Raw genomic sequence first — 72,089 nt, 5'->3', positions numbered from 1 at the left:
ATTGGTTGTTTCTTTGGCTTTATTTTCTTCTTGATTTGTCTTCTTTAGTTTAACTTTTATTGTAGATACTACAGGTACAAGGTTGCTATTACAGTCTGCTCCTGGATGTGTATTTGTTTGCACTACTGAGTTTCTGAATCTCTCATTTATTGTTATGTAATCAATTTGGTTCCTGGTGTTATCTCCTGGATTTTTCCCTGTCCACAGGTGTCTTGGGTGGTGTCTAAACCATGTGTTGACTATTATTTGCTTGTTTCAATCACAGCATTCCACCCATCTGTCTCCTCTTTCATTTCTCTCCGCCAGGCCAAAGGGTCCTACTGTATTCTTATGTCTCCCTTTCCCTACTTCTGCATTTAGATCTCCCATTATTATAGTGATTTCCTGTGATTTGCATTGACATTTTGCTTGATCTATTTGGTTGTAAAAATAGTCTATTTGTTCCGCTTCATAGTCTGTTGTTGGTGCATACACTTGAATAATGTTCATGTTAAAAGGTTGTCCTTTGATTTTTACCATCACCACTCTGTCTGAAATAGCCCAGAATATATCTTGATGTTTTTTCATCTAACATAACTCCTACCCCCATTTCATGTCCTTCCCCATATGAGAAGATAAAAAACGGTCCAATCATCAATGAGCTTGCCAGCTCCCTTCCACCTTACTTCATTTAATCCTAAAATGCTTAGACCTAATATTTTAATTTCCTGTCTTACATTTTCTAATTTGCCCTTTTGGTATAGTTTTCTAACATTCCATGTGGCTATCTTCATCCTGTCCTTGTTGCGCACAGTGACTGTATCATGATCTGGTGCCACCTGCCGCACATGGCTTTCCCTACCAAGCGAGGTAACACTAGGGTTCCCATTTACGTTGTCACTGACTAGACTATTTTGGTGACGTTCCATGATTATTCTTGGATAATACATTGTAAGGGCTCCACTCCTTTTCCACGGTGACAGTCAAATGCCTTCTATGCACCAGGCTTGGCCCAAATGTGTCACACATCTTGCTATCGCAGCTTCTTTGCCATTGGCTCTCTTTAAGTGCTCTTCTGCCAAATCCGCTGCTCGTCTCTTAAATACTGGGACTTGGTGTTTTCATTATCACTATGGGGGAATGTTGTATTCACCAATTGCTACCCTCACTTGGTTTAGCCCATCAGCCGAGATGGTTGCCCGGGGTGTGGCCGCCGCCATATGCTGACAGCTTATTGGAGCCACAAGTGAGAGTTAACAGTCCAGTGACGACCAGGGATACCAAGCATTCATAAGAACATACAGACGTGCTCAAATTTGTTGGTACCCTTACAGCTCATTGAAATAATGCTTCATTCCTCCTGAAAAGTGATGAAATTAAAAGCTATTTTATCATGTATACTTGCATGCCTTTGGTATGTCATAGAATAAAGCAAAGAAGCTGTGAAAAGAGATGAATTATTGCTTATTCTACAAAGATATTCTAAAATGGCCTGGACACATTTGTTGGTACCCCTTAGAAAAGATAATAAATAATTGGATTATAGTGATATTTCAAACTAATTAATTTCTTTAATTAGTATCACACATGTCTCCAATCTTGTAATCAGTCATTCAGCCTATTTAAATGGAGAAAAGTAGTCACTGTGCTGTTTGGTATCATTGTGTGCACCACACTGAACATGGACCAGAGAAAGCAAAGGAGAGAGTTGTCTGAGGAGATCAGAAAGAAAATAATAGACAAGCATGGTAAAGGTAAAGGCTACAAGACCATCTCCAAACAGATTGATGTTCCTGTGACAACAGTTGCAAATATTATTAAGAAGTTTAAGATCCATGGAACTGTAGCCAACCTCCCTGGGCACGGCCGCAAGATGAAAATCGACCCCAGATTGAACAGAAGGATAGTGCGAATGGTAGAAAAAGAACCAAGGATAACTGCCAAAGAGATACAAGCTGAACTCCAAGGTGAAGGTACGTCAGTTTGTGATCGCACCATCCGTCGCTTTTTGAGCGAAAGTGGGCTCTATGGAAGAAGACCCAGGAGGACTCCACTTTTGACAGAAAAACATAAAAAAGCCAGACTGGAATTTGCTAAAATGCATATTGACAAGCCACAATCCTTCTGGGAGAATGTCCTTTGGACAGATGAGTCAAAACTGGAGCTTTTTGGCAAGTCACATCAGCTCTATGTTCACAGACGAAAAAATGAAGCTTTCAAAGAAAAGAACACCATACCTACAGTGAAACATGGAGGAGGCTCGGTTATGTTTTGGGGCTGCTTTGCTGCGCCTGGCACAGGGTGCCTTGAATCTGTGCAGGGCACAATGAAATCTCAAGACTATCAAGGCATTCTGGAGCGAAACGTACTGCCCAGTATCAGAAAGCTCTGTCTCAGTCGCAGGTCATGGGTCCTCCAACAGGATAATGACCCAAAACACACAGCTAAAAGCACCCAAGAATGGATAAGAACAAAACATTGGACTATTCTGAAGTGGCCTTCTATGAGTCCTGATCTGAATCCTATCGAACATTTTTGGAAAGAGCTGAAACTTGCAGTCTGGAGAAGGCACCCATCATACATGAGACAGCTGGAGCAGTTTGCTCAGGAAGAGTGGGCCAAACTACCTGTTAACAGGTGCAGAAGTCTCATTGAGAGCTACAGAAAACGTTTGATTGCAGTGATTGCATTTAAAGGTTGTGCAACAAAATATTAGGTTAGCGGTCCCATCATTTTTGTCCATGCCATTTTCATTTGTTTTCTTATTTACAATAGTATGTTGAATAAAAAATCAAAAGCAAAGTCTGATTTCTATTAAATATGGAATAAACAATGGTGGATGCCAATTACTTTTGTCAGTTTCAAGTTATTTCAGAGAAAATTGTGCATTCTTCGTTTTTTGTGGAGGGGTACCAACAAATTTGAGCACGTCTGTAAGAACATAAGAAAGTTTACAAATGAGAGGAGGCCATTCAGCCCATCTTGCTCGTTTGGTTGTTAGTAGCTTATTGATCCCAGAATCTCATCAAGCAGCTTCTTGAAGGATCCCAGGGTGTCAGCTTCAACAACATTACAGGGGAGTTGGTTCCTGACCCTCACAATTCTCTGTATAAAAAAGTGCCTCCTATTTTCTGTTCTGAATGCCCCTTTATCAAATCTCCATTTGTGACCCCTGGGTCGACATTGTCTATACCTTTTAGGAGTTTGAATGTTTGAATCAGATCGCCGCGTAGTCTTCTTTGTTCAAGACTGAATAGATTCAATTCTTTTAGCCTGTCTGCATAAGGCATGCCTTTTAAACCCAGGATAATTCTGGTTGCTCTTCTTTGCACTCTTTCTAGAGCAACAATATCCTTTTTGTAACGAGGTGACCAGAACTGAACACAATATTCTAGGTGAGGTCTTACTAATGCATTGTAAAGTTTTAACATTACTTCCCTTGATTTAAATTCAACACTTCTCATAATATATCCGAGCATCTTGTTGGCCTTTTTTATAGCTTCCCCACATTGTCTAGATGAAGACATTTCTGAGTCAACATAAACTCCTAGGTCTTTTTCATAGTTCCCTTCTTCAATTTCAGTATCTCCCATATGATATTTATAATGCACATTTGTATTGCCTGCATACAATACTTTACACTTTTCTCTATTAAATTTCATTTGCCATGTGTCTGCCCAGTTTTGAATGCTGTCTAGATCATTTTGAATGACCTTTGCTGCTGCAATAGTGTTTGCCACTCCTCCTATTTTTGTGTCATCTGCAAATTTAACGAGTTTGCTTACTATACCAGAATCTAAATCATTAATGTAGATTAGGAATAGCAGAGGACCTAATACTGATCCCTGTGGTACACCACTGGTTACCTCGCTCCATTTTGAGGTTTCTCCTCTAATCAGTACTTTCTGTTTTCTACATGTTAACCACTCCCTAATCCATGTGCATGCATTTCCTTCAATCCCTACTGCGTTCAGTATGAGAATTAATCTTTTATGCGGGACTTTGTCAAAAGCTTTCTTGAAATCTAAATAAACCATGTTGTATGCTTTGCAATTATCCATTGCCAATGTTGCATCCTCAAAAAAGTCAAGCAGGTTAGTTAGACACGATCTCCCTTTCCTAAAACCATGCTGACTGTCTCCCAGGATATTGTTACCATATAGGTAATTTTCCATTTTGGATCTTATGATAGTTTCCATAAGTTTATATATAATAGAAGTCAGGCTTATTGGTCTGTAGTTACCTGATTCGGTTTTGTCTCCCTTTTTGTGGATAGGTATTACGTCTGCTATTTTCCAGTCTGTCGGTACAACCCCTGTGTCAAGAGACTGTTGCATGATCTTGGTTAGCGGTTTGTAAATAACTTCTTTTATTTCTTTGAGTACTATTGGGAGGATCTCATCCGGCCCAGCAGATTTGTTTATTTTAAGAGCTCCTAGTCCCTTTAACACTTCTGCCTCTGTTATGCTAAAGTTATTTAAAATTGGATAGGAACAGGTCGACATGTGGAGCATGTTGTCCGTGTCCTCCTTTGTAAAAACCTGTGAAAAGTAATCATTTAATATATTTGCTATTTTTTTTTCTTCATCTATGATTTTGCCATTTCTGTCTCTTAGACATTTAACATCCTCTTTGAATGTTCTCTGTTATAATATTGGAAAAACATTTTGGAATTGGTTTTAGCCCCCTTAGCAATATTGATTTCTATCTCTCTCTTGGCCTTTCTAACTTCCCTTTTGACTTGTGTTTGCAGTTCCAAGTACTCTTTCTGTGTACTTTGTTTTTGGTCCCTTTTAAACGCTCTGTAAAGTGCCTTTTTTCGCTGAATATTTTTTTAATTGATCTATTAAACCATTTTGGCCATTTTGTTTTAGATTTAGATTTGTCTACTTTTGGGATGTAATTGTTTTGTGCCTCTAGTACTACATTTTTAAAAAAAACAGCCATCCTTTTTCTGTGGATGTTTTCTCTATTTTACTCCAATCTACTTCTGTTAGTCTCTGTTTCATACCTTCATTGATTGCTTTTCTAAAATTGTAAACCTTGGCTTTAGTCATTACTTTTGGGGTTTTAAAAAATACTTCAAATGAGACCATGTTGTGGTCTGAGTTTGCCAATGGCTCTCTGACCTCTGTTTTAGTTATTCTGTCTTCATTATTTGAAAAGACTAAATCAAGGCATGCCTCCCCTCTAGTCGGTGCCTTGACAAATTGCATTAGGAAGCAGTCATTTGTCATTTCCACCATTTCAATTTCGTCTGTCGTGCTCCCCACTAGGTTCTCCCATTTTATACGGGGGAAGTTGAAATCCCCCATTAGTATGGCTTCTCCTTTTTCTATACGCATTTTGAATGTCATTGTATAACAGATTATTTTGCTCAGCGTCTGAATTTGGCGGTCTATAGCATGCTCCTATTATTACCCTTTGAATTTTTGTCCATTATTCTGACCCAGTCACGTCCATTCCTATTGGACGTGACTGCTTCATACCTCAAGGTGCTACATCTCCTGAGACACCCCTGTATATGTTCACATAATATAAAAATGACTCGGTTATTGTTAGTTAAGGAGAATACTGTGTTGTGTATTAAATATAAAAACATGTTAAATTGTATTGTTGCCAAGATCGTATGCATGTATGTGGAGGCAGCAGGCCCCTGGTGATAATGTTTGACTGTCTCTTACTGAAGCCTCCACCATCCTCTTGCTCTGTATAAGATTATTCACCCATCTAGATACAGTATTGCTAATCCTGGGATTGGGAAAAGTGTCCGGAATTGGATTCCTTACTCCAGATCTACTAAGCGAGTTCATATTATACAGCAAGTGCCCATCAACAAGCTTTAATTGCCTTACAGCTGATTACAAACAGACTACTGCACTAAACACTTTAACATGTAAGCATTTTGCTAAAAGTCATTTTTGACTGCATGATATAATTATCCCCTTTCTACTTTCAACAAATTAGCTTTTGGAAACATTCACTTCAAAACAATGTGCTTATTCTGGCTAGATTTGATACCGCACAAGACACACAACAAGTGTTCAAGTGTTCAACGATAAAATTCAAGTTCAATTTAAAAAACAATAATTTGTTTTCTCTCTACACGTCTGCATTTGTTAGAAGAAATGCATGACTTTTGTTGATAATAGCTTTTTTTATTTTGTTTTAAATTGGAACCTTAGTTTTGTTCTTCAGAAGCATAACCTGTTTTTAGACTCTTAATTTGGACTCGTTTCAGCACTTATTGGAGACTTATTGGAATAATTTTACATAGCATTTTTAGTTGGTGCATTTGCACCGTTGTTAACTAATTTTATTTTATTTTGTTAGTTTTTAACAGCAGTTTTCCATTTACAGGACTTAATCTAGTAATTAGAAAAGACCATTATTTTTTTTCCTGTTTTCATAGGTATATTATGATGACCTTATCTCAGATGGGGGTATGCGGTAGACTAGATTATTTGGAAGGGGGTACGGGGCCCAAAAAGTTTGAAAACCACTGACCTAGATAGTATATCACCCTGGATATCACCTAGATAGTATATCACCCTGGATATCACCTAGATAGTATATCACCCTGGATATCACCTAGATAGTATATCACCCTGGATATCACCTAGATAGTATATCACCCTGGATATCACCTAGATAGTATATCACCCTGGATATCACCTAGATAGTATATCACCCTGGATATCACCTAGATAGTATATCACCCTGGATATCACCTAGATCAGGGGTGGGCAAAGTTTTAGGACTGAGGGCCAAATCAGGGTATGGAAATTGTATGGCGGGCCATATAAATGTATACTTAACAAACAAACCAATCATGTTCAAACAGACACAAAACAATTTTGTGGTAAAATCATCATAAAATGGCATGATTGAGTTGTCTTTTGATTTTACGTGCTCAGTTATGTTGCCCCTGTCTCAACACAAATTATGTGCATCGCTCACAATTCTCAGTGTACTGCACTACATACGTTTGGTAGTTTTCCTGTTTATTGCTATAATGAGCTTTTTTGAACCATCAATGTTTCTTTATTAAACTGTTGCAATGACCAAACATATTCAAACAATTTTAGCTTAAAAGTAAACCACAAAGCAATGTTGTTGTTAATTGATTTAACTCTGAAGAACAGGTATTAAAATAAAGATAGATATTGGGGGAAACATACGACCTTATTATTATTATAGATATATCATCATAAAAATGCATTACAAGAAAAAAGGAAACAAAACATACCCCCTTTTTTTCGCTCTCTTTGCTGTTAATGTGAACAATGCAGTTGGTCGCCCTTCTTTACGATAGCATCAAAGTCTGGTGCTGTCCTTGTTGTTGAAATCCGCAAAACTGAGCTGAGATGCTGGTCAGTTAACTGGGATCTGTAGCGAGATTTGTTGAAATTCAGTAGTGAAAATGTTTGTTCGCACACATAGGTGGAGGCGAACAACACAAGAATTGTCTGGGCTACGTTGCGGATATTTGGGAACTTTGTTTCATTCAAAGAGGCATAAAACTTGTCCAGTGTTTGTGAATGGTACTTTTCCTTCACAGTGGAGTCGCACTGGAGTTCGATGAGCTCCAGTTGTAATTCTTCTGGTGCTTTCTCGTAGTCAAATGAAAGTGGACATGACACCAGCTCCAGTGTCTTCTCGATCTTCTCAAAGTCAGAGAATCGACGAGAAAATTCTCCATGCAGGTCACTCAGAATGTTGCTGTACCTGTCTGCCCGCTCCGACGACACTTCCAAACATTTAAGTGTTGGAAAGTGAGCGAACAGTTTGCTCTTCATTTGTTTTGAAAACAAAATGAGCTTGACTTTGAAAGCTTTCACATTGGAATACAATTCGTGAACAAACACATCCTTGCCCTGCAGCTTCACATTAAGTTCATTTAAATGTGCTATGATATCCACACCAAAAGCGAGGTCACACACCCAGTTTGAATTCCTTAATTCCGGGAAATCGTTTTCTTTCCCTTGCATTTCCAAGAAAATGTTAATTTCATCTCTAAGCTCCCACACTCGCTGCAACACCTTTCCTAAACTGAGCCAGCGGACATTCGTATGATAAAGTAAGTCCTGGTGTTCAGCATCAGTGTCCTCAAGAAGGGAAATGAATTGTCGATGATTAAGCCCCCTTGCTCTAATGTAGTTCACTATTTTCACTGCTGTGTGAACAACATGATCTATGTCCAGAACATTTTTGCAGAGTGCCTCCTGATGTATGATGCAGTGCAGAAAAATGATTTCTTTCTCAGAATCTACATCTTTTACTTTGTCCTCAATTCTTTTTAAAAGTCCTACTTTTTTCCCAGTTAAATTTGGCGATCCATCTGTGGTCACATTTGCGAGTTTACTCCAGGGGAGCTTCAGACGTTCAAGGCAACCAGACACCCTCTCATACAAATCCAATCCCTTTGTTGTGCCTTTCATTGATTCCATAGATAAAAATTCCTCTGTGATTTCAAATTTGTTGTTAATTCCTCTCACAAAAATCAAGAGCTGCGCTGTGTCCTTTATGTCAGTACTATCATCGAGAGCTAATGAAAACAGCGTGAAGCACTGTGCTTTCCTGTTCTACTGAGAGGCCAAGTCTTCATCAATTACTTCAATACGGCGAGCAACAGTTCTTCGTGACAAACTAATATTCTCAAACGTATTTTTGTATTCAGGACACAGCATGCCAGCAACATCGACCATGCATTGTTTCAAAAACTCCCCTTCAGCAAACGGCTTATTTTGTTTAGCTATCTTGAATGCCAAAACATAACTTGCCTTCGTAGTGGCTTCCTGAACCGCAGCTTGTCGCACAAAAATGTTTTGCTGAGATTTTAAATTAGAAGCGAGTTTCTGAGCTTTTCTTGACTTTTCTTCTGTTGTTAAGTTGCTGCCATAATTAGGATGTTTCGTTGTAAAATGGCGATTCAAATTGTACTCCTTGAACACAGCGATGCTCTCTTGACAAATCAGGCATACAGCCTGAAAAAATATTTCTCAATCCACTCTTTTTTGAAAACTCGACACTCACTGTCCACTTTTCTTCTCTTTGAAGTGCTCATTTTTCTTCAGAAAGCATAAAAACAAAAACCTAGCTGCTGCAATTCAAACGGCTGTTTCGCAAGCTTGCATGCACTGTAGCAAAGATGAATAAACGTCATACACTGCGCCCCACGTGAGACGTTGCAAAGCGCTTTGTTTTTGGCAATGCAATCTCTGTCTGTGTCGGTCGTGAATTAGCCTAGTAAATTAGTAAATTAGTTATTTCTAACCCAAATCAATCAATAACATGGATCGATTTAATGGATTTTTATATTTGTACTATTTATAGTAATCTAGTACTTTTATTGTTAAAACACAAGGAAGCTCGCGGGCCGGATGAAAAGCTCTCGCGGGCCGGATTTGGCCCGCGGGCCGTAGTTTGCCCACCCCTGACCTAGATAGTATATCACCCTGGATATCACCTAGATAGTATATCAGATAGGATATCACCTAGATAGTATATCAGATAGGATATCACCTAGATAGTATATTACCCTGGATATCACCTAGATAGCATCAAGCCTCATTCACCTCCAATGATTTAACTCCTGCGTTCATTCTTTTTCTATAAGACTGAGACCCACTGCGCTGTGCACACGCAGCCTGTCGCCGCTACCACTGTGTTCAACGAACAGATATTATTATTATTATTATTATTATTATTATTATTAATTTACTTAGCAGACACCCTTATCCAGGGCGACTTACAGTGGTTACAAAGTATCACAATACAGTTATGTTTAAGAACAACAATGTAAATATAGTTAATATAATAATCCTGGCACCCTAGTACCATTTTACGTTCTTTTTTTAATCTGGTACACGCTCCACTAATAATAATATTCCGAATTACTAAGCATAAGAATTGTCTCTATATACATGCAAGTCATGAAAATAAGCACATTAACAAACAAAAAAAGAAAAACACATAAGTTTGTGTATTTTACAGCCGTAATATTTCACAACCCCTGGCTTTATAACTTTAAAAACTCAATTGGATTCCATTACCATACCAGAAATGTTCAGGGGGTCCACATATGTTTATATAGCTCCTTCCTTCTCCTCACTAGGGGTACCCCAGTTTTTTTTTTATTTAAGGGGGGGTCAGCACTGCTCAAGTCGTAATATTTCATATCCCCTGGCTTTATAACTTTAAAAACTTCATCTGATTCCATTATCATACCAGATATGTTCAGGGAGTATATAATTGTCTTCATGCATATGACATGATATGACATGAAATGACATGACATGACATGACTTCCAGAAAGCTCTTGATAACTAACATGTGGAAGATTAGGTTTACATGCAGGAAATAAAGAGTACTGGTCGGAGGCAAAACCTCAAATTGCGTTGAGTAAAATATTGGCATACCACAGGGATCTCCATTAAACCCGTTGATCTTCCTTATTTATGTCAGTGATCTAGATATTTAAATTTGCAGATACCAAAATAGCTGGGGTGTACTGTAACAGCAGCACAGGAAATAAAGAATTTTGGCACCATTCATAAGTGGCCAGACATCTGGCAGGTTAAGTTTAATGTAGATAAGTGCAAAGTACTACATGCAGTTAGAAAGAATATACATTAAAAACATCTGGCAGTGAACTTGAGTAATTAATCCAATGAGAAAGGTGGTTGTAATGGGCGCCTCATTTGTCTTTGAATGCTTTCTGAGGCACTTGTAGCAAAAAAATATAATGTTCTCCACATGTGTTGGCTGGTTCCTTGGGTCAGTGCATGTCCAGTGAAACCACAAGTTGCACTCATCACAAGCAATCCGTAAAATTGTAATATTAGAACCTCAATATAGTTTGGCAACTGATAGCTAGGCATTTGAAAACTCATTATTTTGAATTATAAAAAAACTGTATTTATAGGAATTATAAATAACTTATAAAAGAAACCATGTACACAATTGAGCAATGAAGGACTGAAATAAATCTCTACATAGTCCTTAAATGTCAGTGTACTGGTAGGGGCTCTGATTTTTTTTATTTATAGGTTCACACTCTCAATTAGCTTTTATTCCAAATTTCAGGTTAAACAAAATAAAACCCAAAATGTGAAATGTGTGCATTATAAATGATAGCTATCGTTAACAAGTAGTCTGATAAGGCAGCTGGTGTCCAGGGGCTGACTGGCTCTTGAAGGTAATATAGGACAAGTAGACGAGGGGGGGACCCCAACCCAAGAAAAAATACTTTGAAATCAGAACCCCTGCATATACAGAACATGGAACACATTTTGAACAAAACAGTTGGAACAATTGAACCGGAATTGTGGAGAAATTACATGTTTGTATTCAACCAATACAGCATTTCCTGACAATTGTTGTTGAATTCAGTCCATTTTGCAAGAATGGGGTGTAAAAATGCTGATTAAAGCATTTGAATTAAATAACAAAAATACAAGCATGTGTTTTCACTACTGTTCCTGTGGATTATTAAGGTACCAGATTCATTTATTAAAGTAAGCGCAATCCCTTCGCAATTCAGTTATGTCACAGCTGTGCTCTCTTGGAAACAGATTCTCTCCTCATTCAAAATGCATTCTGCAAACTGAAATGTAAGACAGTGGCTCGGTTTCTGCAAGGAGTCCTCGGTGCTGGTAGACCCAGTCCTCCCAGTCCCATAAAACTTTTTTCAGCCCACAAAGGCTCATCTGCCTTAGCTTGGCTTGCTCATCGCGGAGCAGGGATTGAGTTATGTTCCATTTTCTTGTATCTTTTTTTTTTTCAGTTCCTGGCTGTGTCACTAGAGAGCGCTATCTCACTTCTGGAACCAAATGTGATATAGCCCCCAACCAAGGCTGGGTTGATGCCTTTAACCTCTTTGCTGCCAAGGGTAGTTGCCACCTCCCTGGCCACAGGAATTCCACAATTTTTGCAATACGTTCCTTTAATCATAATTACTATATCTGCCTTTTAGTGTATCCAAGCAAACCTATATATTGTTTTGTTCAGCACACATTGAACTTTCCACTGGTGCAAAACCCACGTGGACATCTGGTAAGATGACCAAAATATTGAGCCATAAGTGTAAAAAAACCCAAAACAAACCCACAATAAATTCCCTCACAATTCAAAAGAGCTTCCCAAAATGTTTTCTCAAAAATAGCTTTAAGTGTTATCTAAATTTGTATCTCGATGTGTTCAGCCAAATGTAAGGTGTAATAAACTTGGTAATCGAAAGTAAAATAAATAAAAAGAAGAACGAGTTCAATTTGTGGTTTATCCAGATTCTGTATGTAAAGGAAAGAAAAAAGAAACAAACTCTCAGGAAAAAACTTGCAAAAGTATAAAATACAGGGAATATATCACACATATAAATGTCAATTGCAGAAAAAAATGATATAATGTATTGATAAATATACAGAAGAATTTTTTAAAAGTTAAGCAACGAACAGCAGTCTTAACCACAGAAACTACAACAACAGAGCGCTCTTGTCACGCCTCCCAAACTTTTTTTCCACCCTTTTTTGTCATATATTTTGAACCAATAAAATGATCAGAAAATGTTCCAGCCCCCATCCCATGGTTCATTTGTTGCAGGAAAGGGTCCTAATCATGGCAAGCTTTTTTAAATGGTGAAAAAAAGACTTTTCAGGGCACCTTGAAGAGTTGGACATACCAGGAACATCCTAAGGGCATTTTAGCGACATATTTTTATGACATGCCAGGTACGTCCTTAGGGCACTGAAGTGGTTTAAACGGTTCAAGTGAAGCCCACATGTATGGACCTAATTAGGTTGTGTAGTAATGTGTTGCAAATGTAACAGCTATGGTGTAACTATAGTTAAGGTTCTTACTGCATAACAAGAACCCTGGTTCCCTGATAAAGAAATATCAACCATTATGAGTTGGGAAATTACCCTTGTGTCACATGACCTGAGCACATTTTTAAAAAGCTGCCTGATAGGCCCGGTGTGACCACGTGTCTGTTACATTTTGGGAACAAGACGCTATGTCACATAGGAACCTTCGCCATTTGATTCCGAATGGCAATGAAGGCGAGCTAGCAAACTAACTGGAAGGCTGCTGCGCAAGATAGCAAGCTGCATCAAAGACTCTGGACCCCACAGAAGGCACCGCTGAAGTAGCCACATTCAGTCTTATAAACGTGTGCGGTGTGGACCACGCCACAGCATTACATGTGTCAGGCAGGGATGCCCCAGGAAACACTGCCCAAGACATCATAGTCCCTCCAGTGGAGTGAGCTGTAACATCACTTGGAGAGGGTAGGTTAGCCAGCTCATAAGCCAGCTGGATCGTCTCCTCTATCCAATGCGACAATCGCTGCTTGGAAAGTGCCTGACCTTGAGTACACAACCCATAACACACAAATAACTGGGTTGTCTGTCGCCATGATTGAGACCTATCAATGTAACACCTCAGCACCCTGACAGGAGAAGGGGGGGGCGGGTGGAATGCCTCCAATGGAATGGAGAGGTTCGAAGGGAGCCTTCATGAGAGCCTCTAGTACCAAGTCCAGACTCCAGGAAGGGACCATCGGTTCAAGGGGAGGGCGGAGCCGCCTAGCCCCTTATGAGCTACGGGAGACACAGAGCCAATTGTTATGTGGCACATGGATATAGCAGCCAGGTACACCTTCAGCATAGAGGGGGATTTACCCTCCTCTAGGAGGTCCTGTAGAAACTGCAAAATAACCGACATTGGGCAGAAGGTGGGGTCTTTTGCCAAACACCACTCCTGGCAAATCTTCCATTTATAAGAATACTGAGATCTCGTAGAAGAGGCTCTAGCAGTGTGGCTATAATGGAGTCTGAGAGTCCGAGGGCACTCAGACGCTCCCATTCAGGGTCCAGACCCACAACTGGAGTGACCCGGGGTCTGGCTGCCACAGATGGTCCTGTGCCTGCCTGAGAAGGTCCCTGCATAGCGGGATCTGCCACGGCTGTCCCTCAGTGAGCTGGGTCAGAGCTACAAACCATATTCTCCTGGGCCAGTGCAGTGCAACCAGGAGGATCCTTGTTCTGTACCTTCTTCAGGAAGGATGAGATCAGCGCTAGAGGGGGGAAGGCATACAGCAAGCCCTGAGCCCAGCTGTGGGCTAGGGCATTGATTCCCAGAGGGCCCCTGCCTCTCTGAATCGAAAACCACAGAGGGCAATGAGTGGACTCCTCTGAGGCAATTTTTAGCCAAATTTTTAGCCACATTTTTATTGGTGGTTTAATTTTGTATAGCTGATTTTTTATGGCATAAAAGGCCATGAGCGCTTTACCTTTTAATGCATTTATAGCCAGGTTGAAGTTCCCAGACGCACATTTGGTCGGCAGTGTAATCCGGGGTTCACTGCGCACCAGTGACTCCTGTGGCAGGTCTGCAGTAGAAGCCAATCGGATCTGTGTTGTCTTCCAACACTATGGGTCTGGTGGCTTCACTGTAGACCTGCAGTGCGAAAAAAGACGGCTTGGCGGGACATGTTTCGGAGGACGTGTGTGTCAGCACGGGAATTGCAGAGGTGAGCCGCTATAAAAATAATAATTGGGCATTCCAAATTGAGGAGAAAACTGGAGTAAAAATCATTGGTGATGACTAAATTAAAAAAAAAAAAGAATTTAAAAAAAAAAAAAAAAAAAAAAAAAAAAAAAAGATGTGCAGTGGTTTGAGAGAAATCCAATCTGACTCTTACTCAAGACACTGTGCTCGGTAAGGATGGCCAGTATCCAGGCGTTAATGATACTGCAGAATACCTTCCCCAGATTACTGCTCACACAGATACCTCGGTAGTTACTGGGGTCAAATTTACCTCCACTTTTATATATAGGTGTAATTAGTCCTTCATTCCAAATCTCAGACCCAGCTTCCAGTACTAAATTAAAAAGTTAAACAGGGCCTCCTGCATTGTAGGGTTACTTTGTTTCGGCATCTCATTACCGATGTTATCTATGCCACAGGCTTTCCTAGGTTTGAGGGCCTGGAGTTTCTCCTTTAGTTCCTGCATAGTTATGGTGAGTCTAATGGGTTCTGGTTGTCCTTTATTGTTTGTTCTTTTAATTTTTTTAGGATTGAAATGTATTCTGAATTTAGTTTTTTGTTTTCTATTTTTTGGTAAAGGTTTTCAAAATAGTTTTTCCACATATTGCCATTTTGCCATATTTTTTTTAGTGTTCATTTTTTTTCATAATTCTCAAAAGGAGTTTTGATCAATTAATTCCTCAATTTGGGCTAGTTTTTTGGACATGTAGTCTTGTTTTTTCTTGTTCAGGAGGTGTTTATACTGCTTTAGTGTAGTGCAGTAGTTGAGGCTTGACTCCTGGTGGCAGGGCTCCCTGTGTTTTTGGTTTGACAGTTGTCTCACATGTTTCCTAGCTGAAAAAAATGACGAGGACTGGGGTGTTTACACTTCAACCTGTGTAGCTTCAAATTTTTCTTATTTTTACTGTGATTGACTGCAAAGACAACAGGGCTAGCCAGAGATTGGATAATATTTGATGGATTGTTTTTTCTTGTGTACAGTTTCCTAGTAACTGAACACATTGTATTCTGGGAGATGTAGTTGTTAGTGGAAGTTTTAGGGAAGGCGGGAGGGGAGGCAGACAAGCTGTGCAGCAAAATTGCTATGCGTATTTTTACTCATTAAATTTAAATTTAGTGCGTATATCGGATTTTTTTAATGTGTAAAAACAGCTAGTACACAGTTTATCTGGACAGCTGAGTATATCTATTTTCATCTGTCAAATGCTGGAGGTTATGGAAATAAAATGCTTATATATGAGAATCTGTACAATATTCTTTTTTAAATAAAATAGACTAAATCTCATGGCAATGTGTTTGTGTATTTATTTATTTATTTATTTTTCAGTGAGAGTAGTGCAGGGAAGGTTCCAGTTTGTCAAGATTATCTATTTTTTGTGTTTTCTATCTGTTTGTAGTTTTTAAAACGCACCTAAGTGAGGTTTTGGTAGTTTCAAATGTGTCACTGTAACAAATAAAGCTAAGTTCCACACACAAGTTCATAACCCCTCCGCTCCAAGCTAGTGCCACTGGAAGCACACCCTGTCACTTTTCACTCTAGATCTAACCCCAGACAATGCAATATTGAAGAATAACACCAGTTCAGTTAGGACTATGCGGTACTTTTGCCTCACCAAAGTGGCCATAAGCAATGCATGAATGCGTGACAAATGCAAGTTAAAAAAATCTGCCAAAAATCCAAAACCCACAGATACCTAAATGTTTTGCTTGATTCTTGTAGCTCTCATCAACATCTATCCACAAATATCTTTGATTTTTTGAAAACCCCCAGGTGAATTTTTCTAGCAAAATCTGAGATGGTCGGGCAACAAAATGCCCCTTTTCTGGTTTGAGTTGGCGTGGAATGACCCATATTTTAACAAATGTACTATAAGTCTTGATTTTCTTTAAACCATCATGCAGTGAATGATATTTAATAATGTGATACTCTGCAGCCACCACGAGACTGCCATGTCCTTCCATTGTCTGATTGACGTTCTGCATTAAAGAATAAGTAGAATCCAGGTTTATTGATGTCTAGTAGGCATTATGAGGCACCAGTATTTACTGTATGAATCCCACTTGAGGTATTCTGGCCTGTGATACAGTAATAGTAAACTTACCAGTGGGTAAGAATGTTGTCAGAAATGTTCTAGGCCTACCAGTTTTTAGCTACCAGAGTTAAAACGGATGCATTTTAACCCTTTGTGAGTTGTATGTATGATTGAATATTAAATAATGTGTTGTCTCTAGTTTTAAACTACTAGTTTTAAATCAAACTATTGTCTGTAACACATTTTAAGGCCATTTGCTATCCAACACAGAAACCTGATTTATAAACTAACCAAATAACCTTTTGCTTTCTACTTTTATTATGGAAACTCAATCATTAAACAAAGTATTTACACTACCTATAGTGAACTCTGATCCTTATCGTGCTCTTGCAATAAGGTAAATGACATTCAATTTGCAAGTCTCTCTCACACCTCTGTGGTGTTTTTTGGGGAAATCCACTATGTAGATCAACACAGCCTAAAACAAAAACGATACATCCCATCATAATTAAGAAAAAAAATGATTTAGTCTTTATTTTACCGAATTGTTCTTAAGCACAGGCCTAGTGCTTAACAATGTGCATAGCGTGCGCCCCTTTGCTAACGCTATAGTCAGGAGCCATAGTTGTGAGGTCATGCTATTTGAGTTAAGCCTTATAACAAGAATGAAAATGCTAGTGGAATGGCAATATGGGAGAAATATGACCATATTGCTTATAACCTCTTCCTTGGTATAAACAGCCACCATACAAAGGATGAGCACTGAATTTTACACTCATTTAAAAACAAAAACAGATGGGTGGTGCTGTGAGTGACAAGGCAAATCTTTTCTTCTAGTGTGGCCAATTGTTTTCTCATCTTTTGTAGCACACCTTTATGGAATCCAGACAGACATATGATCACATTCAAACCAAGAGTATAAGGTTCTCAGTTTTAACAATGCAGGCTGTAAAAATTGTTCTATGGGATTTTGCTTTCTAAAATTACATTATTCAAACTTGATTTAACATTTATTATAAGCATCTTTTTTAATGATCTCAACAGAAGCAGATCTAAATAATGCTAACCCAAAACTCCTGAACAGACTGAAAACCCAATAGCTGTGTATTTATTAAAGATAACAAGAAGTGAAGTAAATCACCCTGGGGAAAAATACCAGCAGAATACATTAAACAGTGGCTGTATTTAGATCTGTGTTTTAATCATTAAAATATCAGTTGTCTGACATTAATAAAATGGCTGTCATAAGCTCTTGCTGAAAATATATGCTCTGTGTGTGTTTCTGTTATAATGTGGAAAAATATATGTTTACCTGTTTTTGCCTGAATTTAACACATCACAAAAATGTGCTGTATAACCTACTGCTCTTTCTTAGTTGATTTGTGTATTTTCTTTGTTTTTAATCATAAAAAAAAATTATAAACATACATCACTGACAGAGGGTCAAAAATATACTTCAACATAGGACTCCCCGTCACCATGTTGTGACTTAATTGTCCCCGTCTGGCTTCAAACAACTGTGGACGACAGAGAGCACATACATAGATTCAAACAACAGGGGACGACAGAGAGCAAATACATAGACCACTGGGTGATACTGATAAGGTTGTTTATATATATATATATATATATATATATATATATATATATATATATATATATATATATATATATATGGAAATGTTGTGTAGGCCGCTGTAAATGTAAGTGTAATTGTAGGCTACATTGCTTGAACTTGCAAATCGAGATACATTTTTTGTTTCTGTAGCTCGTTTAAATTAATGTTTTATGGTATCCTTCCGACCAATATAACATATATAATATCCAAATAATGAAAATAATTTTAAAAAAAAAGTAATTAATACGTGTTACTAGTCCTACGTTTATCATAGTTTCTACAGTGGCTGCGATAAGTACCGGTATCTGAAACTAAGACTAGGATACGACTTTAGAATAATTCATATTCCAACAAGATACGTCGTAATTCTAGTATTGGATTAACAGTACTGATAAAGTACTCATTTGGATGAATTGTAACCAAAACTCACGAGCTTTGCAATCTTGAAAGGTGCTGCGGCTGCGATAAAGTTTGTGCTTTCATTTTGACAGTCTCCTAGCGATTAGGGTCATTATTAATGGGAATTGTGCTTTCATTGAAATTAATTATAGCTAACTTAAATAACTTCGTATTTCCAAATCTGGCTATATTAGCATTATAGAGCCGTATAACACCATACTGGTAATGAATTATGTGAAAAAAAATTATGCAATGTAATTATTACAGCTGTTTATCCTAAATCCCACCTATTATTTAACACATTCTAAATACTTAATATGTATTAATTAACAGGTAGTTATACATCGATTTATCCATGCTCTATTACATTACAGTTAAATAAACTGCACATGGCGCTATAAGTTCCAATATAATTACCTCACTTTTAAACTAAACTCTGGAACTCTTTCAGTCTTTTAGAATTATGCATGGTTGAACATTTGAAATGAGTTAGTGCACTTCCCCGAGGCGCTGATTCAGACGTGATTGGGGCAAAGCAGACTCCATGTGCTTATTTATATACGTCATTTTGGAAGTTACATAGCCAAAGGAAGAAAACATGTTTTGCTTCCTCTCCAAATTATCCCCCATCCATTGATTAAAAGCGAGAAGATACTAAATCAACAAGTTGCACGACCTCCTTGCAATGGCAATGTCAGCTCGCACTTGAAAAAGAGGCATTAAAAGATACACACACACACTGAAATCAAAAGACACAACCAACAATCTATATAATTATCATCATCTGCTGCTTTTCCTTTTCTGGCAAAGAAACACTCCATCCATTTGTAGAAATCGCCTGCGGAAACGTTACATCAAAACTAATCATAACGATTAAAATCAGCTTTTCTGTGCAAGAGAGGGGCAATAGGCAAGTTGGAGGCTGGAGTGAGACTGCTTTATGTAGAATTTGCTGGATCTTTTAAAAAAAAAAAATAGATCAATTTTGTGAAAGGCCAACGTGCTGCCTCTGTGATCAGTTAATTTAATTTAAGTTTTATTTTGCAGATTGGTTTAGACTAGGGTAGAGGCATGAGCTAATTGTATCCTGATCTTTGCCTTAAGGGGTTTCGAAGCCCTGAAGCAAGTATTCTCTGTATTTTGTTCTGTCTACCTTAGCCAAGCTATTGCATTTCTCTCTGGTGTAGCGAGGGAAGCAGATCGCTAAAGAAATCGAAGGAAAAGCGAGGTGAAAGGGAGACTGGATGTTCATCAATGTTTCAGGTAAGGACTGATAGATTTGGTTTGCTATTATTTGCTGAGGCTGGTATGGCTGGGACTTTTAGGGCGCAGCTGCTTTTACGCATGTGCCAGGAGAGAAGCGCCACAGTTGTAACAAAAAAAAATATTTTAACCACTTCCTGCGAAATGAACACTGCTTTAATCGAAATATCTTTTTAAACATGTTTCAGATCGAAATCCATAAACGTGGATTTCTACTCAGACGAAAATATCTCGACCCGTACGTTTAGAAATCATTCAGCGCTCGGTCCGAATTAGCTTGTGGCGCGTGTAGCTTGGGAAACTGATGTTCTGTTTTTTTCGGGGATGTCTTAAGCCCTATATTTTAACATACAGTTTTTGGTATTCGGTAGAGGCTTTGCCCGATCTTCGATTGTTCTATGCCAGTTTCAGTTCCTAAGTGCCCCAGATCTTTTAATGAAAGACGCCATTGTGGAGTAATTTTGCCGGAGGGGGATTTTTTTTTATTTTGTTAAACAGAAGGTACCTTTTCTACGCAACTCAATGACGATCCAATGAATCACCTCTTTGTACTTACCGTCTCTTTGTAATGAGACATTTTCTTTGTAAATCCAAACCCAAAACGAAAAAAAACCCTAGTATTTTTCTATTGCAGGGCAGGGAGCAGTATCTCAGTCTGCCGGGGTGACCGACATTCTAGTATGGGGTTTCAAGACTAATCTTAAAGCCAGTCGTGCATACGAATGGGAAGCTATACCACTTACTTTAACCATGACGTTTTCCTTTCAAGTTGTCAAATTTATAAATTGACCAATCTTGCTGTTTCTACTAAGTGCAGTGTTTGGGATTTTTATATTGCAATGATGCGTTTTGGATATCGGTTAAGTAGGACGCCCTGAACGGGATGTGTAGTACACTCTCAAGACACTTACGTGAATAGAAGATGTCATTTGCTAAATGTGTCCCGTTGATCAATTCTTTCAAATGTTACCATGAGTTCTATTTGAGTGTGAATGCAGTTTTGTTTCTTTTAATAAGTCTTTTGTTGCTTTCAGCCAAATTAACCAAAAAAAAATGATGGTGAAAATCTTACAGAACTAGTATTAAAATCCTGTGAAACGATACAGTAGGAGTGGGATCAGGTTAATATGTTGTCAGTATAGTATGTTACATTGCAAACCAAAATGCCCGGGCTCCAACGAAAATTTTTAACAAATCTGTGTGAAATGTTGCTGTTGACAATACCTTAGGGTGTGTTTTCCAGATGCATAACCAGTTGACTAAGTTCTTGAAGTTCCTTTTAGAAATCGCCCTACTTCTGTTTCCAATCAGTTCAGCTGGCAGCTAAAGTCATGTTAGTTCAGAGGCTACCCTCGGGGAACAAACATATTTGGATTGTTTTAATAAATTGACAACACATGTTGTGTCTTAAAAGGCAAGACTTTGAAAATGTGCACTTTTAAATTCAATACAAAATGAGTTGTAATAATGTTGTTTTTATTAAACAAACACAAACAAAACACATTAATTAAATTGAAAATGTATTTGATTGCATCAAGTTAATTATTTAACAATGTTATGAAAATCAAACCAATACAAAAAACATTAGGCCTATATGTTAATATTTGACAAAATGTACTTCCACCATCGTGTAAGTGTATAACGTTTCATATTATTGTACCGGTAATACATGTAACTAATGTTACTATAATACAATTGTGTTTGCTGTACATACTGGCTTCAAAATGACTGCAGCTGATTTTTGTGATCATGCCTCTAGGGAAAGTATCTCAATTTTACACTAGAGGTCACTCTTGTGACTTAATGAGAATACGTTTGTCATTTTGCTGTATCTGGAGAACTTTAAACAAATTTAGTTTATAGACAAGTAACATTAAAAGCTAGTCAATTTTACAATGTGCGAGGACCATCATCAATTCAGACTAAGAAATTGCCTTTCACATTTCCCACCTAACTCATTTATCCTGAAAGTTACTGTATTTATCTCGGAAGAATGAAGCCAGAAGTAATATGTAAGCCTGGATAAGCGTGTTGTCCTTCATCTTTTTCTTCTTTCTTCTTCTCCTTCTTCACCTTCACTACTGCTGGAACATTTTAAGGGCCATGGGATTTGAAGGAAACCACCCCTGGCAGGCAAACGTCAACAGTCATAGTTTTTAGGCAGTGAGAGAAAAGGAAGCAATAACCTTTGTCTTTTTTTTGTATGAAACGTAAAAGTGTTATAATGGGAGTATGGTAGTACACTTTTTCGGTTGTGTTTTCTTTCTTCATGAGTGGCATTTATGTAACTGTTTAATCTGGCTTCTAGCCTGTGGTTAGTATGATTAGACATGTTAGTATGTTTTTTTAAGACATGTTAGGCTTTCTCTGTAGTAGTCTCTATAATCTTTTATATTACATTACTTTGTTTCAGTAAGTTGCTTCAAATTGCATTTCCATAGTTTGTTTACTGTCCTCTTACTTTTTTATGAGTATTATTCTGAGTTATTTGAATTACTTATATCTTTTATGTACTTTAGATGCCACATACTCATTCACCATCATAGGCTAGATTAGTCAAAGTGCCTGTAAAACCATAAAGCAGCACCACAGCTACTGTAAAAAAAAAAAAAAAAAAGTGTATCATTTTGTAATTCTGACAATACATGGTAGCTATGTTCTGAATGTTAACAAAACCAGTATTTTATAAATCATATCATATCATGTTTATTTATTATTTATTATTTATTTATTATTTATTTCTTAGCAGACGCCCTTATCCAGGTCGACTTACAATCGTAAGATTTATATGCCCAAAGAAGAATACACATGGTGAAATACATATTGTTATATGCCTGGAGTCTTAAAGATGTTTGTAGGTCTTTTAATGAGGCAACAGGGACAGTCTCAAGCAAGGGTATCAGCTAGTGCGGTTAGATTTTTTAAAAAATGTATTTATCTTGAAGAATGAACATGTTTAAACATTTAAAACAGTATATGTAACCAATTGGAAAACCGTGTTATAAGAACCCATCTTTTCCAATGAAGTTTTACATGCTAGTTCCTGTGCAAACTCTCAGGAACTAGCATGTAAAACTGCTTTGATGTCATTTGGGTACCTGAGCTGAGATGCAACACTTTGTACTTGTATGGTAACTTGTATGGTCATTTTGTAATTGACTGGCCCTTTGATTGTGATTGGGGAATTTTATGAGCGTTGGCCGAGGCAGGATATTGTGACTTTGGTAGTGTTGTATACCAAGATATGCTGTGACATATACCAGCGACTCTATCCCTCTCATATTAAAATCATATTCATTGACCTGGTGGACTGAATCTTAGATATGTTTGTATCTCTCACAATTGATTTGGGAACATGGAAAAAATATTGTAATTCTTATTCTACACTTCACATTCATTTTGCCTACTGACTAGAACTGAACCAATTAATGGTTTTCAAAGAAATGGGTATATATGATGGAAACTGAACCATGGACGGATTAAGCTTCTAGATTTACTGGACACCTGATTTCTGGGACACTTTCTTTAACAGACAATGCTCTTGAAAGGAAGGGTTGAAAATAGTAAATGCTTTATACCTTTGCATTAGAGGAGTGCGAACCAATGCTTTAATATCCATGGTCTTACCTGTTAGAATTATTATTACTGGTTCTGCTTTATTGTGCTGAGAATATTTTGGTTATTTTTGATGTTCAGGATTCAGAGTAAATATTTCAGATACAACGCTATAGATACTGTAAAGTGATGAAACCTGGGACCTTTGTTGTAGGCCACATGGTCTGATAGCAGCTTGAGAGTATTAGAGTCGGTTCAAACCACATGAAGTGATTAGGTAGCTGGAAGCATAAGCAATTTAATTTTATTTTTTTAGGGGTTCAGTTACCCTTTTTTTATTGTGAGGCATAGGCTGTAGTACGGTGGCTGAGAAGTGCAAAGAGGTAGCAAGTCTGTACAGAGACGTAGCTGCAACCAGGAGACTGGTGACGTAAAAAACTGCAGCCGCATCAAAAAAAAAAAATGGCAGGTGCATCGTTTAGAAAGAGTCTGCCGGAAGTAAAATGTGATGGGTTTTTTTTTCCTTGTTTTTGTTTGGGGGGGTGGGGGCTGCAGATGTCACAACTCCTTTCTCTAATGTTACCACCTCATTTCAGTCCCTTGGTTTCAGCTCCATCACTGTGCAAATTTGCTGCCTCTTTGCACTTTTCCGCCACTGTACTGTAGAGCTGCAGAAGACGGGTTGCAATATTTGTTTGCAGTGAAAGGAATATTGGATGTTAATGTTTTAGTTTAGGTTAATGAAAAATCAACCCTGTCAAACATTAAAGCACAACCCTTCTTAAAATAGAATCTGTTGCCTTATGTTTGATAATATAATCATAACATACACAGTGTGGAAAGATGACAGGCACAACCTACTTCCATTAAATGGATTTCCTTGAGATGCAGTTAGGATGTGCAAATATCACACCTGATATTCTGGGCAGTGACCTACAGCTGTGGCCAAATGTTTTGCATCATCATATATAATTAACTAATTTAGCTTCATAAAGGGGAATGAAATTGGCTGAATAATGTTACATTAATATATTCAATTACATATCTCTTTGTAGTTTTCTAGATACTAAATGAAAAACTGACAAATTGAAAAATTGGACATTTCAAAATCTAACGTGAAATACTGTACTACTATGGCTGTTGGTAGACTATCATTTTGTAGTTTCTTTGATTACATGATGTTGTAAAATACCAATTATATTTATATAGTTTTTTTTTTAATTTATTTTATTTGTAATTATGGCTCAATCCTAAAATTGTAGGTGATGCAAAACCTTTGGCCATCTCTGTAGCTTACTGGAATCAAGTAATTACCATGTGCCAGACAGTACTCATTTTGAACAATTTTCGACATTTCTTTTTTCATATGGTGCATTGTTTATGATTCACTCTGCATATGTGAAAATCATAAGAATGGAGAATTGCAAAACACAAAATGATTGTGTCAAATCATACAGCGGGTGTCTTCCTCTTAATATGATGAACGTTGCAAAGGTTTTACCATGTAAGCAGTCTGTAGTACAAGCGTTATATCTTTTAAAGCTTTATTTAAAGCAGTGTCTCGTTTCTTGCTATAGTCTGCTGGCACAAACTTTATTCCTAGACTTTAATGTCAGCAGGTATAGAAAGGGCAGCTGATCACATACAGATGAAGAAACACAGCACAGTACCATGCTGAAGCAGTTAATGGGCTGAACAGGAGCAGAGGCATTAAGAAGAAAAGTACTGTGCTAATGAGTGTGTTAATTCACTAAAGACTACTCACTCAAAGGAAAATTGGCACTCGGCTAATGGGACTAGTTTCTCAGCTAAAGCCTTACAGACTTCAGGTGGCTGCATAGTCAAACCAATTGTTATCCTTGGATCACATTTTAGGTTTGTTGTAATTGATTTTAGTTAACCTCATCACTAGCTTTGCTTTAGAGACACTAATATAACACTAACTCCACTACAAAAATTGCAAAGGCATTTTTATTGTTATTGTTTACTTTGTTTCCTGGGGCCTGGTTTTAGGTTCTGAAGTTCGGTGTATCGATGGATGTTTACCTACCATCCTGGAGGTTATTCTCTGCTTAATGAAGCGCAAGTTGGGCTGGGTTGGAACGTCTCTAACTTTATTACAAGAGATATATATTCAGGTCTTTATGGACTGTTTTGAAGTAAATTACACCCGCTTGACAAACCTTGGATAACCATTTGCATTCTTCCACTTAAAATAAACATGGGAAAAGACAAGAAATGTAACTTTTTTTGTTTTGCATAATTTGCTGATCTGGAAATACAGTAGGTCTAAACTCCAATTCATCCAGCTGTAGGGGTGGGGCCAAATGAATAGACACAGGCAGTGCAATATCCCATGTATGTGATTTCCACAAAGAATAGCACATTTGTGAGGCTACATCATATATAGATTTTTAGTTAATGCTGATTCTTTAAAGAGTAAGTAACTTGAAATGACATTTTCTTAGTTTGTTATTCCCCTTACCTTTTTATGATGTTTTTTGCAATCATTGAGTCATTTAATTTTCCTTTTTTTTTTTTTTTTTTTTTTTTTTTTTAAAACAAATCTGTGTTTGGGAGGGTACGTTGACTATGAGTTCAGATGCTGCCTCTCAGTTCTATTTGCCAGCCATAGGCATTTAATGTAAGCCAGATCAGCTGACGTGTCTATATGATGCACAGCTATGTATTGCCAGCAAATCCAAAAGGAAACTTGATACAAAGTACCAGTAAAGTACTTTTTATAAAATACATTTAGGCTGATCTTGCCTATGTTACACATAGCCAAGTCCAAGATCAGTACCAATTAGTTTATATTTAACAAAAAAGCACATGATGGCTGATGCCAGTATTTTTTATTTATTGCGTGCCATCTGTGTCAATAGCATACATCCTTCAAAGCCTTTGATCTGTCTTGGTGTGCTGAAGATATTTTAGTTTTTTGTGCTTTCATTTGTGATTGTACAGATGGTTTTATCTGCAACACTGTATATTTACACACCACTGGTTCCATCTATTATAATGTTACTGAACGGGCTTTGAAGTTTATATATATATAAAAGCACATTACTTACCTTTACTGCCTGTTCCTGGTATAAATGGTTCTCAGAACTTGTTTCCATCTCCTGAGATTAGTCAGGGAACAAATTACCTGGATTCACAAAGCACAATCCTGCACACTTCGCCATGTGTGCTATGTAGATCTTCTTTTGAAGAACAAGCAGTTTATTTTCCCTTACTCCCTGCAGGGCTTCTGTCGTGAAAATGATTATAAAATTAAATTCAAAACTATACATTTATACTGCCCTCTCACAAACTGCATACAAATCAGGAGAGGACGAGAAATCTCAGCACAGGTCTCAACTCCAAGGACAGCTAATTGCTAACCGGGTATCAAAGTGTGAAGCCTATCCCTAACTGTAATTAAAAAGTGTAAACCAACTCACTCCTGGGTGACAACATGCATGACGGCACCTAAAAGGACTGATATTAACTTTTTCATACAGTATTAGGACATTGAATCCTGCGAGTCTAGAATCCTCGCCTTTTTTGTGTGTTTTTTTTTCTCATCGTCAATACTAGATCTTTCGCTATTCCCTATAGCTGTGAATTCCAGCAGTTTGGGGAATAGCTCATGCATTGCCAGTGTGACGTTTCTAGCTTGCACCATGAGATGGTAACCCTCTTGGGGTTTGAGGTAGCAGTTCTGGACTTTTCTTTTTTTTTTTTAGACCAATTTTATAAATGCACCAATTTGTGACAAATTGCGCACATTCAGCTGAGACCACAAAACTCATTTAACTTGTAACCTGATCCAGAAATCAAATTTGGACTAATCCATTGAGAGCTGAAAGGCATGTAAATTATAGGTCTGGAAGATCACAATGATCTAAACCAATGTATTTCACAGCGCTCCAGATATGTTGTGTAAGGGGTATGCGTTGAAAAAATATGAATTACATGTGATATATAAATATAATGTTTAACGAATAGGCATAGCAATTTTGCTGCACGGCTTGAGTTTGCACGTTATCAAGCTTCTTGTGCTTTGTTGGTTCATTGATCAGCTGTGAATGTAGAGAAATGACAGGACAGCTTGTAGCCTGCCTGGGAATATATAGTCCACCTTAGTCTTAGTCGTAGTCCACCTTAACCGTACTTACAAATTTTTGGAAGGTAAATCTATATAACAAATACAATATTCTGTGTTTGGAAAGAGTTGGGATGCTTTATATTGCTCGAGCAAGACGATCAATCAGGAATACAAAATTGTAATTTCTTTAGAAATATATAGTATGTACATACAGGCCTTTTGTATAAGTAGGGATTCTGTTCAGTTTTTATTTATTTAATTTTTCGGTACTTATTTTTAGCTACTTTTCAGTTATGTAAATGTATTATTTATTTATTTTTTTAAGGGTTTTTGCTTTCATAATGTAAAATTTACTTTTCGGTTACTTCTGCAAAATGCTGGGCTGTTTTTTTTTTTCTGTCAAAATATGTATAGTAACTTGAGCTGTACCTTCTTTGCTGTCTTCCACAACAAAATCCTTATGGTCACGGGCACATTCTTCTAGGGCTTTTGTGTGTAGGCATTTTTTTTACATTTCGCCACAATTTGCAATTCTGTTTTAAATCCTCTGTATCTTAACTGTAATGCAGCTTTAAATCACGCAAACAAGCCTCCATTCCTAATTGTAATCTCATTTTAAATCTTTCAAGCAGAGTCTCCAATAGAAAAGTAGGTAGTTGGGATTGGTTTAAAGTATTCAGAAAGAATCAATGATAGATACAAGTCAGGTAGGAGGGACGTTGCCCTGCTTTACTGGGAAAGGTAGTTTTGTTTTTTAAATTGGAAAGGGGTGACGTCAATGTGAATGTATTAACCATTTCCAGTGTTTTTCCAGTGTGTTTTTGTATCAGTGTTTTTATCATTATTCATTGGTTAAAACCGAAAACCTGTTCATTTTTATAAAAGCAGTTTAATAAAGGCTTAATAAGAAGGTAATGCAGGATAATTAAGAGAAAAGTTCCAGATTTTTGTATACCAGCTGAGAGAAAGACTGAGTTAATTGCCCAAACAAAACAGGGCTGATGAAGGAGTGAGCAAATGAGCTGAAACATCCTGGAACATATTTTCTTGGAACACTGAAGATAAGAATAGAGCAAAAACTCTACCAGATGGAGTTGTGCAAATGTTCAGGTCCAGTTGATGCTAGTGGAGCATCTTGGCACAAGCACTGTCATATGAACATTCTAATGTTTCTATGACCTTCCCTGGTGGAGGGGTAGCAGTGTGGAGTAGTGGTTAGGGCTCTGGACTCTTGAGCGGAGGGTCGTGGGTTCAATCACAGCTGGAGGACACTGCTGCTGTACCCTTGAGCAAGGTACTTTACCTAGATTGCTCCAGTAAAAACCAAACTGTATAAATGGGTAATTGTAAGTAAAAATAATGTGATATCTTGTAACAAGTGTAAGTCGCCCTGGATAAGGGCGTCTGCTAAGAAATAAATAATAATAATAATAATAATAATAATAATAATAATAAACAGAATATGAGGGATAATCGTTTGCTTCTTTCAGCCTTAATTTAAGTCATTCATCAACTCTTGGTAAATGCTAACACACAGGTTAGCTAAGTTTGATCCAATGTAATCAGCTCACAGGCCAAGATGTGATATCTGGGAAACCATTGGGGATATAGACATGAAATTTGAAATGTATAAACTTTCTGTGCAGTCATTGTCCATTTTTTCACTTTTATATTCTCAGGCAGTCAAGCTGGAATGATAATATAGTCAGCTATCAATTAACTGAATTGACTTTTCATGTAAACCATGGGCCAAAATGGGCCCATAGACATTTTTGTTTTGGTATAAGAATCTTATCGTATGTTATCGTACTATATGTATCCGAGAGTTAACAGTAATGTAATCGTTCTGCACCACAGACAGGTTAAACAAATAAGCTCTTTGTTATGCATCACAAAACTACAATTTAAATTATTTAGTGATCTGAGGAGTTGAGGTGTAGATAATTAAAATTGACCCATTTAAAGATGAACAAATTGTATGTGTTTGTTTAGACTTGAACTTCCATTGCGTTGCATCATCTGGTCTATGTAAAACTTCCCTGTGTCTGTAGATCTGAAAGTGTTATACATTTACTTACATTTTTACAAATTCATATAGTGTATCACACAATTGTTTTTGAGTTAGACCATTGTATTAAATCTGACGTTATCACAGGAAGCGGTAAGGTGCTAGGCTGTAACGGATTTCAGAGTTTCACCATGTCCTGATGGAGTTCATCAATGCCTTGCAATAACACTGTAGCGTGTCTGGGGGATACAGTGGTGTAAATGAGGTACTGCACGATAATAGAATTAGGGCTTCTGATTTTCGGTTTTAACCGATAAAACCCGATAACACCCCCAAATGCATAAAATAATATTACCGCTGGACAGCCAATAAACACCGGAAAAACTGTGGAAATGGTTAATCAATTCACATTGACTTCACCCTTTAACCATTAAAAAATAAAACCTACTTGTTCTGAATACTTTAAACCTGCCCCAACTACTGAGTGACAGCACATTCCTACATTTCTATTGGGGACTCCGCTTGTGAGATTTAAAACGAGATTACAATCAGGAATGGAGGCTTGTTTGCAGGATTTAAAGCTGTATTACAGTTAAGATCCGGAGGATTTAAAACAGAATTGTGGCAAAATGTAAAAAAATGCCTACACACAAAACCCCCATAAGATTGTGCCCGTGATCATAGAGATTTCGTTGTGGAAGACAGGAAAGGAAAGAAGGTCCAACTTAAGTGTGCAAGTACTGTCGAGTTACTACTATACATATTTTGACAGAAAAAAAACTCAGTCAAGCATTTGGAAAGTAACCGAAAACACTAATTTCATACAGTATATCAAAATCAAAAGCCCCCCCAAAAAACAATAATAGCTAAAAATATGCACCGAAAAACAGAAGCCCTAAATATAATACTGTACACCATCTCTGGCCCTTGAGATCTAATCCAGTTCAGGTCTTTACTCCATGCAGGTTCTAATGTGGGCAGCAGTGTGGAGTAGTGGTTAGGGCTCTGGACTCTTGACCGGAGGGTCATGGGTTCAATCCCAGGTGGGGGACACTGCTGCTGTACCCTTGAGCAAGGTACTTTACCTAGATTGCTCCAGTAAAAACCCAACTGTGTAAATGGGTAATTGTATCTAAAAATAATGTGATATCTTGTAACAATTGTCGCCCTGGATAAGGGCGTCTGCTAAGAAATAAATAAATAAATAATAATAATAATAATAATAATAATAATAATAATAATAATAATAATGTGGTTAATTGAAGTTGATAAAAGGCAATTAACTAATTTAGGACCTAGTTGGAATAAAGACCAGGACTGGAATTGATCTCAAGGACCAGAGTTGAATACCAATGCTGTACACCAAGACTGTAACTAGCTCATACAAAGTGCCTATTTTATTTGTACAGTGGTTAACATGTGGGCCAGTAAGCACAAGGTAGTTTGTGCCCATCTCTGCCTGTTTGTATCTGGTTACCTCACCCTGTCCTTTCTCATATCTGATGAGACGACTGTCGCCCACCGGAATGCTCCAGTACTAAATTCTGGTTTTCATCCACTACAAACAAACACAGGTTGCATTGTAATGTACTATATGAACATAATTTCGATATTTTATTTAAAATCATGCAATCTAAGAAACTACTAAATGGTAGGCTATCTCAAAAGTACCGGAAACTACAATAGTAGTCCAGTATTTCATGTTAGATTTTGAAATGCCACATTTTTCAATTTTTGGAAAACTACAAAGTGATGTGTAATTTCAATATGTCAACATAACATTATTAATTTTATAGGGCGAGATGCAAAGCTTTTGGCCATAGCTGTAATGCACCCTATATAATCTAAATCTATATGAAATGAGGGATCAGTTTAGCAAAGAAACATACAATACGTTGCTGACAGCAAGAAAAAAATTGCTCTGCTTCGATTTGAGCGATATTGTCCCACCCTGATCTATCGAACACCATATGAAAGCAATGGCATCGATACAGGCGGCAAAATGCCTCGGTCGCTACGCCGCGCGACGCCTGTCTGTCCCGGGACAGTGTTACCATGTAAGAACTATATGTGTGTGTTTTTCTTGTTTTATTATTATTCCAGTCCACTACTGGTGAAATATTGTGTCCAAAACCTCTTCCTCTATATATATATATATATATATATATATATATATAATGTGTGTGTGTGTGTGTGTTTGCTTCAGATTAATCCACAGTTCACAAAGTAGTCTGTGACAACACAGCTTGGTGCTTGTTTTTAAGGTTACGATTGTAAGTCGTCGTGGATAAGAGCGTCTGCTAAGAAATAAATAATAATAATAATAATAATAAGGTTAAATAGAATCTAAGCACTTTTTTATGGTAGTGCCTGGGCTGATCTATAGTATCAAAAAATCCCATTATTTTAAAATGGAATTGCTGCATCCTTCAAGCTCAGAAGTCATTAAGGAGACTCTGGCCCATAGAAAAAGTAACCGGGGGGGGGGGGGGGGGGGGTTCTGCACAATGATAAAGGTAGCCCAGGGAGGAATGTATTGTTCAATTGAGGTCACCAGTACCCAGTGGGACGTTTCTATAGTCTGCTGATTTAAGGATGAACTGTTAGATTTATGATGCTGAATTAAAATTCAGATGATGCACAGATATACAGTACTGTGTTTTTTTTTTTTCATTGCCATTATTATAATAAATTATTTCAAAAACGTGTTTGGTGCTGATGAATGAAATCAATTTCTATAAAAAATAATGTAAAGATTAAAAGGCTTAAGAGGTTCAGTATGGCTATTTTGTGAATTGTCCAATTCCTTACAGAATAAATGGTACATGTTAAGGTTATTGTGTTTAATTATGTTTTTGATTGTATTAATTTGAGGTCATTCCACTAAGTAAATGTGACCTGGGACTCTTGGCTGTGAACAGATTATTGTAGAATGGATTGTTCATATTTTACATATAGCAGCCTAAGAATACAAACATGTTGATGTTCTGCTAAAAAGCCTCTCAGTTTTGTGCCAGTCCGCTGCTACTGTACTGCCCGGTCAGCAGGTTTATCACTCGCACATAGAATTTCGGGTTTTGTTATATTGTTATGCTTAGTCATTTACATGCGGGATCACGGTGTAATTAATGTCTTATCAGATGATTACTTATTTTTGTACTATTTACACACTTTTGTCTGGTTGGCAAACACATAACCCTCCCCTCTCCCTCGGTGTGTGGGAGGTTCACCTAACTCAGACGCCTCGTCGTTGATCGTCCTTTTGAAGCTTTGTTTTAAATAATGTTGATGTAAAATCTACATAGCCCAATGTACTGTTATTTTAGAACAGTAGAATTGCCGCATAATTTGGTAGTTATTCGTGATATCAGATACAGCAACAGACTTTTGTCCTTGCACGAATATTTTAGAAACAGAAAACTTCGGGTTATCCCTTTGTTTTAGAATGAATGGGCTGCAGTGAAAGATATCTTCAAAAGATAAATGCGACAGCCTCGATCCCTGATTATTCTGCTTTCTGGTTGGCGAATGGGCACGCTTTGATTATAATTTGTATTCTGTGTTTCTTTTCACCCTGGAGTCAAGTCGCAGAGCGGTACAGAACTTAACCCTTTGATTGGATTTGCCTGGTACACAAACATAAGGTCTGTCTAATGTTTTAAACAAGTTCAGTATGAGCCTGAATATAAATATTTTAGACCAGACCAATTTCTTTTGTGTTCTGATTTGAGTATACACGTTTTTACACGTGTAAAACGAGTAAGCCTTTACATATGTCTGCCTGAACTTGAAATGCATCGTTCTGTCTTCAAAACATATTACTTATCTGTGGAGAATTACCGTATATTTATTGTAAAATCTGCCTGTTTTGTCTGCATGAAACGAGAGGTCTCTGCACCTTTAAGAGGCTGTCTGCCTGTAGCTGAAGGTCACTAAAAAACAAAGGCTCTCAGCGCTGCGGTCCAATATAGCGCATGCGCCCTGCCCGAGGACTGACAGAGAGACTGCAATATGGCGAGAATGCCTGGCAGCGGAGATAGCTATGCAGGCACAGAGAGGACAGAAAATGACCAAAATAGTTACCTGGTGAGGAGCGATGATGATGAGGATGATGAGATCCAGGAAATACAGATAACCGGGGACGAGGAGGAGGAAGAAGAATTAGAGGATATCGGACTGGAATGGGAAGCAGAGAGTGAGGACCATGAGAACTGTTGTGTTATGGAAACGGAAGCGGTCCTTATGCAGAGTACAGACCAGGGGAGTGAGTTGTACTCGGAGGCGGACGCATTTCACATCTCTGGACTGGACTCGTACCTGGAATCAGACCTGCAGCGCTCAGACCGATCCAGGCTCAGCGAAAACACTCGTTTAGCCACCAGGTATGCAGTAAGGATCTTCCGGGAATACCTTACTGAGAAATCACAAAGTCCCGACTTTGAGAATATGGACAAGGAAGCGCTGTGCAAGGTGCTGAGGTCTTTCTATGCAGAGGCACGCTCAAAAAGTGGGCAGCTGTATAGCAAGTCTTCTCTGATCAGCATTAGGAGCTCTTTGAACAGGTACCTGAATGAGCCGCCTTACTGTCGCACGTTGGATCTTACTAAAGATCCAGAGCTCAGAAGTGCTAACCTGACACTGGCAGCGGTGATCCGAAAGCTTGAAGAGCAAGGCGCAGGTCCTGTTGTGCAGAAGCAAGCAATCACCCGGGCTGACTTAAGAAAACTGTACACCTCCAGTGTGTTTAACACAAACACGCCTTTCGGCTTGCTCAACAAAGTGTGGTTTGAGACATGCATGTATTTCTGCACCAGAGGCAGAGAGAATCAGAGAGAGTTAGAAGAGGACTCTTTCGGCTTGGCAATAGATGAGGATGGAAGAAAGTTTGTGTACTTTAAAGCACTCGGGCCATACCATAAATCCAGGTCGGCGTCTTGGAGTAAAAAAAGAACAGACTCTGATGAGGATAACTTACCTCGCATGTACGAAACTGGAACGGAGTTCTGCCCTTATGCCAGTTTTGTGAAATACATTTCCAAGCGGAACCCTCTTTGCAAGGCTTTCTTTCAGAGGCCGAGGGATCATTGCAGTGAGAGCGACGTTACTTGGTATGAAAACAAAGCGATTGGGAAAAACCTGCTGGGTACCAGGATGCAGATGTTATCCAGGGCTGCAAAGCTGTCAAAGACTTATACCAACCACTGTATCGGCGCTGTGTCTATCGCAACTCTAAACAGCATAGCTGGCATTGGGACAAAGTTATCGCCCAGTCAAATTGCTCCGGAGACGGTCAATGGGACCCAATATCATTTCCAACTGGTGGCCCCGTTTGTGCAGCAGGTTGAAGATGGTAACATGTTAATTAAACCATCGGCAGCTACCAAGCGAACACCGTATGAGCCCGGCTACCTCGCTGAAGTGACAGGTGGGTCCTCTCCGAAAAGGATGTGTATGCGCCGTGCTGAGCAGCACGTGGACACGCCTGTTGTGATTTCAGCAAAAGCTGACCCACAACTTGCTCCTGCTCCTGCGGTTGCTGTTGCCCCCGAGTCCAATGGACACACTGGGACCCCTTCGCCAGCCATTGTACTACCTGTGCAGGTAAAGTTTGTCCAATCACCTATCGTGGAGGCTTTTCAAAGTTAAATGTCATATTTGCTGTTATTAAAATGATAAAATGCAGCAAGTTTCATCTAAGCTACAGCGTACTTTTTATTTAGTATTGATTTGTACGTACAATGATTTTTACCAGTTTTTTTTTCTTTTGTGTATTTCACAAAAAGTTCGTCCTTAAATGTAAAGCATTCAATCATATATATATATATATATATATATATATATATATATATATATATATATATATATATATGTAGAATTTCAGTTTTTCTACAAGTTAGTAAGTGCAATTTAATTCATGTGCTCGTTTTTAGTACAATACGTTTTTACACTACAGTAAGCTTTATATATAATATATATAATATATATATATATATATATATATATATATATATATATATATATTATACGTACTTAGTCTTTCCTATTATACCAACATTTATTTATTTAGTATTTATTAATTTGGCCAACGCCTACCAGTGTTACATTTTTAGTTTACAGCAAGTGCAAATAATACTACTAAAATACAACAGGAACTAGGATGCCAATAAATATGCTAATAAATATCACAGAACAACAGAGACAACTTATATATATATATATATATATATAAAATGTGCTCTTAAGCCTCTGCACAAAATGATGTCCCTTATACTGGCTAGGGACTTCTTTGTGCACAGTAAAAGGTAACGTTATAAGGCCTGTGTGTTATTGGCTACTAACAATTAGTAAGAGTTACTTTCCCCCTGGCCACCAACAGTTTGTATGGAATAGGTTTACATGTGAATACTGTGGAGGTGGCATGCTGGGCTACATTCCCATGATGACGGTGAGGATGTCCTGTTTGTTACTGGCATATTTTGTTTTAATTTGGTTATTACATCAAATGTATTATTTTCATGTACAAAAATCATGTATTTGGCTGTCGCATTTGCAAGATGTATGCTAAACTACTTTGGTTTCTGGAAATCAAACAAGCGTTGTTAATTTCAAGATATCCTAAACTGCAGCTTTGGTGGAACAAGCTATATGGGCCAAGTTCAACTATCCTTTTAGTTGGGTATAACCATTCATGCAACAAAGAGTAAATGTAGAATAACATTTATCTGTATTGAATTATTTTGATGTGAAATTAAAAGAAAAAAAAAATCCTTTAAAATAAAAGAGACCGTGGTCAGGTAAGAGAAACTATCCTACATAGCTCTATAAAGTCAATTGGAAACCTCAGAATGTTCATCTGCCAATCAGGAAGCACTATGAATGATGAACGTGGTTAACTGTTATTCGGGGGGTTGTCTGGTCTCTCTAGTCGTGCGAATGTCTTGAGATACTTTGGAGTTATACAAGGCACGTGGCAAAATAAATGTTAAAAGCTCTTTTAAATAATCAAAGATTGTTCAACGTGGAGGTGTATTTAGAGATTGCACTCCTTACCCCCTAGAAAGATAGAAAATATGGTTTTTAGTCAGATGGGTGGGGTATGCAGTTATTGATTTGTTAGTGTATATCACAATTGAATGGCCAAAGAGATATACATGTTATTTCTACTGATGTCGGTTTGTATTTTTTATTAGTTTTATTGATTAATTAATGTTTAGTTAATATTGGGACCCAATACTATTAAATGCAGTATTTACAGTACACACTTTTATGATTTTAGCTGAGTTTTAATCAACTGGTTAGGAGGGGAAAAAGAATTGGGATGAGCAATCAGGTTTTATTCAGTGTTAAGGGTCTGAGCCAGCCAGGTTTGGAAACAATCCTGTGTATTGAATAAAAAAATGATCTCCGTGGAGTAAAATATCCATGCCTCCAGTGGGTTTTAAGTTGGCTATAAACTATTTATTTTAATGCATGTGGTGTAAATGCATTTTATCTAGAATTGGTTCTTGGCATAGTTTACACATATAATGCATAGAGACTGCTTCTTAGTATACAGTATATTTGTTTTTTACATTTATTATTTTTTTACAACAGAAATAAAATTGTCAATGTACATTTAATATGCAGTCTTTTGGTATCCAAGTCTGAGAAATGAAGGTGGCTCACATACACTGTATACACTGGACTGTAGGTCTCTGTTTACCCTGTTCCACAAGTAAAAATAAAACACTTATTGCTTCTTGCTGCATGTGTTTGCAGTTTCATTACACAGACCTGTGTTGGTTAAATGCTGTATTAGTGTACTGTAGTTTGGCTGGCACTGTTCTGGTTGTGTGGATGGATGTGTGTTCGACAGTTTGTCGCAGCAGCAGCTGGGGGCTCAGGCATTAATCGTGTAAGTGACATGGCAACAGTGCATGACATGGTCTAGCTGTAAACCAGTGCTGGCGATGCCTGCTGTCGTCGAGAGAGAGAAAAAAAAGGCAAGGGTTTGGGAAAGTCCACCATTGCACCACACGCTTTGTGTTCTAGTCGAGCCCATTGAGAGGCTGCCCCCATAAGCCAGCTAGCTTCCTGCATTGTTTCAGTAACTTCTAACCACTTGTCCGATTGCTATTCAACTCGGTAATGCCATTATTTAGCTGATTATCAGGTTCTGGGGATACAGAGGTGTGTGTGTTGAGGAAAGAGCCAGCCTAGTACTGCTCTGCTTTAAATTACGATGTATATACCTTACAAAGACAGAACACTAATATACACACTAACCCCTTCTGTGCTAAGGCCCTGGTAATTCCCTGTGGTAGAGGCATTTTGTGAATTTGTGACTCCTGTTTTACATCAAAATTACTCTATTTTCCTTTTCAGATACCCCTGGCAAACCATAAATTGTTTTTTTTTGTCAGACTTTGAAGTTTCTATTGGTGCCAGATTTTTTGTTTATTTTGTCACGTAACCACAAAATCCATCTATTGTAAAAAAAAAATTTAAATTGCTTTTTCATAAAATGTATTATGTTCTGGTAGCGGCTCAGGTTCAATGTCCATCGGCTCCTCTTCCTCACTGGAGGAAGAGTCACTCGGCACATATTCTCTAGCAGAGTCATCGGGCACAACATTTCCCTCTGTGTCAGACTCCATTAGGAGGTCAGTAACAGCCTCTGCAGTAAGCCGCCTTCTTGCCATTTTACTGACCAAAACCTTCACTACCTAACAAATATTTCAATATATATGTATATATGTGTGTGTGTATATATATATATATATAATATATATATATATATATATATATATATATATATATATATATATATATATATATATATATATATATATTGTAACACAGCAGGGAGGGGGTTAAAGCCTCCCTGCCAAGGTAATTGTTTTATTGTTTGTTTAATTATCACCGGCACCTGGCAATGATTGGAAAGTAGAGCCAGGTGCAGAGTATAAAAAAGAAGCAGTCAGTCTGCTCTAGGCTGCTGAGGAGAAGGAGGCAGAAGGGGTGCTCTGCTTCCAAGCAGTCAAGAAAGGTTACAGGAAAAGTGTAAGTTGAAAGAACAGAGTGTTTGTGTAGCAGGTAAACGGCTTAGCCGCCCTGCCTTATAGTTGAGGTTCCTGTGTGTTTAGTTAGTGCTCAATGAGAGCTAGGTTTTGTTTTGTTTGTTTATTTTGTTTTGTAATAAAAGTGCACGAAAGTGCTTCAATGTGCAGTTCTGTGTCTGGGTCTGTGTTTTTAAAGGGCAAACAAGCTGATAAGAGAGAAGCTCTGTTACAATATATATATATATATATATATATATATATATATATATATATATATATATATATATATATTATACACACAATATATATTATATGGAGCAAATGAAAAATAAAATCAATATATAACCTAATATATATAAATCAGTACTAATCAATAAAATACACCCCAAAATGTAGAACAGGAAAAAAAATCAGAGGTAATAAAATCTGTCAAATATATAATTTCACAGTATAATTGGAAAAAGCCAAGTCGTTTTCAAATTTGCAGTACAGTATATATTTACTTTTTTTCTCTAAATGGAGCAAAAGAAAAATAAATAGAAACCAAGAAGTCCAATCAAATATTTTTATGATATGGAGAAAAGAGAACAGTAAAAAAGAAAAAAAGGCAAGAGAGAAGAAAAGAAAGTAACAAGGAATAAATCAGATGAAGGAAAGGTTGTCAATTATAAAATATTTTGGGGACGATAGAAAAATGAAATTTGATCCAATATAAAATTATAAAGTAAGAAAGATGAATAAAGGAATTACTAAAAAATAAAATGCAATATTCGAAAAATATGTAAAATAATTAAATCGTATTCTCAAACTGACTAGCCCAACAGTTTTTGTTTAACATCAACTAAACTAGACACAACTGGGCAGACACATGGCAAATTGCATTTAATAGAGAAAAGTGTAAGATATTGCACGCAGGCAATACAAATGTGTATTATAAATATCATATTGGAGATACTGAAATTGAAGAAGGAATCTATGAAAAATACCTAGGAGTTTATGTTGACACAGAAATGTCTTCATCTAGACAATGTGGGGAAGCTAGAAAAAAGGCCAACAAGACGCTCGGATATATTGTGAAATGTGTTGAATTTAAATCAAGGGAAGTAATGTTAAAACTTTACAATGCATCAGTAAGACCTCATCTAGAATGTTGTGTTCAGTACTGGTCACCTCGTTACAAAAAGGATATTGTGGTGATCTGAATCAAGCATTCAAAATTCTAAAAGGTATTGACAATGTCGACCTAGGGGACTTTTTCGACCTGAAAAAAGAAACAAGGACCAGGGGTCACAAATGGAGATTAGATTAAAGGGGCTTTCAGAACAGAAAATAGGAGGCACTTTTTTTACACTGAAAATTGTGAGGGTCTGGAACCAACTCCCCAGTAATGTTGTTGAAGCTGACACCCTGGGATCCTTCAAGAAGCTGCTTGATGAGACTGTGGGATCAATAACCTACTAACAACCAAACAAGCAAGATGGGCTGAATGGCCTTCTCTCGTTTGTAAACTTTCTTATGTTCTTAAGTCTGAGATACAAGGTTTCACATACAGTAACTATATACAAAAAACACATTGTTCCTAATGTTCATTTTTACCCAATGATCGCTGAATTCACGCAATTGGGCAGAAAAAAAACAACACATTGAAAAGAAAATGAAAGTTACACAGATTATTTTAAATTCATTCACGATGTTTCATAGTACAAGCCAGAGAGCCACCACTTGCAACTGCCGGTGAAATACAGTGAAATTAAAGCCAACGACTGAATATGTTATGTAATAACTCCTCAGTGAGCGACCCCCGAGTGAAAAAATGTCAAACAACCTTTTTTTTTTTTTTTTTTTTTTAATCCGGACGTAGCAGGTACATCCTGAAGCACAGAAGAGGTTAATGCAGCTCTGTAAATCACAGCTGTTGATTTTCTCGCATGCAATAATCCCTCTGTGTGGGAGTGACAGCAATTGGGGAAACTAAAAGTATCTCTCGCTGCATGGATTCATAGAAATAAACTTTAATACAATATGTTCACATACAAACGAAATGACATATATTAAGTGTTTGCAGTATTTCCCTGTGTGCCTGGTCTTTAGGACACATGGTATGAAGGTTTTGAGTTTATTATCTACTATGGCTTAAGCACTAGTGTCAATTAGAAAAAATAAATAAAGAAACCGTTGGTCTTTGGTAGCAATTCCATCCTGAAATAAAACCCTGTTTCAATGTTCATTTAGACTATGTGCAGACAGGCTTGACATTTATTGTGCCTGCAGGTCGGTGTTTAGATCCCTCTGGTTCAGTGACCTCCTTTTTGCCCTTTCCCAGTCACTGCTTTGTCCCTAGCCAGGGATCACTGCCAGACACACGCCATTAACAACCCAGCCTCCGACACGAAGCGCTGCTCTTCATGTATTATTGACCGTTTTATAAGGAATGCAAGGGAAGACTGAAAGTATCAAGACAGGCAGCCCTTACAAGGTGAGGAGTATTATGAACGGTGGATAGCTCTCTTATCTGAGTCTGAGAATCATGGTTTTAATTTTTGGATAATATCTGAAAATGCTTGGTCTAAAGCCCAGCATGCACTTGGAAACATTTTTTCAGAATTTGTGAGGACTCTTTTAAGCAACATGTGATCATTCCTCTGGACAAGGGAGTGGATCCTGAATCGCGAGGAGAGAGGAGTGGACCATTCTCTTTTAAATGAGCCAAGCTTAAGTTATCACAATTTTGTTTGTATGGATCCAGACACTTGAGGAGCTGCTATACCCCAAAATGACACTAGAATGCGTCGGCATACATATTAATAAAACAATTGATTGTAGCAGGATTCCAAACCATGCCATCTTCATTGTTTCTGGATACACAACGAAACATTTTGTCTGGAAACCGGTTTCCTCGTGTATGGTGTGCTTAACCCCCAAAGGTGATGTGTGAGGACACCATTCTCAGATGTTCCCAGTAGATCTCCAAGGTGATATGAAGGATGATTGGATTGCTGAGTGTGTGTTCCATAGGGGCTACTATTAAATAGTCATCATTGAGTGGTTCTTATTGATATTACTCAAATATTACATTTTGTATATATTGTAAACTTTTTTTAATGTATATAATTCTGTGTTTTGGGTGCTTTGATCTTGGGCTAGAAGCTTTCGGTTTAGTTACCAGCCATAGACATTAGTAACTGAAGTGTCTTATGTAGATCAAGTTTCCTTTTGTGTTACTGGTAATAGGTGTCCAGTGGATGGCAATGGTGCATATCAACATAAAGATACTTGGACTGATTTATCATGTGTTACTTGCAGTACGTTTATGGCTGAACTGTAGAAAATTATCAGAATATGACCATGTTATCCCTAACCTGTCTGTTGTTCTGTTAAATGGAAGGTATTTTTGCTGTTCTGTCTGTGGCTTGAGTCTGTTTTTAATTTTGTTACATTTGTTTTTGTTTTTAGTATTACCTTTCATAGTCTTCCTCTGGGCCTGGTTGGGATAGTGACCCCCCTTCTTTTATTCAGCTTGTGGTGTGTTGTGATATGCCTTCATGATTCTGGCAGTGATGTTGTATGTTAGGTTACTAGTGAATATGGAATATTAAACATACATACTTTACATTTAGTTTTATTCCAGTTTTCAATTTCTTTTTAGGATAACCGAGCCAATATGTCCAGACCCATGATAACCAGGTCTCCTGCATCTCCTTTGAGCAACCAGGGTATCCCAACATCTGCACAGCTCACCAAGTCCAATGCTCCAGTTCATATTGACGTGGGCGGCCACATGTACACCAGCAGCCTGGCAACACTCACCAAGTACCCAGAGTCCAGGTAAGCACGCTGTCTTCCACACGAGAAATTGAAGTGGCTTTAAAGCTTAGTAATGTCATGGATAACCAGTACTGGTCACTGAAGCCAACTGTTAATCCACTGGTCAAGTGCAGGCCATGTAGCCACCATGTACTGTGTGCCTATCCACATAGTACCTGCATTGACAGTATTCTGCAGACCTAGTCTGTTAAGTAAGTGTGGTCTACTGTTTTAAACGTGCATGACAACCTTAGGAGTTTGTGAAGTTAATACTGTTTACTGGGCAGGGAGCCATGACCAGCAAACTTGTGTCCAAAACCTAATTCATCAATTCACTACAGCTAACCAGTAAATGTAGTGCTTAGAGAAGGCAGGGGAAGATGACACTACAACCTACAACCTCCCTCAGGCCTGACCTGAATATCTCTTACCATTCAGTACTGGCCTGCTTTAAAGCAGAGACATGGCAATCCCCTTTTTAAATGCTTATTTGGCCTCCTAAGCTGTGACACACATACCCTTCCACTGTTTCAGTATTAGCAGGCATGTATCTGGTTCATAGAATTGCAAGTGTGTCAAAGAGGTTTTAATGTATACAAGATTTGCCTTCTCCTGAAGTTACGTGCACAGAAGGCCTAACTATGGAAGAATGCAGTGAACAGATGGCAGACTGTTTTAATATTAAAACAGAAAATAATTCTGGGACATTGAAGTGCTAGTAGAACAAATACAAGTCAATTAATTGAAGAATTCTAGTTGAAACTTTTGCCATTTAATTAATTTAGTTTCTTTTAGTTTTTTGACATTTAGCACCAAGTGTTTTATAGTTATGGGTGAACATTTGTTTTGAACAACATCCTGCACCTACAGTGCCTTGCGAAAGTATTCGGCCCCCTTGAACTTTGCGACCTTTTGCCACATTTCAGGCTTCAAACATAAAGATATGAAACTGTAATTTTTTGTGAAGAATCAACAACAAGTGGGACACAATCATGAAGTGGAACGAAATTTATTGGATATTTCAAACTTTTTTAACAAATAAAAAACTGAAAAATTGGGCGTGCAAAATTATTCAGCCCCTTTACTTTCAGTGCAGCAAACTCTCTCCAGAAGTTCAGTGAGGATCTCTGAATGATCCAATGTTGACCTAAATGACTAATGATGATAAATAGAATCCACCTGTGTGTAATCAAGTCTCCGTATAAATGCACCTGCACTGTGATAGTCTCAGAGGTCCGTTTAAAGCGCAGAGAGCATCATGAAGAACAAGGAACACACCAGGCAGGTCCGAGATACTGTTGTGGAGAAGTTTAAAGCCGGATTTGGATACAAAAAGATTTCCCAAGCTTTAAACATCCCAAGGAGCACTGTGCAAGCGATAATATTGAAATGGAAGGAGTATCAGACCACTGCAAATATACCAAGACCTGGCCGTCCCTCTAAACTTTCAGCTCATACAAGGAGAAGACTGATCAGAGATGCAGCCAAGAGGCCCATGATCACTCTGGATGAACTGCAGAGATCTACAGCTGAGGTGGGAGACTCTGTCCATAGGACAACAATCAGTCGTATACTGCACAAATCTGGCCTTTATGGAAGAGTGGCAAGAAGAAAGCCATTTCTTAAAGATATCCATAAAAAGTGTCGTTTACAGTTTGCCACAAGCCACCTGGGAGACACACCAAACATGTGGAAGAAGGTGCTCTGGTCAGATGAAACCAAAATCGAACTTTTTGGCAACAATGCAAAACGTTATGTTTGGCGTAAAAGCAACACAGCTCATCACCCTGAACACACCATCCCCACTGTCAAACATGGTGGTGGCAGCATCATGGTTTGGGCCTGCTTTTCTTCAGCAGGGACAGGGAAGATGGTTAAAATTGATGGGAAGATGGATGGAGCCAAATACAGGACCATTCTGGAAGAAAACCTGATGGAGTCTGCAAAAGACCTGAGACTGGGACGGAGATTTGTCTTCCAACAAGACAATGATCCAAAACATAAAGCAAAATCTACAATGGAATGGTTCACAAATAAACATATCCAGGTGTTAGAATGGCCAAGTCAAAGTCCAGACCTGAATCCAATCGAGAATCTGTGGAAAGAACTGAAAACTGCTGTTCACAAATGCTCTCCATCCAACCTCACTGAGCTCGAGCTGTTTTGCAAGGAGGAATGGGCAAAAATTTCAGTCTCTCGATGTGCAAAACTGATAGAGACATACCCCAAGCGACTTACAGCTGTAATCGCAGCAAAAGGTGGCGCTACAAAGTATTAACTTAAGGGGGCTGAATAATTTTGCACGCCCAATTTTTCAGTTTTTTATTTGTTAAAAAAGTTTGAAATATCCAATAAATTTCGTTCCACTTCATGATTGTGTCCCACTTGTTGATTCTTCACAAAAAATTACAGTTTCATATCTTTATGTTTGAAGCCTGAAATGTGGCAAAAGGTCGCAAAGTTCAAGGGGGCCGAATACTTTCGCAAGGCACTGTATATTGGCTGCAAAAAAGTTTTTTTTGCAGACATTTGTCTTAAATGTGCTAAAGTGTAAAGGCATGAAGAACCAAAATCTGCACTGGCTTGAAAAGCAATGCATTATTGATAGAACACCTTTTGATTAAAAAGAAAAAAGTGCCATTTCAATATACACCTTGCTTCAAACCACATGAAGGAATGGCCAAGTTGTTAGAGCCGGGCACAGAGTTTCCTGGTTTTTACTGCTGACAAATATTGTGACTCCAGGGCAAGTATAGGATGTGATCCCTTCATTTGCCTGATTTGCAATTCAGTTTTTTAAATGGGTAGAAACTGGATACCTTTAGAACATGAGATGTCCCAGTAGATCAACAAATATACACACCACAAAACGGTTTCACAAGTACAGAGATTTGAGCACAGAGAAAGAAAAAACACATTACAAACTAGGTTTGTAGGCTTTATAATTGTTGGAGGTACTCTTTCTGTAAATTGCCAGTAATGTTAAAAAATTGTGGAATGTAAAATGATATGTTAAAGTAGACGTTCTTTTGGATAACATGCCATGTCTTAAAGCCTATGTACAATCACAATGTACTGATATACCCCAAAAAACTGTCTGTTGTGGACATGAGGCAAATTATCATCATTACCTGTCTAGCTATGATGTTTTCTCATTGTAAAATCATCTGAGTATAAAGGCGGCATCTTGTTGCATCCAACTAGTGCTTACTGTGTGAAGGAGCTGGACACCTTCAGTGATCTGTCATCTCCTTTCACTTGAGTTCTTGTTGTATGTGTTTAATAAAAGAATAGCAGTCAGGTTTGCTGTCTGACGGCTCTTTGTTCCCTGCCTCTTGTCATTTCATTTCTCAGTTGACTCTGGTTGCATATGTAGCTGCATTGATCCTGTATGCAGTCTCAAACTGTTGTTGGAAACAGCATTGTTTGATAGGCAGCTAGAATAATAGGTAATGGCTGCAGTTCAATAAGAGGACCATGTAGAGCCAACAGTAGGTTTGACACCAAAATGTATATGTGAGTAGGGTGTCTATTATTTATTATTATTATTATAGCAGTTTGGGCGAGAGGACCACAAAGCAAAGCTGTTCAAAATGATTTCTAGACTAGTTTAACATATTATACATCACGCAAACAACTTGGTTTATAATATTATAATATTCTTTTGGTCTACTTATGGTTGCATGAAATAAAGCCAGCACAACTGTCTTAATTTGCACCATGACATGAAGCATAAAAATCAGTCCATTATCTTTACCAGACAGCATGCAAATGTTTTGGTGTCATAGTCCTGATACTGCAGGTGAACAAAATAAAGTGCATATAAAATATATATATATATATATATATATATATATATATATATATATATATATATATATATATATATCTCTATATATATATCTAATATATATATATATATATATATATATAGATATATATATATATCTATATATATATATATATATATATATAATCTATATGAATATAAAATCAGTGGTGGGTTGAACACAGGATTTTCATGTTCGGAATATTTGCTCATAATTTAAGTATTCATTTGGATATTCGTTCGTTTTTCATAAAGTAATAAAAGCCATTATATTGCTCTGAATGCAGCAGAGACATCATACTGTGTGTGTGCCTTTAATTTACAGCAAGTCCTTACAATGTGTTACACATTAAAATAAAAAAATATCCCAGGAGTAAAGAATAAGTTTTGTAGTACTTATTTTACCCCAGTGAATTAACTACAAAACAAAGGATGCCAAATAGCATTTCAAGTTAAACGCTGTTTTGTTTATTCACAAAATAAATAGTCCATAACGTTGACACAGCTTTTTTTTTCATTCCTTGCCATTGCCGTTTCTTCACAGTAAACTTGTTTTCATAAAGTAATAACATGAGGTTTATTTGTGCCTTTTTGTAGCTGAACAAACATACGACAACTGAAATGTAACTTTTAAACACTTCAAATAAAACAAACGTGGAAATGGCATTGTAAAGTGAAGGGGAAAAACTCACCGTTTTGGTTCTCGTTTATTACATTCCACATAACAAAGTCACAACAAACTATATATAGTATATACAGTCTATATAAAAATCACTATACAACATTTTCAGGAAGTTGGGTACTGTTTAAGCGAGACATTTCAGTCCCATGAGTTTCTGGCTCGCTGTAAAGCAGCACAACTCATTTTTTGTCCCAGATGGCCTTCTATATATATATATATATATATATATATATATATATATATATATATATATATATATATATATATATATATATATATATAATATATATATACATACATATACACAGTACTGTGCAAAAGTTTTAGGCAGGTGTGAAAAAATGCTGTAAAGTAAGAATGCTTTCAAAAATAGACATGTTAATAGTTTATATTTATCAATTAACAAAATGCAAAGTGAGTGAACAGAAGAAAAATCTACATCAAATCAATATTTGGTGTGACCACCCTTTGCCTTCAAAACAGCATCAATTCTTCTAGGTACACTTGCACACAGTTTTTGAAGGAACTCGGCAGGTAGGTTGGCCCAAACATCTTGGAGAACTGACCACAGTTCTTCTGTGGATTTAGGCAGCCTCAGTTGCTTCTCTCTCTTCATGTAATCCCAGACAGACTCGATGATGTTAAGATCAGGGCTCTGCGGGGGCCATACCATCACTTCCAGGACTCCTTGTTCTTCTTTACGCTGAAGATAGTTCTTAATGACTTTCGCTGTATGTTTGGGGTCATTGTCATGCTGCAGAATAAATTTGGGGCCAGTCAGATGCCTCCCTGATGGTATTGCATGATGGATAAGTATCTGCCTGTACTTCTCAGCATTGAGGAGACCATTAATTCTGACCAAATCCCCAACTCCATTTGCAGAAATGCAGCCCCAAACTTGCAAGGAACCTCCTCCATGCTTCACTGTTGCCTGCAGACACTCATTTGTGTACCACTCTCCAGCCCTTTGGCGAAACAACCTGCCTTCTGCTACAGCCAAATATTTCAAATTTTGACTCATCAATCCAGAGCACCTGCTGCCATTTTTCTGCACCCCAGTTCCTGTGTTTTCGTGCATAGTTGAGTCGCTTGGCCTTGTTTCCACGTCGGAGGTATGGCTTTTTGGCCGCAAGTCTTCCATGAAGGCCACTTCTGACCAGACTTCTCCGGACAGTAGATGGGTGTACCAGGGTCCCACTGTTTTCTGCCAATTCTGAGCTGATGGCACTGCTGGACATCTTCCGATTGAGAAGGGAACTAAGCATGATGTGTCTTTCATCTGCTGCAGTAAGTTTCCTTGGCCGACCACTGCGTCTATGATCCTCAACGTTGCCTGTTTCTTTGTGCTTCTTCAAAAGAGCTTGGACAGCACATCTGGAAACCCCTGTCTGCCTTGAAATTTCTGCCTGGGAGAGACCTTGCTGATGCAGTATAACTACCTTGTGTCTTGTTGCTGTGCTCAGTCTTGCCATGGTGTATGACTTTTGACAGTAACCTGTCTTCAGCAACCTCACCTTGTTAGCTGAGTTTGGCTGTTCCTCACCCAGTTTTATTCCTCCTACACAGCTGTTTCTGTTTCAGTTAATGATTGTGTTTCAACCTACATATTGAATTGATGATCACTAGCACCTGTTTGGTATAATTGTTTAATCATACACCTGACTATATGCCTACAAAATCCCTGACTTTGTGCAAGTGTACCTAGAAGAATTGATGCTGTTTTGAAGGCAAAGTGTGGTCACACCAAATATGGATTTGATTTAGATTTTTCTTCTGTTCACTCACTTTGCATTTAGTTAATTGATAAATATAATCTATTAACATGTCTATTTTTGAAAGCATTCTTACTTTACAGCATTTTTTCACACCTGCCTAAAACTTTTGCACATTACTGTATATATATATGTATATATTTATATATATATGTATATATATATAATGTGTGTGTATATATATATATATATATATATATATATATATATATATATATGTATGTGTGTGTGTGTATATGTATGTGTGTGTATATATATATATATATATATATATATATATATATATATATATATATATATATATATATATATATATATATATATATATATATATATATGTATGTGTATATGTGTATATGTGTATATGGTGTATATGTGGTTTGCAGAAGTATTCACCCCCCTGCAAAGTTTTCACATTTTGTTGGCACCTGAGCGTACTCCACGGTGCTTTCAAATTAAACTTTACATGTAGAATCTACACAAACTACTTCACATTGATAAAGTTTAAAAAATGCATATAGAATATAAATAAGTAAGATTTACAGAGAAAAACAGATTAATCTCAGTTGCATAAGTATTCAACCCCTTTGCTACTGCAGCCCTAAATCAGCTCAGGTGCAAATGATTTGTTTGAAAGGTCACAAAATTAGTGAAATGGTTTCATCCTGTGTGTACTCAAAGTGGTTTAACTTGTAGACAATTTCCCTCGGGTATATAAAGACTTTCAAGCTGCAACTCACATAGTGATCCAACAAAGCAACCAGAAGACCAAGGAGTTTTCGAAACAAGTCAGGGATAAAGTGGTAGAGAGCCACAGAGCAGGAGAAGGGTACAAGAAAATTTCAAAGGGGCTGATTATCCCTCTCAGCACAGTGAAGTCCATCATTAAGAAGTGGAAGATGCATCGTACCACCCAGACACTACCCAGATCAGGTCACCCCCAAAGTGAGCAGCCAGGCAAGCAGGAAACTTGTTCGGGATGTCACTCTGAAGCCAACAATGACCTTGAGAGATCTGCAAAGATCTGTGTCTGAGATGGGAGTCAGTTTTCACACATCAACAATAAGCTGGCCTGTGTGGATTGGTGGCAAGAAAGAAGTCATTACTCAAAAAGCCTCATCTTAAAGCATGTATGGTTTGCGAAAAACCATGTACATGATACTTCAGACATGTGAAAATAGGTTTTGTGGTCAGACAAGACAAAAATTGAACTTTTCAATATATAGGGCAGCAGTGTGGAGTAGTGGTTAGGGCTCTGGACTCTTGACCGGAGGGTCGTGGATTCAATCCCAGGTGGGGGATACTGCTGCTGTACCCTTGAGCAAGGTACTTTACCTAGATAAGGGTGTCAGCTAAGAAATAAATAAGTGCAAGGTGTTCTTGTCATGGTTTATTGTTTTGTTTTCTGACAGATGTCATTATAGCAGGAAGACTTTCTGTAGTGGTCACTACCATCTGCTAATGACCATCTTCAGTTTAATTGCACACAGCGTCGCTGCCCAAAAGGCAATTGTTGCCAGATGGTAGTGACCACTTCATTAGGTCTTTTTGCTTAATTACTGTCTCCCTCAATAAGATTTGTCTGATTTATCTTGATTTTTCTAGTCATCAAACCATTTTCTGGTAAATATGTTCATTTTTACTCTGTCAAACCCCTTTATGTTACTGCATTGCATTTCTTTGCACTACTTCAACAGAATTCAAAGGTTTCTGTAGGGACACAAGCATAGTCCTCCCTTAAAACCTGCTTGCCACTGTGGTATCTTACTGAGACACATACACCTGCAAATTATAAATGGTATTTTGTTCCTGTTGTAACTCAAACAACAACATTCCTATGTTTGTTTTACTGATATTACAAAAACGAGAGCTGATAACCTTACTGTATAAGGTAACACATTCATTTTTTTAAGTATGTAACTCTTTAAAATAAAACATATTGGAATTTATTCAATACATCTTAATAACGTTGGACCTAAAATGAAAGAAACACACTGAAAAGGCTCCCATGCTCGGTTTGATTTTTTCATAACCATGTTCCACATTTAAAACTGTCCTGTAGACATCATTCAAACCCCAATGCTCCTGAACACGCAGGAACGTTCAATGAAACTATTTGTCATTGTTACCAAACTAAAGTAAGTCATGACTGGCATGCGTGGTCCAGTGGTTAAAGAAAAGGGCTTGTAACCAGGAGGTCCCCGGTTCAAATCCCACCTCAGCCACTGACTCATTGTGTGACCCTGAGCAAGTCACTTAACCTCCTTGTGCTCCGTCTTTCGGGTGAGATGTAGTTGTAAGTGACTCTGCAGCTGATTGCATAGTTCACACACCCTAGTCTCTGTAAGTCGCCTTGGATAAAGGTGTCTGCTAAATAAACAATAATAATAATAATAATAATAATGATGTGTTTCAAAATGAAATAAAAACGAAATAAAACCAAAAATCACTGCTTCTCTTCCTGGATTGTAGTTTAACAGACTTCCCACTTATGTGTACAGACATTTGATTTATGACTAAATAGAAATATAGACAAATTGCCAAGATGATGCCAGGCTGTGTTTGCTTTTCTGTGCAGACTTCCACACTGTTTAATACAATGTGTGCAAATAAACATAGAAATGAACACCATCTGCTGTGTTTAACAGCAAATCAATCAAAAATGTCATCTTTATGCATTGCCAGTGAGTACAGGGTATTACTGAGACCTTTTGGAACCGTTGATTTCTGCTTGACTGATACTGTAATAGAAATAGTTTTAGGTTTTTTTCTAACACCATTTGCCTTGCTTTTGTTGATTTAACTAGTGCATTTACTTTTGTTACATTTTGTCAGCAACAATGTATATACTTCTTATTCTGTTAAGCATTTTGATAAGTCTTTTATTTATGTTTTTTGCATACAGCTTTCATCCAACATGGATAGAAATGCCTTTTATTTTCTCATGATTTTCTTCATAGATTTTTTTCTGTCCTACCACAGTCTGCCATGTTCAGTTTATTGCTGTGGCTTTACTGTATGTGCACAGTGGTGCTATGGGTATACATATACATTATATATATATATATATATATATATATATATATATATATATATATATATATATATATATATATATATATATATATTACACACACACACATACGGTGCCGTGAAAAAGTATTTGCCCCCTGTCTGATTTTCTGCATTTTTGCACATTTTTCACATTGTATTTGGTCAGATTTTTTGTGGGCTGTAGTAGTACATAGAGGGAGTCTAAGAGAAAAAATGACACCAAAGTTTGGTGCTTCTTTCATTTGTTTGGTGTGCAAGGTAATTAAACATGTAATCTTCAGGTATGAAAAAGTTATTGCCCCCCCCCACCCCACCCCCCCAGTTAACTCAACCCAATTAAAGGGATAATTAGGGTCAGCTGTTTGAGTACTTTAGTTAACAACCAGGCCTGATTTGGGCCAGCCCTGCCCAATATAAATCTGACTAACTTTGGCCCTTACCATCAGAGTGAAGTTGTCAGCACAAAGGTTCTAGAGGCACATCATGCCACGAACAAAAGAAATTCCTGAAGACCGCCGGGGAAAAAAAATTGTTGATGCCTATCAGTCTGGAAAGGGTTACAAAGCCATTTCTAAGGCTCTGGGGCTCCACCGAACCACAGTCGGAGCCATATTGTCCAAATGGAGAAAGTTTGGGACAGTAGTGAATCTCTCCAAGAGCAACGTGCAAAATCATCCAGGAAGTCACAAAGAACCCTAGAACAACATCCACGGATCTGCAGGCCTCTCTCGCCTCGGCTAAGGTCAGTGTTCATGACTCCACCATCAGAAAGACACTGGGCAAAAATGGGATTCATGGCGGAGTAGCAAGGCGGAAACCATTGCTCACTAAGAAGAACAAGAAAAGCACCTGGATGATCCTCAAGAGTTCTGGACCAATGTTCTATGGACAGATGAGTTAAAAGTGGAACTTTTTGGTCGACATGGGCCCCGTTATGTCTGGCGAAAACCAAACACTGCATTCCACAGTAAGAACCTCATACCAGCGGTCAAGCATGGTGGTGGTAGTGTCATGGTTTGGGGATGCTTTGCTGCATCAGGACCTGGACGCTTTGCCATAATTGAAGGAACCATGAATTCTGCTCTCAGACAGGGGGCAAATACTTTTTCACGGCACTGTATATTGGATGTGTTCATAATCATCATTTCGTACCGTTTCTGCACTCATTTTTAGATATTTTGGCATATAAAAAAAAGTCAACAGCATATTTCCTTTAGGAGTTTAAAATGCATGTGAATTTAGGAGTTCTTGACTTTGGTTAATCTCAGACAAATGTACTGTTTCAGGGGGGAATCCACAAAGGGTCATGTCATGGCTTCATTACACAAATTGCACTTTGTTCAGTTCTTACTCAGAGACAACCCCCTTTTTTTTTGTACAATGAAAAAGCTTTTGTCAGTCTGAACACTAAGCCGGCAGCATTTTCAGTAGCTCATCGCACGCTTTGCTGTATCTAGATGGCTCATATTAACATCCCTTTAATAATTTTAATATGGCAACATAAATCAAAAGATATGACAAGACTTGCCTTGATTCTGACAGCCCTCAGTAGGGGTAACAGTGGCTTCATACGTTTTAATGAGCTGCTGTGGCAATACCACCAACCTGCAGGATCATTTAGTAAGACCGCACCCGACAAAATACGACAGCGGGAACACAAGTGAAAAACAAAAGGAAGCAACACCTTCAGTGACAGCTTATTTTGGAAAGAAAGTTGATCCAAAAAGTGTCAGAACAAAAGAAATAACAGGCCTGATAGTGGATGTTGTCACACAAGATGTCAGACCTGTTAGTATAGTAGAGGGAGTTGTGTTTAAAAATCTGATTGTGAATCTTGCTCTTGGCTATGAAATGCCATGTCGAAAGACAATCTCCAAATTCATTACTCTGGATCACGAACGTGCAAAGGAAAAGCTTTGACAGGATTTAAGTCAGGAGTGTAATTCAATGTCCATCACTACCGATGTATGGACAAGCATGACACAAGAAGCGTTTTTAACAGTCACCTGCCATTACATTAAACTAGTAACTCGAGTCAAACGTATTGGCAACACGAAAATTACACGAGACACACAGCTGTGAATTTAACAGAAGCGATCAGTCAGATAAACAGAGCCAGAAGAGTCGATTCCCGATTCTGACGTTCGAAATTTTGAGAATCAATTCCAAGGAAGAGTCGTCGATTCTTTACATAGGTGGGGGGGCAGGGCTGGGGGTGGCATGTTTTGCATAGAGCCGATCTGCAGTCGCATCTAATATTACTAAAATTCGCTTTTTGTCATCATGAATACATGTCTAAACCAATGTAATGTGTGTTTTTTATAGTTAACTGTATTCTAGACACCCCTATTTTAGGCATAGTTTTGCTGATCACGTTTTTTTTTTAGTTGTGCAAAAGCATAGGAAAAAAATGGCAGAAAGTGGAGGAGGACAAGCGAAATTTCTTTTGGAAATATTTTGTATTCGAGGGCAAGGAAAGGAAAGGTGAAATACCAAATGTGCAAGAAAATTTTCGGATATAATCAAACGACGTCTCTGATGGTGAAACATCTGAAAATTGACCACAAGGAAAACATTGGACAGAATCCACAGGTACCGGTATGTTTATTTTTGTTTACATTTAAATGTGTAACATTGCTTCCCTTATTACTGCTACTACGTAGTATTAATAATGATATCTTTATATTTGCAATATATATATATATATATATATATATATATATATATATATATATATATATATATATATATATATATATATATATATATATAAATAAATTATTATTATTATTATTATTTATTTCTTAGCAGACGCCCTTATCCAGGGCGACTTACAATCGTAAGCAAATACATTTCAAGTGTTACAATACAAGTAATACAATAAGAGCAAGAAATACAATAACTTTTGTTCAAGCAAAGTATAAGTGTGACAAACCACAATTCAATAATACAGCAGATAATAGTGATAGTTACATCAGGATATGATTAAATACAAAGTACTACAGGTTAAGCACTTGGCAGATTACAGTATTCTGAAGTACAGGATTAAATGCAGTAAAATAGGGGCAGATAAGAGCAAAATAAAGCACATTTACATGAAGGGTGATAGTGTCCCAGGATACAAACAGAGGAGTTCTACAGGTGCTCTTTGAAGAGGTGAGTCTTAAGGAGGCGCCGGAATGTGGTCAGGGACTGGGCAGTCCTGACATCTGTAGGAAGGTCATTCCACCACTGCAGAGCAAGGGTGGAGAAGGAGCGGGCTCTGGAGGCAGGAGAGCGTAGCGGAGGAAGAGCTAGTCTTCTAGTGCAGGCGGAGCGGAGAGGTTGAGTGGGGGTGTAGGGAGAGATGAGGGTCTGGAGGTAGCTGGGTGCAGTCTGGTCAAGGCATCTGTAGGCTAGTACAAGAGTCTTGAACTGGATGCGAGCGGTGATCGGGAGCCAGTGGACTGAGCGGAGTAGTGGAGTAGCGTGGGCGAAGCGAGGCAGAGAGAACACCAGGCGGGCAGCAGAGTTCTGGATGAGCTGGAGCGGACGGGTGGCGGACGCAGGGAGGCCAGCCAGGAGGGAGTTGCAGTAGTCTAGGCAGGAGAGTACCAGGGCCTGGACCAGGAGCTGGGTAGCATAGTTGGTGAGGAAGGGTCGGATTCTTCGGATGTTGCTCAGGAAGAATCGGCAAGTGCGTGCCACAGTGGAGATGTGCTGGGAATAAGAGAGGCAGGGGTCCAGGGTGACTCCAAGGTTCTTAGCTGAGGAAGAGGGAGAGAGTGTGGTAGATTCCAGAGGAACAGAGATAGAGAGATCAGAGGAGGGGGAGGAGGAGGGAAAGAAAAGGAGGTCAGATTTAGAGAGGTTGAGTTTGAGGTGATGCGAGTGCATCCAGGAGGAAATAGCAGACAGACAGGTAGAGATACGGGAGGAGATGGTGGAGTCAGAGGTGGGGAAGGAGAGGAAAATCTGAGCATCATCAGCATAGAAATGGTATGAGAAACCATAGGATGCGATGAGGGGGCCCAGGGAGCGGGTGTAGAGAGAGAACAGGAGAGGACCCAAGACTGACCCTTGGGGGACTCCAGTTAAGAGAGGGTGAGGTGTGGAGGTTGCTCCACGTCAGGTTACCTGGTAAGTGCGGTTGGAGAGGTAGGAGGAGAACCAGGCCAGAGCAGTGCCAGAGATCCCCAGGTCAGCAAGAGATGATAATAGAATAGAGTGATCAACAGTGTCAAAGGCAGCAGAGAGGTCGAGGAGAATTAGGACAGAGGAGAGAGAGGCAGCGCGGGCACACTTAAGTGAGTTGGTGACAGACAGGAGGGCGGTTTCAGTGGAGTGGGCAGAGAGGAAGCCAGATTGGAGAGGGTCAAGCAGAGAGTGGTTGGACAGGAAAGCAGAGAGCTGGCGGTGTACAGTCCGCTCAAGGGTTTTGGAGAGGAAGGGTAGGAGGGAGACAGGACGGTAGCTCTGGAGGGAGGTGGGGTCGAGGGTAGGTTTTTTGAGGAGGGGGTGATAGAGGCTTTTGAGTGAGTGAGTGAACAGAAGAAAAATCTAAATCAAATCCATATTTGGTGTGACCACCCTTTGCCTTCAAAACAGCATCAATTCTTCTAGGTACACTGTTTTTGAAGGAACTCGGCAGGTAGGTTGGCCCAAACATCTTGGAGAACTAACCACAGTTCTTCTGTGGATTTAGGCAGCCTCAGCTGCTTCTCTCTCTTCATGTAATCCCAGACAGACTTGATGATGTTGAGATCAGGGCTCTGTGGGGGCCATACCATCACTTCCAGGACTCCTTGTTCTTTACGCTGAAGATAGTTCTTAATGACTGTCGCTGTATGTTTGGGGTCGTTGTCATGCTGCAGAATAAATTTGGGGCCAATCAGATGCCTCCCTGATGGTACTGCATGATGGATAAGTATCTGCCTGTACTTCTCATCATTGAGGAGACCATTAATTCTGACCACATCCCCAACTCCATTTGCAGAAATGCTTCACTGTTGCCTGCAGACACTCATTCGTGTACCGCTCTCCAACCTTCGGCGAACAAACTGCCTTCTGCTACAGCCAAATATTTCAAATTTTGACTCATCAGTCCAGAGCACCTGCTGCCATTTTTCTGCACCCCAGTTCCTGTGTTTTCGTGCATAGTTGAGTCGCTTGGCCTTGTTTCCACGTCGGAGGTATGGCTTTTTGGCCGCAAGTCTTCCATGAAGGCCACTTCTGACCAGACTTCTCCGGACAGTAGATGGGTGTACCAGGGTCCCACTGTTTTCTGCCAATTCTGAGCTGATGGCACTGCTGGACATCTTCCGATTGCGAAGGGAAGTAAGCATGATGTGTCTTTCATCTGCTGCAGTAAGTTTCCTTGGCCGACCACTGCGTCTACGGTCCTCAACGTTGCCCATTTCTTTGTGCTTCTTCAAAAGAGCTTGGACAGCACATCTGGAAACCCCTCTCTGCCTTGAAATTTCTGCCTGGGAGAGACCTTGCTGATGCAGTATAACTACCTTGTGTCTTGTTGCTGTGCTCAGTCTTGCCATGGTGTATGACTTTTGACAGTAAACTGTCTTCAGCAACCTCACCTTGTTAGCTGAGTTTGGCTGTTCCTCACCCAGTTTTATTCCTTCTACACAGCTGTTTCTGTTTCAGTTAATGATTGTGTTTCAACCTACATATTGAATTGATGATCATTAACACCTGTTTGGTATAATTGTTTAATCATACACCTGACTATATGCCTACAAAATCCCTGACTTTGTGCAAGTGTACCTAGAAGAATTGATGCTGTTTTGAAGGCAAAGGGTGGTCACACCAAATATGGATTTGATTTAGATTTTTCTTCTGTTCACTCACTTTGCATTTAGTTAATTGATAAATATAATCTATTAACATGTCTATTTTTGAAAGCATTCTTACTTTACAGCATTTTTTCACACCTGCCTAAAACTTTTGCACAGTACTGTATGTATGTATGCATGTATGTATATATATATATATATATATATATATATATATATATATATATATATATATATATATATATATAATATATAAATAGGTAATTTTCCATTTTGGATCTTTATTATAGTTTCCATAAGTTTCCATATAATAGAAGTCAGGCTTATTGGTCTGTAGTTACCCGGTTTGGTTTTGTTTCCCTTTTTGTGGATCAGTATTATGTTTGCAATTCTCCAGTCTGTCGGTACAATCCCCTGTGTCAAGAGACTGTTGCATGATCTTGGTTAGCGATTTGTAAATAACTTAATTCATTTATTTGAGTACTATTGGGAGGATCTCATCCGGCCCAGGGGATTTGTTTATTTTAAGAGCTCCTAGTCCCTTTAACACTGCCTTGGTTATGCTAAAGTTATTTAAAACAGGGTAGGAACAGGTTGACATGTGGGGCATGTTGTCTGTATCCTCCTTTGTAAAAACTTGTGAAAAGTAATCATTTAATATATTTGCTATTTTTTTCTCTACGTCTATGATTCTGCCATGTGTATCTCCTTAGACATTTAACCTCTTCTTTGAATATTCTCTTGCTGTTATAATATTGGAAAAACATTTTGGAATTGGTTTTAGCCCCCTTAGCAATGTGTCCTGCCTTTTCTGCACCGCCACTGGAAACCCAGCACACAGTCACTACATTGTTGTCAGGAGTGGAGGCATGGCAGGTACCCTGACACGCACTTGGAAACTGGCAGGAGAGAGTGTAGAAATGCAAAACTAGACTCGCCCAATTAATTGACATTAGCAAAACTGGAGTGGCCCAGCATCGATGTTGAAGCTTTGGACGAAACTAGACTCGCCCAAATTAATGGCATAGGCAAACCAGATTCGCCCAGCATCAATTTTGAAGCATTGGACGAAACTAGACCCACCCAGGCTAGCCCCAAAATTCAGTGAAAACTGTTGAGAAAACGGGTTTCGCCCAGTCGTCTTTTTCAAGTTCTGGGTCAATCTAGATTTGCCCGATTGGACGCGGGCGAGGGCCGAAAAAAAGTGGTAACTTCAGGATTATATATATATATATATATAGTGCCATCATCCAAGTGAGGTGGTGTCTGGAATTTATTAGTTAGTACAAGTATGGCAGTACAATACAAACCACACTTTGGTTGTAAACACAAAATTTTAGGTTTCCTCAGGGTTAACACTTTATGGAACTGTCTCACAATTACTGACATGATTAGGGACTACATTTATTAGAAAGGAGCCTTTTTGATTATCAGATGTTGCTTACTTGTGAGAGTGGCCTGTTCGACAGACAAAAAAAATAGCTTGCAGAAAAGCTGCACGTGTTCAGTTTTTTCAAATTCTTGAAGCTTAATCACCACGATGTAGAGGCAGCTGCACACCTTGGACAAAAAAATTATTTGTCTGTGTCCTGGAGTACTGAAATAGTTTACTCAGTAAAATTTAAGAATCATAGTCCACCTTAATATTGTTCCACTTTAAATCTTCATTCTTGGCAATAAACTGTCTTCAGCATTTCTTAAACAAAAATCAACTGTACTTAACCTGTTTTCTTAATAAAATACACAATTGTTAGTGTGCTGTCATGTACATTAAATCTTATCTAAGAGTTGTAAAATGCAAAAGGACTGGCCCAATGTGCAAGTTGTTTTTTGGTCTGAAAACCGTGACTTGCCCTACATCATTCTAAAAGCATTTAAGGTCTTTAATTCCACCATTTTAGATAGGATACCTTTGACTTCAGATAGAGATCTATAGTCCAGTTGGTATACAGGGTTTGATCTTTAAAATGTGAAACATGAAGGTGTTGAATATTCTGATATGGGGGGGGGGGGGAAATCCTATAGCATTGTTCTCCACAATGACCAAAAGAGGTCCTGCCAAGCGATGACTTCTCTCAGGTCTGCTATTGTAACTGAAACTGAAGATGCCACTTTTATGTATTCCATCAAACAAGCCCGGTGTGTCATTTGTATAACAAATGAATCGGTCTTTCAAGGGACAACTCGTATACCTGTACAAAATGTGAGTGAGTGTTTTTATGTTTGTTCTGTCTCTGTATTGATGGTAGTTTTTCACTCCCAGTCATTTTGCACTCCAGCCAACCAACCTGCCACCACCAGTCATTGTTCCTCTAATAGATTTACACTTCCTTTAAATGAAAAACAGCATTTCACTTCACAGCTGTGCCCAGCACTCCGAGCACCATATGTCTTTGAATCCCTCAAGCCACACGTTTATAGAACACATTCCTGCTGATGTTCTGATAGCTAGCTTGCACGCTCATCACCCTAATTAAATATAGAAAGGCTGTCTCATTTGAGTTAGCTTCTTAACTTCTTCTTAATATAATTTTGTATGCATTTATTTATGTATTCCAATAAATAACATCTTTTAATTTGAGGCTCCGCATAAGCAAGTCTAATCTTTGTTAATATTTTAAAAAAAATTTATATAATTCTATTTTTGTAATTTTGTTATGTTTATCCATATAGAGCAGGGTTCTTCAGTAGGCGGCCCACGAGAGCCTTCCTTTTGGCACGTTGTACGTCAGCTGTCCTTCATTACAAAAGCTGCAATTGCTGATACGCAAGATTATAAGGTTGCCGCTATCTACAGGGTATTTGCTTCCCCTAACAAGAGTTTTTTTTGGCTTTTGGCAGCCTTATACAGGAACAAGGCAGCTGACTGGCCAAGCTTTAATTCTGATGAGCTATCTTTTTGGCATGCGTCACCCATTTGCTTAGTTTTAGTGCCACATTGGTTGAGCAATGAGAGAAGGCTTCATGCGATTTGAAAACGGCGGTAGTAATATTATGGCGAAACCTATCTGAATATTCTTACAAACATAGCTGCACATTAATTCGAAGCCAAAAATCCACGTCTGTGTCTAAAATGGCAAGTGATGTGTGGGATTAACATAAAAAACAACAACAACAAAGTGATGCATCAGATTTGGCAAGGAAGTCAGAATCGGGGGATACAGATGCAGGTAATGCACAGCACTCAAATGCTTCCCACTTTCCAGACACTGGCCAAACTAGCAAGGTAAATGTTACGTATAGTGATCAACGTTTTGGTTTGTTGTGATCCTATTTTCTGTTTATGAAGAGAGAAATAAACGAAAATCAAAATGGTGTTTTTTTTTTCTTTGTACAACGCCCCCTTTTCCACATATTTTTTTGAAGAGTTTATTTAAGTTAAATTTAACAGTTTTCACTTGCATGCACAGCTTAAAAAAATAAATAAATAAACCTCATTAATGCTAGTACTTTATGACAATGTGTCATTTGCCACTTTGTCTATTGCGAAGAAACTACAATGGCAGGGATAAAAAGAAAAAAAAAGCGATGTCAACCTTTGTACTGTTTCTGCCTGAAATACACAATTTCTAGTTTTAATAAAATTAAAATTAATAACATGCTGTTTTAATAGCATTACAGTGAGATTTGTATAATTGTTTGCAAGATGTCATTTGAATACTGGTCAGGAAATGATATTTGCTTAATATTTTTATTATTAATGGTGATCAAACATTGTATCATATTAAGTAGTTATTTCTGAAATGTGTTAGTTGATTGGTGCAAGTGCAGTGTTGCAATGTTTTGTTACTGTATGTAAAGTGTGATTTGGATAGTCAGATTTTCATGACCATTTAAACAACCCCCCACCAGTACACACATCTTTGAGCGCCCTGTGGCCCCCCCAAGGTTTGGGCATTGCCTTATCTGGCCCACCTGAGAATGTAATTGAGTACCACTGATATAGAGTGTGACAGACCAACACTTTTCTTTACAGAAGCAGCAGTTGGGTTGCAGCTGTTTCTACAGTATTTGTAATTAAAAGAGAAAGAGATTTTAGGATGGGCCTAGTTAGACTTTTCAATACAATGTAATATATATATATATATATATATATATATATATATATATATATATATTTATAATTTTTTTTTTTTTTTAATGGAAAGAAAATGGGTAACATTTTAGGGATCCGATGTAAGTGATTATAAACAATCTATAAACATGTTATTAATTGTTATTAACAATTATAGAATATCATTAGAAATAACGGTAACGCTTTATATTGCGTGGCATAAATTAATATTAAATAGATATGCAATTGCATATTAAATTTACGTTCAATTATTCCTTGTTACTTTCCATTAACATTTAATTTAGATTAACTGCAGACCTGCTAACCTCTACGCATTTTGCGTATCTGGTGCGCATTTTGAGTTGGTAATACGCGGGTGCGCTTTTATCAGAGATGATACGCAATAATACGTAATCCATATTTCGCTCAGCTTCTGTGATGTTGCCTGTAGTGTTGCATCTAACGTCAGGGTCGGCTTTAGGCAAGGCAAGCAAGATAGAATAACCAATCAGCTTTTCAGTTTAGTTGACGATCCAATCTCCGTTTAAAAAAAAAAAAAAAAAAAAAGTTATCGTGGGTTGACTGACAGAAATTCCTACCACCCAGTTTCTTTGTTTTAATCACTGACATTCTACTGTAGCCTATCAGGCTTTGTTGAGCTGACTCGCTTGTGTTTCAACTGCCAGGTTCAGACACACTGGAGGGAGTGTGAAGTACTGTGACTTGTGAGGAAAATATTTATTTCAAACTGGTTACGGTACCTTTGTTTTTTAATTAATGCATTAGTTATGTATTCATTTTTGTTTGGGGAAAAAACCCACTTTCGTTTTGAAAAAACGTGCTCGGTTTAGATAACTGCATCGCATGAAAAGAAAATACAGCTGAATGAGGATTTTACGAGAATGGCGAGGGAGTAAGTACAAACATTTATTATAATAATATATTACAATATTTAAGTTAATATTCTGTTTTTGGCTCGTCCCGATTTTCACAAACGTCTGTTACCATACAGGGATGTCAGTAAAATTTGATTTTATAAAAATGAGCACAGCATTAACATCGTTAATGTGGTTAAAGGTACGTAAGGCTTCTGATTACTTTGCAAGTAGCGTACAATTATATTGTAGATAAATGCCGTTTCATTGTGCTCTAAACAAGTCATAAACGGCTGTTTTTTTTATTTTATATTGAAGTTCAGTAAGATCATTAATGTAGCATTATGGATTTTGTTAACGGTAAAATATTTTTTTATGTAAGGACTGGGAATCACCGACCCTCATAAATGTAATCCTGTTTAACTGTATAGCTATATTTATGAAAAAGAAAACAGCCACACAAGTAAGCGTGTTAAAGTGGGACTTAATACTACTACGACTACTACTAATAACGTAATATCAGAACTACCAATATATGCTTACTGATATTAACTTTTTATGAAGCGCGCACTACAAACGAATGGGTCCAGTCTTTTTCGTTTTTTTTTTTATTCTCTTTTAATCGCTGAAATCCATTTTACCCTCCTGTCTGGATCAGCAGGAATCCTGTAGAAGGAAACTTTATATTTCTGTCCAGAACAAAAGAATCGGGCATTACTGTAATGTTACTGCACAAGGCATTTTGGTCATCTTCCACAGTAATGCTGACTGTGAAAGAGTGTTCAGCTTGGTGACCAAAAACAAAACCCAACACAGACCCAGCCTGAGCACAGACATGCTAAGTTCACTGGTAACGCACAAAGTCATGATGTCAGTGAAGCAGCAAGTGTGTCGGACACAAACCGTTAGTGACACCTTGCTCAGGAAAGCCAAGTCAGCCACCTATGAAGCTAAACATTCAAGATCTGAAAGTGCAGTTTGACCTGTTGGATTCCTTTCTGTACCAAACAACTCACTTTGTGGATAGCTATTTCATTTGGTGGTGACTCAGTGACTTATACATTTTAATTTGTTATGTTTTCACAGTAAATAAAATACAAACATACTACAAAAATGGCAATTTTCTGTACTTTAAATAATTTTCGATTGGTATAAATTAAAAAGGTTTCATCTATACTAAGGTAAACAAAATTAAATTTAAACTGGAACAATCAGCTAATCTCATTATTTTTTTTTTACTAAAAACTGAAACTGTATTTTCAATTAAAAACATGTAAACAATGGGAAATCATTACATATTTCAAGGGTAACAAAACGTAATATAAATGGATGTGATATGCAAATTACATTTTCAGACGACATTTGGTTAACATTTAGCAAGAAACCAGCTATTGCATATTTATTAAATATTAATTTAATATGCAATTGCATATCTATTTAATATCAATTTATGCCACGCAATATAAAGCGTTACTGAAATTTATACATTTTGTCATTGTTTTGTTTTTGCTATTGTTTCTAACCACTTATAACAGATCCCTAAACTGAAGTGTTACCAGAAAATGTGTATCTTTTAAACTGGAACTGTTAAATTTCACAAGCTCCTGGATGTGAACAAAAAAGAAAAACAAATGGCATATTCTGGTGATAACTGGTAAAATGCTAAATTGATGTATTCCCCTGAAAAGAATAATGAATGGGTGTTGTGTTTTTTTGTTTTCATGACACCTCTTGATAATTTCCAGTGTGTTCTGGTTGCTGTATATTTGTTTGGTAGTATTTTAGTTTTAAGAGTCCATCTGTCTTAAACCCTATTTCTGCTTTCTATATTTAAGCAGCTCCTATATTTCGCCGATACTAAATATGATATTGCAAGTGATAAAATATAAGACAAAAATAGGACAAGAAATGAATATATGTTGATGGTCCTAATTCTGATACTCCTACTCTCTGTTTTTTGTCTACAGAATTGGCCGGCTCTTCGATGGCACAGAGCCGATTGTCCTGGACAGTCTCAAACAACACTACTTCATCGACAGAGATGGGCACATGTTCAGATACATTTTAAATTTCCTTAGGACCTCCAAACTACTTATTCCTGATGACTTTAAAGTAGGTTTAAAAATGTTAGAAATGTATTTTGATTTTAAATGATTGATTATTAAAACTATTGTGTGTGTGTGTGTGTGTATATATATATATATATATCTTTATTTATTTATTTTTTAAACATAATTGCTGCTTGCATATCCCCCGGGTCATTATTTATCTGTGAAAATGCTACCAGTCATTTTGCTGTCTACCACTGTGAAGCTGAAGGGGACTACTATTTACACAAGTGTAAGGTTCTTTTAAACACAGTAGTTCCAGTGGTGGGCAATCTTCCCTCTGATCAATGGCCAGGGTATGTGGATTCAAATTACAAAGCCATTGCGATAGAGTTTAAAAATAAATTTGCACCAACACATAGTACAAAGAGGCAACAACATTGAGCAATGATAGTCAAGGGCTGTTGCTTTAATATCTGAGTCTTAAATACCATAATACAGGGGTGTCCGATCACAGTCCTGGAGGGCCATTCCACTCCAGGTTTACCAGGTGAAATTAGATAATTAACTCCCTCACGGTCTGGATGGAGGTTGAATTAGTTCAATTAAATAGTTTTGAACAGGGTTGAAAGAAAGACCAGGAGTGAAAGGGCTGAGTTTGGACACCCCTGTTGTAATACCATCCTCTCGTGTTATGTGTGTTTTAGCATATGTGTGTTTTTACTACATTTAATAATTATAAAAACTATACATAATTATAGAAAGAGGAATAAAACAATGTTAAAACTAATAAATTAATTATTTGGTAATACTTTCTGCAACTTAGTAGTTTATTGCTAGTTTTTTGCCATTACAATTGTTGAATTCCTCTCAGATAACATGCATTTCCCTTTTCACTTGCTTCAAAATCAGACACTGTGTTTGTGTACGTGGGTGGGTGTGTGTGTGTGTGTGTGTGCGTGCGTGCGTGAGTGATCACTCCCTGTCAGTACTGTGTTGTAAGGCCCTTCTCCTCTCGTTCCACCAGGACTACAGCCTCCTGTATGAAGAGGCGCGTTACTTCCAGCTGCAGCCCATGCTGGCAGAGCTGGAGCGCTGGAAGCAGGACCGGGAGTTGGGGCGTTTCTCCCGCCCCTGCGAGTGCCTGGTGGTGCGGGTGGCACCAGACCTGGGCGAGAGAATCACTCTGAGCGGAGACAAGTCCCTCATTGAGGAGGTGTTCCCAGAGATCGGTGACGTCATGTGCAACTCTGTCAACGCTGGCTGGAACCACGACTCTACGCATGTCATACGCTTCCCGCTCAATGGCTACTGCCACCTCAACTCTGTGCAGGTGAGAATTAGTAGAGAGGGGCCTACCAGCCTACACCCTGGGAAACATGGTCACATGTCTGCCTGGAGTTAGTTTTTGGTTTAGAGTTCTGCTTTGTTGATTGTGATAGAAAGCTTAAGCTTAAGGGGAGGCTTATGTTGTTGTTGTTGTTGTTGTTGTTGTTGTTGTTGTTGTTGTTGTTGTTTACTTGAACAGAAATAACTCTGAAAACTGAAAATGGCGATTGAATAAGTAAACCAAAAGGGGGTCTCCCGAGTGGCGCATCCAGTAAATGCGCTCCATGTGGAGTGTAGGATGCGCTCTATAGTCTGGACGTCACGAGTTCGAGTCCAGGCTATTCCACAGCCGACCGTGGACAGGAGCTCCCAGGGAGCGGCGCACAATTGGCCGAGCATCGCCCAGGGGGAGGGAGGGTTAGGCCGGCCAGGGTGTCCTCGGCTCACCGAGCACCAGCGACCCCTGTAGTCTGGCCGGGCGCCTGTGGGCTTGCCTGTAAGCTGCCCGAGAGCTGCGTTGACCTCAGACGATGTAGCTCTCTTGCGTGGCTGCATGGTGAGTCCACAGTGTGAAAAAAAGCGGTCGGCTGACGACACCCGCTTTGGAGGACAGTGTGTGTTTGTCTTCACCCTCCCGAGTCAGCGCAGGGGTGGTAGCGGTGAGCTGAGCTAAAAAAATAATTGAGGAGAAAATAATAAAAATAATTGGCAATGACTACATTTATATATAAAAAAAATTGTAGTAAACCAAAAAAAGCAGAATGCATAGAAATAGTTGGGACTGTAATTGTTGGGAATTAAACATCAAATAAATGTACTTCAACTTGCCTGATTGTAGTAGAAAAACTGCCATTCACTAAACTTAGCTCCCAGATTGTGTTCATGAAAAACAATGGCTTGGAAATATCTAAAATATATGACAGTGTGCTTGCGGTGGGGCATTTAAAATTGTGAATAACAGAATGAACTCACTGAAACTTAAACTTTTTACTGAAAAATATAAGGTAACATGTAAACATAAGTGCTGTCTGTGTTACGTGCTCTTGGATCAGGACTTCATTAACACTGAGCATGCAAGGTGCAGCATGCTATTTCCAATATTACAGTGGTACACAAGTAGAGGTGCAGTCACCAATTCCATACACAGCACTTGAAAAATATAAACATGCTGAGTTAATGGCAGTCATCAGCTACATAGTATAACCATTCAGCAGAATAAGGAAACAAACAAGTGAGTACAAACATTAAGCTACTGTTTTAGTATCACTTCAATTTCTCAGCAAGTTGTTGTATTTTAAGCAGTTGAATATGGTAGCAATCAGCTTGCTCCTGAAGTGGCACCAGCAATTGGATTTGGCGTCTAATTTGTTTTTGGCCAAAGAACCATTGGCTCTTAAGCCCTGTATGTCCTTTTTTTTAGTGCTCTACACAGCAGCTTTTGTTTTAGATCCTCCTCCAATATGAACAAACCTATTCAATGCCTTTGACGAGAGGTTTCCCCTCCCAATGTTCCAATGATTAGAGAGGTCTCATCATAAAAATATTGTTCAACGTTATTATTTGTTTATTTAGCAGACACCTTTATCCAAGGCGACCTTAGAGACTAGGGTGTGTGAACTATGCAGAGACACTTAAAACAACGTCTCGCCTGACAGAGCACAAGGAGGTTAAGTGACACAATGAGTCAGTGGCTGAGGCGGGATTTGAACCGGGGACCTCCTGGTTACAAGCCTTTTTCTTTAACCACTGGACCACACCGTCTCCTATGTAGACACATAATCTGGCCACATGGGGTCCCATTTTAATCATGCTGGGAAGTTGTTGTAGCCAACCTGGTTTATTGAAAATGTGCAAATTAACTCGTCTAGGAATTATTTTCCAGTGATATTCTTAAAAAAATAAAAATAAATGATTAAAAAAATATATATAATGCTTCAAACAGTAAGTATAACTCTTACAAAAGCATAAAACACACTTTAATATTCTTTATTGCAATGTAATTTGTTATATACTAGGACATATTTGTCAGTGCCGTTTTCTGAAACTGACCACACTTGCCGTCATAAACTGCCCAGTTGCTACAGATTTCTGATTTGAAACCATTCCCTAATTCAGGAGACAAGCGCTCACTTTTTTCCAGATTGACAATTTCATTACTTTCCTTGGGGAATTTTCCGTCCCAGAACTTCATCCAGTATTAGTTTTCATTTTCTCAAACGTTAACCTCTTTTGGGTTGAAGGTGTGGATTACATTGGCTCTGACTAGAACTTGCATTTTATAGGAGAACACTGAGGGGGGAGGGGTGCATAATCCTGCCTGGTTATTAAAACAAACCGCCACTGGGTTCCATAACTGTGCTAATGGAGAGGAGATGGAAATTGCCAGCAGTGCAAGGCCTTTGTAGTTTGGCACGCAGTCCAGCCTGGAGTGCTTCCCAGCTTCTGAGCTGCCAAGTGGCACAGAAAAACAACGCCCCTGGAGGGTTCTTTTAAAGGAATGTGATCTCACAACGTTCTTGAGATAATGGCTACAAGGCTGAGGAATCTGGAGGTCATGTGCAGGCAGTGAGAAGATACAAGTTTATTATGAGCGGTAACACTTAATTTAGAACATCATTTGTGTATTTGTTTTTCAATCCGTCTTTCTTTCTCCCTCCATAATACACTGCATATACAAATATATTACCGTGTAGTCCAGATCCTACAACATATGAATTGGCATCAAAAGAAAATCAGACCTCTACAGTCAAGAATTTTCACTTTTTTTTTTTTTTTTGGTGAGTTTCTTTGCGCGACAAAATTGGTTAGCTGTCACAAATTGTCGTCTTGGTTTATGGAAATCTTAAGGCTGTAAGAGATGAAGAAGATAAACAGAAATTGCATTTTTTATGTGTTATCATTTTATACTATAAGTAGTGTGTCTGTATAAATGGATATACAATTTGATTTGAAATATACAAAACAAAGGTATGTTTTATATGTTTTTTTATATTAAAAAAATCGAGGTTTAATCTATCATTCTTAAGTCTCTAGATTTTTATATTTTGATATATTAAGTGTTTCAAAACTTTAATAAATAGTGATTTACCCACTATCATATGCATTTAAAAATGAAGTGGAGTTGTGGTTAAAATCCATTACATATAAATGTAATTTTAGAACATTGAGTTTTTAAAAATTCCAGTCAATTTTAAAATATAATGAACAAACAGCCAAGTATTACAAAACTGCACATACACAAAGCGAACCTATTAAACCCCATGCTACCTTTATTGTCAAACATGTGATTATTATTATTATTTTAAAAAGTGGTGACTAGTCGACTATTTTTACCTTTAATATTTATAATGATAGTAATTCTAGCAATGCAGCTCCAGTCGAGCATGTTTAGGTGCATGTAAGTGATTAAAAGTGTGTGTGCTTTGTTGCAGGTTCTGGAGAGGCTGCAACAGAGAGGTTTCGAGATTGTGGGTTCCTGTGGTGGGGGAGTGGACTCCTCACAGTTTAGTGAATATGTTCTACGGAGGGAAATCAGAAGGGCACAACGTGGCCCCTCTGTCATCCGAATAAAACAGGAGCCTCTGGACTAAACAGAGTAAACGAATGTGCTCAGCTTCAAAGAGCAGGAGACATTTCACGAGCAGCCAGTATGGAACATAAAGCAGGCTCCTTTATTTTATTTTTTTTTAAATTTGCAGACTGATTGAAATAGGAGAACTAATAGGAGAAACAACATTTTTGGAACAACTCATGAAATTCTGAATTTTTTTTTTGAAGTTTTGGGATTAAATTATAAATACTCCAGTATTTAAAAAAAAATTAAAGTTTGTTTTAAAACTTTGAGACAAATACAATTCTAATTGGGCATCTTACAGAAATCACACTGCAAGCATTGGAGCACAATCAGAACATACTGTTGGTATGTGTACAGTCCAAATAAATACATTTTCCATTTTTGACTGCATTACTTTGGTGTGTTGTGTGACCGCTAAAACACATTGCCAGCAAAACCAAACTTGCTGTGGAAACCTTATCTGGGAAAACTAGGATATTCAATTTTAGTAGAGTCTGCCTTTTTTTCTAAGGGAGCAAAGCAGTTTTATATTGTAATTTTATTGGGTAAAAATTGATTTTCTTGAAACTACAGGTTTTAGACCATTAATAAAATTGATTAGGCTTGTAATACTGAAAGGGGAACTAAATATATGCGAGACTAGGAAAGCTATGTAGAGATATATAAAATACATTAATAACATATATCTGTATGGAGTATATGTAATGCAAGGTTATTCTACTTAGTGCTGAAAGGATATTTCTTGCATAAAATGTGTAACTTCCTTAAAATGGTTGTAGATAAAGTAATTCCAATACCTTACCTGTCATACACTTCCATTCGATTTTTGTAGTTTTAAAAAAAAACTAGCAAATCTGATACTGCAATTGAACACGTCTTTGTTTGCAAGCCTTATTTTAAGGTAGTCTGTCAGACCCTTGGTCATTTCACCTGGAGAGTGAAATTTAACCCTGTTGACATGATTTGAAGCCAATAAAATGCTTTAATGTCGAAGACACTACTAAGGTGAAATGGCCTAGGAAGTGAACAGAATTCTTCAAGTATAGCAAACAGCTCTCTTTAACCTAGTAACAAATGTTTTAAAATGAAAATTCATGTTTGCTATAAAATAGGTTTCCTTTAAGACTGGACATCTGACACTTAGTTGGCAAATAAAGTGCATGGTAGATTGTTGCAGCACAAGAAAGTTATCCCACTCGTGCTCTGGGGGTCTTACACAATCCTTGGGTCTTAATTTATCCCTCCTATTCCATTTAGTGGGATAAATATCAGTACACAATAAAGATTCATTAGATAACCTCTATTTATTTTGTTAGTTGCAACCACTTTAATCCTCATTGAAAGAAGATGAAGTATCCTGGAAGAAGCTAAAGATAATATTGTAATACAAATATAAATGTATATTTGTTGTCAGTTTTTATTTTTTTTTCCTTAAATCAAACAATATATGCAGCACGTGATCAGTGTGTAAAGTATTGCGGATTTCGATATTCAGAAGCAGATTTTCCTATATACCCACAAAGAGAACTTGTTAATTTGTAAAGCAGAATAATTTGACCCGGTTTTAATAAACAGTGTTATAAACAGTTTTGGATGATACATTTATTTGTAACTACATTTTTATAACGCACTGCATGGTCTGTGGGTGTGGGTGCAGTACTTCAACTACATAAAGAAAGTACATAAGAGTATCAGCAGCTTTAGGCAGCACCAACAATTGAATTACTACATTTGTATCTGTCTGTAAGCCTTCTACCTATCGGGTAGCGAGTCCTGCATGCGAAATGTGAAGTGCAGCTGCTTGTGATTTGAGTAAATTGTTCAGCTTCCACCAGAACATTAATTTTCTTTTTTTTCTTTGTGTCTCTTCATATAATGTGCCATGTATCCATTTAAGTTACAGTACTAAAAATACACAGTTAGACAATGATAGATAGTGCTAAATATGGTCACTATTAGAAAGGAACTTTCTGGAAAAGTAAGTGGGTTACATCTGCTTCTATTAGGAAATATGAGGTAGTGACTGAGAATTGATCCCTGTTCTTCAGGTTCAGAGACCAGCATACTGTCTGCTGTTGTGCTGGAAGAGCTAAACTTTGTCGGCCGTTGAAGTTCAAATATATTTGTTTTCTTCAGAAGCAAGTTTTTGTCAATTTTACCAAATACACAGTAATAAAATAAAATATTTTAATATCTTGATTTTAGGTAGAAAGCTAGCGAAAATAAATGTAAAATGCAGCTGTCTCAATTGAACAATTTGAATATTTTTTAAAGAAAAATCTAGTTTCAATCAGTGGTGCATATTTAGCCTTTCCTGGATAGGCAAACAGTTTTTTAGATGAAAGATGTGTCTTCCTAGGGATTACCACTATATTTTGATGGCCGGTGTGTTCTCGTTCTTTTCACCCAAATTAAACTGTTCCCTGCATTCCAATACTGTGGCATTTTTTTGCATTGAAGTGGTTTTCACTAACCAAATTATTAAATTAGTCTGACATGCACTTCCATTTGCTATTTTGGGCCTAAATGTGCAGGTTTGAATGAAAAACATGTTATCATATAAGCAAACATTAGTCCTTTTAATTTTATCTGGATATCTGATACTAGTATAGATGAAAGAAATTTCTATTTGCAAGCCTTTCTTTCATAGTCTTGCACAGCCTTAGTCGTTTCACCGGCAGAGTGAAATCTGTAAAACATCCCTTCAATGCTTTATTTTCCCTTTTTTAATTTTTATTTATCT

The 72,089-nt window shown here is 37.9% G+C and overlaps 1 protein-coding gene across 3 annotated transcripts; it reads left to right on the top strand.

Annotated features, from left to right (window-relative positions):
• The first annotated feature begins 19,036 nt into the window (after positions 1–19,036).
• LOC117399587 (BTB/POZ domain-containing protein KCTD1-like) lies at positions 19,037–70,933 on the top strand. 3 transcript variants are annotated; one of them, XM_059022101.1, is made up of 6 exons: positions 19,322–19,486; positions 19,764–19,839; positions 42,183–42,361; positions 64,363–64,507; positions 65,471–65,776; positions 69,204–70,933. In XM_059022101.1, exons 2-6 carry the CDS (start codon positions 19,831–19,833, stop codon positions 69,360–69,362), a joined length of 798 nt encoding a protein of 265 aa, XP_058878084.1. In that variant the 5' UTR covers positions 19,322–19,486; positions 19,764–19,830; the 3' UTR covers positions 69,363–70,933. The 3 variants fall into 3 exon arrangements, with proteins under 3 accessions (XP_033854763.1, XP_058878084.1, XP_033854762.1); XM_033998872.3 differs by having other exon boundaries at positions 19,037–19,839; XM_033998871.3 differs by lacking the exons at positions 19,322–19,486; positions 19,764–19,839 and adding an exon at positions 33,415–35,096.
• The last annotated feature ends 1,156 nt before the right edge of the window (positions 70,934–72,089 follow it).

Source organism: Acipenser ruthenus, chromosome 4, assembly GCF_902713425.1.
Source record: "Acipenser ruthenus chromosome 4, fAciRut3.2 maternal haplotype, whole genome shotgun sequence".
Lineage (NCBI taxonomy): Eukaryota > Metazoa > Chordata > Actinopteri > Acipenseriformes > Acipenseridae > Acipenser > Acipenser ruthenus.
Note: the sequence above shows the minus strand (reverse complement) of the source record. Positions and strands in the feature narration are given on the sequence as shown.

Bases quoted from the DNA above. Each gene is read 5' to 3' on its own strand.
- LOC117399587 (XM_033998871.3), top strand. From the start codon at position 33,507: ATGGCGAGAATGCCTGGCAGCGGAGATAGCTATGCAGGCACAGAGAGG. The intron at 35,097-42,182 runs GTAAAGTTTGTC...ATTTCTTTTTAG, and splicing joins CCATTGTACTACCTGTGCAG to GATAACCGAGCCAATATGTC. The intron at 65,777-69,203 runs GTGAGAATTAGT...GCTTTGTTGCAG, and splicing joins GCCACCTCAACTCTGTGCAG to GTTCTGGAGAGGCTGCAACA.